This window comes from Trematomus bernacchii, unplaced genomic scaffold, assembly GCF_902827165.1.
Source record: "Trematomus bernacchii unplaced genomic scaffold, fTreBer1.1, whole genome shotgun sequence".
Classification (NCBI taxonomy): domain Eukaryota; kingdom Metazoa; phylum Chordata; class Actinopteri; order Perciformes; family Nototheniidae; genus Trematomus; species Trematomus bernacchii.
Window position 1 is genome coordinate 16,509,513 of NW_022988050.1, and position 72,089 is coordinate 16,581,601.

Here is a 72,089-nt window from a genome sequence, read left to right on the forward strand (position 1 = left end):
CACACACACACACACACACACACACACACACACACACACACACACACACACACACACACACACACACACACACACACACACACAACACACACACACACACACACACACACACACACACACACACACACACACACACACACACACACACACACACACACACACACACACACACACACACACACACACACACACCCCTTTACTCCCCCAACCACAGGCCCGCACGCTGACCAGCATTACTGTGCCGCTCTGTGGTTGGCAGAGAACCGGGGAATGCTTGAGTGACCCACACAGCACCCTATACCGGGTCGCTACAATATTCTATTCTATAGCCAAAACCAATTATTTCTCACTTTTGGCAAAGAGTCCACCTCAAGACGGGTAACATTTAAACACACCTCGGAGCGCTTAGTTCTCTCTCCGCCGTGTGAGTGTTGAATGCATGTAGCAGCCGCCTGTGTGTAAACTGCCCCGCCCCCTCGCACACAGACGGGGCACGGGGGAGAGAAAGATCTCTCGTCTGGATTGGAAAGATCGAAAATACATCATAGACGCATTTTGTCTTATAGCATATTATATACGGTGTTGGAGAAACTAAGACTACCCCCCCCTCCCCCCTAGTTCGGGGGGAAAGTACTCCGGTCCGGTGTGAAAGCGCCTATAAAACCAAGATATGAACGTCAGCTGCGGTAACATTAACCCCTTGTTGTCAGAGAGTAACGTTACCAAAAGCACCCTTACCAACGTGATTTCATGTTTAGTTGTGTCCTAATATTACCACAGTGATAAGAATAAAAAAACAAAAACATACTTACAGTCGGTCAGGAAGACAGCATGGCCAGTATACAAGCCGGGGAAGTTGAAGCTACAAAAAAAAAAGCCATATGGAACAGGCAGTTAACATTCAACTTGTATTAGCCAACAACTAATAAGAAAGTCTAACAAGACAAAGATTGAATTTAACACGTATTTAACTTGAGAGCAGTATTAAGTTATCTTATAATGTTAATGATGCATGTTACACTTCATTTAGGTTACTTAAACATTACTACACAACTAAGCTAGGTTAACAGTAGGCTAACAGTTAGCTAGCTGCAAAACACACAGTCTATAGCGTTAATGTTAGCTATTAAGCTACCTATTTAAGTATAATATAATACACCCAATGCTATACATTAGCTAGCCTACTTACTTAAAACGGAGAGCCGTGGAGAACGTTCACCTCACGGAGCTACGCAGGCAGTCCTGTCCTTCCGATTTCTAATGGAAAATGGAGGGAAAAGTGGCGGTCTGCTTGTGTATGCACATGCGCAGACAGGACAGTATATGTGGTAATTAAATGGTACATAATTTTTTCTAATTACTTTTAAATGAATGAAATGAACTTGTTTTAAACAGTGACAAAATATGTTAAGATTAATTAAAAAAGATAAGAAGGATGCTATAACACATTCAAATCTATTAAAAAAGGCTAGATTAAAACATGTAACATCTAAAAGGGGTCAGAATCAGTTTTTTCAGTGTAATTACACCTGACTAACAATAGATTGATTAAACATAAAGTCAAGAGATTATTTTGTAATAATGTTCACACTGTTTTTTGGTAGTATGGAAGAGGACGCTTTGGTAACACCTGGAAAAGAAAGAGATCTTGGGTGTTTGGTATACTCGAGATCAAAGCTGCAAGCAGACGTCCCATTCTTCGCCTAGTAAAGAGAAGAAACAAGGAGACCCTTGTTCCCATCATCAAGAAGCATATCAAGCCTCAAAGTCTTGTTGTGAGTGATGAGTGGAGAGCATATGCCAGTCTTTCCCAGGAGGGCTACAGGCATGTCAGGGTCAACCACAGCCAGAATTATGTTGATCCACAAACAGGACTACATACTCAAAATATTGAGAGAGCATGGCAGACATACAAGAGGGATGTTTGGCGTATGCGGGGGAATCGTTCTGAGAAAACCTTAAAAAAACAGCTCTCCTTATGAGTGGACCTACTGGTTAGCAAGAACATATACACATGGTGTACTTGGAAGACTTATCAAGGACATACGGGATGGTAACCACAGATCAGTTTAGGACCTTTCTGTAGCCTAATTGCTGTTGTTTACTGATGGAGCTGCACACCCTGGTAATTGGCTGGGGGTTAGACACACACATTGGACCCGAAGGCTCTTTGCTGACGCCCATAAACATCCTGAACACAGCAAAATAAAAGGAGAAGAGAAAATACAGGGCAGAGGGCAGAGTCTCTGTAGATACAGACACCATCACACACTTGTAGTGGATCATATATATATATATATATATGTATATATATGTATATATGTGAGGAGGACCAGGCCTGATGGAGGAGCCCATGCTGGGCATAGCTGATACCACCTGATCAGGCCTAGTCTGTCACTTTATTTGACTAAATGTGTTTACTTATACATTTAATAGGTTTACACCTTCTGTCCATATGTGCTTTTTATTTAAAACATGTTTGATTAACTTTTGGTTCACATTTCAATAAATTGAATTTATATTTGCACTCCTTTTGTCCATTATTCTTACTGAAAATGTTAGATTACACATTCACATCTGACTGAAGATTGGCCCCATTTATTTGCGTTGCAAACTCTGCGGTACAAGGTACATGTTGTGAAGCTCATAAAGTGAGGCAAATAGAAATAATCAGCTGATGGAGTATAGATGTGGAAATAGGTGCATTTGATCAGCTGACTGTGTTTTCACAATAAAAATAGTTTCTTAGTGAATGTCCTGTACTGGTCTTAACATCTCATAACATCAGCTTTTCATTTTCCTATTGGATGTTTTTCTTGACCCTCGGAGAAAGAGGAGATGCTGAGTCGTGTCTTTCAGGCATGTCCTTTCCTAACAAAAATTACAGGAAACATAAAACATATTATTGCAGAACAAGTGTGTTATTTATGAAAGAGGTGTGTTTGTGTTTTTAGGGGCTGTAGATATAATTATTTTGTAATTGTAATGTTTTTTTTAATTTCAACATTGAGCTACAAAGACAATCAGATTATGAATGAACAGTATGAAATTCATCAACATTGAAATGTATTTCATTATCAAAATAATATTTAACTGTTATTAAAACAAGCTTGCTCTGTTGTCTCACTGAAAGAATAACTTTTACCATGTTTTTACAGACAATATTGAGAGATAAATAGCAGTTGTCACTATGCGTTAAATATCTTTGCCTTCAATACCTTAAATTAGAAAGCTGACAGTCATATTGCTTGTTAACATCTAAATGTAACCCTTTGCATGGAAAAACCCCTCAACTTCACTGATGTGTAGGTGATCTAGTATTTAGTATTGTTTAATGGAATGTATATCAGTGTATTAAAGTCAATACTTCATTTATTTAAACCAATATCTTTCTTGATTCTTTGTACAGTATGAAAAAAGAGTATTTGTACCTGTGCTGAAGTTCACTGCTGTGAGGAGTCCAGTTCTGTCTCTCACTCTCTGGTCCAGCCTGTCTGCATCACCTGGACACTTTAAACAAACAGATATATGTAAAGTACCATGTGTACAAACAATATAACTTATTCTCTTCTGTTGAACATGTTGGATTGTGTATTGTCCGAGTCAGGGTCCTTTTTATTTTACTGTAACTTTGGAAGTTGTGTTACCAATGCTTACTGTTTATTTGATACCAATTTGGTAATGCAATTAATAAAAACAACAAGGTTTGGGTTCGTTCTTCAGATGACTGTGACGTTAACGTGTAAGCTCAATAATGAACTCCAGCTCAACCATCCATATTGTAATATCTAAGTAATCATCTTGAAATATGACATTAATAATTGTAATATACACACATCTTATTGTGAGGTTGATTTCACATACACTACTTCGACGTTAGCTTGTCTACATACTTGAGCATAGCCAATTTAAATTAACCTTAGCGATGCATACAGTTCCTACCTACATAATAAAATATCTCTCTAAGTTACAAGGATGACCTTGTTTTATCAACCTCAAACAGAAGCCGTTTGTTCTACAGTACTATCCCACTTAACGCTTAACACTTGTCTATTTCGTTTTAACCTTTATATATACAGTCTATGGTTTTAACTTGCAGGCTACGATTAGCATCGTTAGCACCGATGTAGCTACCACTCGCTTACACGCTAACCCAAGCCTTAACATTCATTATGTAGCTGATTGAAATCATAAACACATAAATAAAGTACTCGAATTTCACTTACCGCAAAACGGCATTCATGCACCGTCTGTTTTAACCGCAGAGCGAGTCACAATAGTCCGATATATAAGCATAAAGAACAAACAAACACGGCCGGGGTCAAGTTGTGTTCCCTGGATGAACTGAGCAGGCAGAGTCCCTGTAGCTTCACGGAGACGGAGCAGCTAGCAGAGAGACAAGAAGCTAACAGCAGCAGTCACTTGACAGAGCTGTCACTCAATGTGACCACGCCCTAATTTATGCAAAAACTTTAAGACCTAATATAAATAAAAGGGTCATGTTAGAAAACAATTCACTCACAGATTCATAATCATGAAGGTGGAATCTAACTATATCTATAATAATATTTATTGCAGCCAGGGCTAGAAACATGTTTTTTTCTGCTGTAAAATTGGGCATTTTAACATGGGGGTCTATGGAAATTGCTCCTTTCTGCAGTCATCGCCTATCGGCCAATATATGAACTGCAGTTTGTGGCACTTCCGTATTGGCGTCCCGGCTCTTCCCCAGAGTTTGCCGCTTGGGTACAACTCTAAAACACCCATATGAAAAAGATCGGTTTACATTTTAATAATCAAATAAGTATGTGAACATAACCAATAATCTACCATAGCCAATAACAAATAAATGTAACTTTTTTTTCTTTTTTGTTCATTCATATCTTATTTTACCTAGTTAACATTTATTTATTCATGCTTATTTTTTAATCTCTCCAGTTTTAAACGATAGTTTTGGTTTACTGTCCTATAGTATACATTGGAATGATTTCAAACTTGTTTATCCCAATAATTATAAAGGAGTGCCTTGGAAATATGTGTTTACATAAATTGTGACCAAAACGTTTCAGACCCACTGAGATAACTTAGACTAAAGTGAACTATCTAAACACTCAGAGTCCTTTACCTCACTGAGCTGTAGTTATCAGCCTCTCAGTCTGTCAGGAGAGAGCTCTCTCCACCTTTGTTGTAGAAACATCTTCTTCGCACCAGGTGCTAATAACAACAGCGCCGGTACCTCGCTCCCACGCTCACTCGCACTTTGGCTGTGAGCTGCGGGCGACTGATAAGCCAACATCCCCCACTTTCATCACTTACAGCGCCCATCGTACAGGGCAAATGAAAAGTGTAACCTAGTGATGTTACGTATTGTGCCGAGGCTTCGGAGCGTGTGTCGAGTAATCCCGGAAGCTTTTTGTGAAGCATGTATCGAGGCTTGTATTGTTTTGGGCCAGTGACGTCATCGATGACAAACGAAGCCTCGCTGCCTGTCGATACTAAGTGACTGCTTCAGGAAGCGATTCAGATCGGTTGAACCGTTGAACCACAACGCTCATAATACCCATGGATGTATAATAAGAACCATATTACCCCTCCTGTACCCGGGTCCACTGGTGACACGATGGAATTAAAAGAGCTCAGACCCTCACTTATATAGAGGTCGGAACATATCATAAGTATAAATAGATACAAGCATAAATAAATGTAGGAATAAAAACATGAATAAATAAATGAATAAATATGGTGTAGTGTTTTCAGGGAGATTCAGTGTGTGTGCTGTGGCTCAGCTGGAAAGCAGTTGACTCACGACCGCACGGTCCCTGGTTCAACGACTGAACAATACATATTTGTTGTGGTTTATAAAAGCTACAGCTAAATGAGATAATGTAGTTAATAAATGTATTCTTTGATATGGTTTAGCCTTTCTCAGGCTACAACATGGTTAAGTTTATGAATATTATTAAGGAGATAGATATTTTAACTACGCAAGGAATAAAACTTGAAGTGGTTGTCTGTTACAAATACCTTGGTATCTGGCTTGATGATTGTCTCACTTTTAAACGTCATGTCAATAACCTGCTTAAAAAACGGAGGGTTAGGCTAGGTTTCTTCTACAGCAGGGGTGGGCAATTATTTTTTACAAGGGGCCACTTCAGAAACTCGAGCTGTGTTGGGGGGCCGAATCAAAAATAAGTTGAACTTAATTCTGCTCAATATACCAATACTGAAAAGATGTTTTACAGTATGTTAAAGATAAGAAATGAATCAGCTTTATACAAAAAGAAATGAGTGCTTTTGATTTTTGTTTTTCAGTTAACTTGACTTGTTCAGTGAGAAAAATCCAGTCTGTCTTGGGCTTGAACAAGTGCACGGAAATCTGGTTCAATGTCTGAGGTGGATATGCGAAGGACAGCTGAGAGGTGATCATCAGTGATAGAGGATCTGTATCTGGATTTGTTGAACTTCATCACTGAGAATGTCTGTTCACATATGTAGGTAGATCCAAAGAGGACCATCATCTTCTGAGCACGTCTCCTGATGTGTGGAAAGTTCTCCTCTTTCAGGGAAGAGTAAAACTCAGGCAGTGAGACTGACCTAAAGTGCTCTGACAGAAGTGTGTCAGACTGCAGGTCAATGAGTTAAAGCTGAACATCACTGGGTGCATCATCCACATGGCATGTAAATGGGGAAAAGATCATGTTCATTTCATTCTCAACTGTTTTGAAGTCTTTAAATCGCCTTGAAAACTCACCATGCAGTGCTTCTAACATGGATGAGTACCTCTGGAGGTGATCAGCTGATGGTGTGGCTTCCTTCAGTGTTGGCAAGTGCGTGAAAATGTTGTCCTCCATTTGGCTTGAGAGAAGCTGCAGCTTTCTCATGAAAGCCTTCACTGCACTGTACATGTCATGCACAAAAAGGCCCTTGCCTTGCATTTTGACATTTAGTTCACTCATTAGTGCAGTCACATCTACAGCAAAACCAAGGTCTGCCATCCAGTCTGCATCTGAAAGCTGTGGGATGTCGTTTCCTTTCTTCACACAGAAGTCTTGAATCTCTTCTCTCAGGTCCCATACTCTTTTCAGCACTTTGCCCAGGCTGAGCCACCTGACAGCTGCATGGTAGGGTATGTCACGATGTTCAGTCTCACTTTCCTCCAAAAGTGCAACAAACTGTCTGTGATTCAATGCTCTTGCCCTGATGAAGTTAACTATTTTAGTTACAACATCAACAAGATGGTTAATTTTTAACACTGACTTACACAACACTTCCTGATGTATAATACAATGCAAAAATACCTATTTCTGCTCAGGGTTAATTTCTGTCACTTTATCCTGCATTCTCTTCAATAGTCCAACATTTTTCCCTGTCAGATTTGGACAACCATCCGTTGTCACGCCTGCCAGCTTGTCCCATTTCAGTCCCAACTTTTCCACACATGCATTTACCTCCGTGAACAAATCACTCCCTGTTGTTGTACCTTTCATTGACTGCATGGTTGCCAGCTCCTCCGTGATTTTGAAGTCTGTAGTTATCCCACGTAGGAAGATGAGTAGCTGGGCAGTGTCACGTACATCGATCGCAGCTCTCATCCAAAGCCAAGGAAAAAAAGTCAAAGTTGACCGCTCTGTTCTGCAGCTGAAGCTCCAGATTTCCCGCGATGTCCTCAATTCTCCTCGTAACAGTGCGTCGGGAGAGCGGCACTTTCTCAAATGCCTCCTTTTTCTCCGGGCATATTAGTGTCCAACAAACACTCCTTAATGAACTCTTCGTCCGAAAACGGTTAACTTTTAAGACATAACTCGTCTTGACAGCTGCATCTCTGGATGTGGAATGTTTTGTGAAAATGTGTTGTTGGCTTTGCAGCTTAGCTAGCAAAGCATCCGACCCCTTTGCCCACTCTTCCTCAGACAGGTTATTGTATTTATCTGCGTGTTTGGTAGCATAGTGGCGACTCAAATTGTACTCCTTGAACACAGCGACCTGCGCACCACAAACTAAACACACAGCTTTACCTTTCACTTCTGTAAATAAATACTTAGCGGTCCATGTCTTGTTGAAAATGCGGCATTCAGTATCGATCTTTCTTTTTTTGCCCTTAGCGGACATTTCGAGGACTAGCCGGCCAGCATCACTCGTAGCTGTTACGGCATGCGCGTTTACGTAAATAAATAAAAAAACCAGCAGCTTCCTTTTCAAAATAAAAGCAACACAGTTAGAAAAGTATTTACGCCATGCAAGCAATACAGCTGTGTTGCTTTTATTTTGAAAAGGTTGCTGTTTTTTTTCATTATGTTATAATTTATGATCAACCTCACACGGGCCGGCCAAGGCCGGCCAACGGGCCGGATGTGGCCCGCGGGCCGTAAAATGCCCACCCCTGTTCTACAGGAACAAGTCCTGTTTCTCGCTCGAGGCCAGAAAAAGGCTAGTCTCTGTGACCTTTTTACCTGTGCTGGACTATGGTGATCTGATTTATATGAATGCACCTGCCAATTGCCTGGTCAAGTTAGATGCTGCGTATCACAGTGCACTGAGATTTGTGACAAACTGTAAAGCATTAACCCATCACTGTACCCTGTATGCAAGGGCTGGTCTGCCTTCACTAACTGTACGGAGGCTCAGTCACTGGTACATTTTTATATATAAAGCCATGTTAGGGAAACTTCCATCCTACATCTGCTCCCTGATCTCACGGCGAATTGTAAGTGGCTACTGCCTGAGATCGCATGTTGTGGTTTTATTAAATGTGCCAACTGCTAGGACTGTCTTAGGGAAGATATATAGCATTTAGATGCGCAGCTCCACTGTCCTGGAATAGTCGGCAATTAAAATGGAAACTGAGCAATCTGGTGCCACTAAATGTTTTTAAAGCTCGATTGGATGCTACTGAATCGGAAGCTGTTGGTACCTGTGCATGTGGATAGTTATGTAAATTGTAATCCCTGTAATGCTACTGTATGATGTCCTTTTGTTGCTCTGTTATGTTTTTAATGTTTCATGTGGAACCTACTTGAGCAGGTCTCCCTTGAAAAAGAGATCAATGATCTCAATGGGATACAACCTGGATAAATAAAGGTTTGAAATGAAATGAAATGAAAAGGAATACAAATCCCTCTTTGCAATGTTTACGAGCCTCCTTAGGCTTTTCAATCACAATCATTCAACTGGAATAAAAACAATATTGTTAACATGAACATATGATTTAATGTTCGTTGTTTAGAGTTATTCTAAGGCTTTACTCATGGGGAACTCGGTATGAGATAGAGCACACTGTTGAGATGTCCAATCTGCCTGTTTTACACACTTTGACCAACAGGGGGTTTGTGTTCAAATGAAGCCCATGATGAAGCCTCATGAGATGAACCCTTTTGCGAACCAATTGGCTGGAAAGCTTCAAAGCTTCATAAGGCTTCATCTCGCCATCACTAGTGTAACCGGGGTGAAAAGGGTGTTATCTTCTTTACTTAAAGGTAGGGTAGGTAAGTTTGAGAAACCGGCTCGAGATCGCTAGAATTTGAAAATACACAACCGGAGAAAATCTGCCACTTCCTTATAGAGCCCCTCCTCCAACACACACGAACGTGCACATGACCAATGAGGGCACGAGATAAGTTTGTGCACAGATGGAAGGCTGACAGGCAGGTAGGCCATCCAGTTATTTTAGCCGGGCCGGCTAAATTGATTGGTCGTGCTTTTTACAGTATTACGGCTTCCACAGATGACATTTTTTTATGGATGTTTTGTCAAAGCACTTAAGATATTCATTGCTATCGGGATGTTAAGAGCATTCCATGGAATATAACAAAAAGTGTATCTCGAGCCGGTTTCTCAAACTTACCTACCCTACCTTTAATTATGAATATTGTTACATCTAGGCCGAAAATTAGGATGAGCGCCAACGGTCAAAAATGTTTTCCCCCCTCCCAGAGCTACCAGCGCAGCGCCCCCAGATCTGGCGCCCTAGGCGAACATCTATAACGCCAATGCTAAGGACCGGCCCTGCATGAAAGGGAGCAAGGTCATTGGACAGACAAATGACTAATTAATTTAGGTTGCTTGGTTACTTTGAAGACTGCGTGAACCGGTCAATGCCATTGGGGCCCCAATAATAAATAGTAGTAAGTGCTAAAGACAAAGACAGATATCACTCTCTCATAATATAAGTTTCTCTTTGTCTGCAGGTGACCCCTGAGTAGGGTTGGGAACCGAAACTCGGTTCCAGATGAGAACCGATAAGAAAATGCCGGGTACCCGTACAAAATACACAATTTCGGTTCTGCTTAACGGTTCCTAAACGCGGTAGACCCTGTATTCCACCGGGTCCATCTGCGCCGCGGGTCTGTCTGCACCGCGGTGCCGTCTGCACCGCGGTGCCGCGGTGACCCGGTGGAATACGGGGACTGGCCATCTGTGTGTTCTGGAGAATCACAGAACGGCCGGTCGTCAGCGGGCCGGTGACGGCCGACTCGGTACGCTGACGGCCGGCACCGCCCCCCATTTTTTAAAACGGCATCATGTAAGTTGCGCTGACAGGCGACAGAGGTCCACAGTTGCCCCGTAGCGAGGCTCCCCCCGCCCTCCCGTAGACAGTTCACGAGCTCATTCACTTCATAACACCAAAGATGGATCGCGGTAAACGCTCTAAAGTGAGGCTCCACTACACTAAAAAAGAAAAAGACAAGGCACAGTGTAATGCCTGTTAATAGCTTGCCTCAGTTAAAATAAAGCACAGCTATTGTGCAATACATTTGTATTGCATGTATATTTTTTATTTGTAAAAATGTCAGTTAAAGCTTAAAAGAATAAAGATATTTTTGTTATCTAAACGTTTGACCTCTTTCTTTTACAATTTTGGAATCGAAAAGGGGAATCGATAAGAACCGGAATCGATAAGCAGAACCGGAATCGGAATCGGAATCGATACATTTCAGACATACCCATCCCTACCAAGCCCCCAGGAAGTGCGCCGGACTCAGATGAAAATATTCGTGGTGGCCAAACGGCGGTACTACACTTCCGTTTGGTTGCCAGGCCCGGAAACACTTTTTCCCATTGACTTACATGGGGAAAGAGTGGTCTGTAAATCGTTGGATAATTTTTTTTAAACTAAATAAACTACCCAGTATGAACACTTGTATAGCCCTTATTAAAAACATTCGTTCCTCAAGTTGTAAAAATGTGCTAATAACGTTATTCTGAGAGTTATTTCCCTCTGCATTATGAACGCGCATCTAACCCACGGGACCGCGCCGCCCGCCACGTTCATGTGATGTGACGTGTTCAGTACTACATGAGTTTTACCCATGGATGCACAATAAGAACGGACCCATATCGCCTTACTGCCTGCCCACGGAGCTGTAATAATGGATATATTGCACATGTTTGCTGTAATTCATCATTTGTAAAATATTATACTACATGGGCTGTATGATGTAAATCTTGTATTGAATAAAGTTAATATTACCGACGTAGATTAACGTCCCTGTAGCTTCTTATTGCACTTGCAATATGCCATTAAAGGAGTTGAACGTTGCTGTTTGCTATTACTATAATACCACGCAGGGATAAACCAGAGTTTACAACCTTTGCATGTGGGCACAACACGTTTTGACCCAGATTAATTAGCTATACCATATGATATCGCCCGAGGAAGTCGTCATACTTATACATATATAAATAAAGATATATGTGTCAAAGCTCTAATCAAATTAACAGTTGTATTAATTATACTTGTATATATATATATATATATATAGCCTGTGTTGTATATTTATTTATACACACAAATGAACAACCTTGTGTGTGTCAAATAACAAGTTGTATTGTAGTGTTTATTTTAGTGTTGTTTTATGCTTATCCACATTTTGATTTCAGAGCACAGGAGAATGCTGGGCACAAAATAAAGCTCAACAGTGAAGCTGGCAATGCTGAACAAAACCATCTAGAGTTATAATATTTATTCAGCTGAAAAAGTCAAAGCTCTACGAAAATGTAATTAAAAATACATAAGCATTTCAGGTAGAAATCAGCATTTTATATAGAAATTCACAAATATAAGAAATGAAACCTAAAAGAGATGTTACAAAATGTATACCTCTGATGGCTGGCAAAGTAGAACTAGGTGAAACAAATAGTGACAACAATTTTTAATACCATTTATATAGATTAAAAGGTAATATAATATTGATTACAATGATTCTATTAAAAAAATCCACCAAACATGATCAACAGGAAAGCCCTCTGAAGGCATGTTATGGTTTGAAAAAAAGTTGAGGATGGGGTCCAGACAGTTAAATCAGGAGAGACTTCATTTTGTTTAAAGAACATTTATTGACACATGCCATATGATAAATGTTAAGTCTTTGGCGATTAGACCCCGATCCTGAAATCGTATATCTAAAGGGGGAAATGCAGCCGTGAGCATATAGGGCAGGGGTACTCAAATACAAATCTTAAAGGTCCAAAAAAAATGTTTCAATAAGACAAAGGTCCGTTTATTACGGTCATTCAAACTTTTAAACAATTGCAACAAGATTCTTAACACGAGGTTGCAAAAACAAAAATAATCTGTATGCAGCAGTTTTCATTGTTATTGTGTCTGTGCTTGATCCCTCAGAGTCGCAGTGTGAGCTGCACAGTTATGAATAAAGGCAGCTGCACCCTCTTTCATTCAGCATTCCCATTATTGCTTTATAAATGTCTTGCCCCCTTGTGTGTCCACTGAGGTTCGTCAGGCCCAACACATCTTCAACAAACTCCCCCTTTGCCTCATCATAAAAACTCACAAACACCAGCAACTGAGCATTGTCAGTGGTGTCAGTGGACTCATCCACAGCTAAGGAAATGCACTGTGCATTTTTTATTCCATCACAAAGCTGATTCATCAAATCACCAGCCAGTATTTATGTTCTTCTGGTTGCTGTGGAATCTGAGAGGGGGATTTGCTTGATTTGACCTGTTATTTCCTCTTTTGTTTGCCTTCAAACATGGTCTCCATCACTTCAGTCATGCATTCTTTTATTAGGGGTGGGCGGATCGATACTTCCGATATTACGTTACGTTTCAAAATATCGATATTAGAGCCATAGGATCGATACTTTTATACTTTTTTTTCTCCTCTCCTCTACTCGTCAATTTCATCAAAGACGATGTGCAGACGAACACAAGTATGCGCTCTTTTCTTCTCTCTCCACTGCTGTCCTCCTCTCCTCGAGGCTCGCGCACGCGCAGCGCGCTCCCTGCCTGAACGCCGATTATCAAGCTGACAGACTATGAGGTGTGATTTGTGCCAAAGAACAGATAACTAAGCTAACTGAGCGGAGAACTGACGTGTCAACGTGCGCCAACGCCTCCATCAATTTTGAATGGGTTGACGTAGAATACAGGCGACGTCACGACAATGTCAGACGTCAGACGTCACGGCGACGTAGCTTAGAAAGCGCTATCTTAGATATGCGTGTTGATAACGTACGTGTGGATAAGCGCGTGAATAACGTACGTGTCGCCTCCGTTAGCATTGTATAGCATTATCCTATATTATATTTTTCGAATGATTCCGCTCCTAGTTTGGAGAGTGTTACAGGTAGCCTACACTTTCTCATCGGCACAGTATTGGTATCAGAAGAGAGGGGAATAATAATTAATAATCATTAGTATGAGAATATTTGCTGGTGTTGTACTCGAGACCGGTCTCCAGACCACTTTTTAACGGTATTGGTCTCGGAATCCCACTGCATTTGGTTTCGTATTGTCTCTGTATCGGACCTATAGGACTCGAGATTTTATGTCAAGACCGGTTAAGACCACGGCTGTGGCTGGGGATGTGATGAGGGTCGGGAACCGAAATCCGGTTCATATTTGGAACAAATAACAATTGTCCGGTACGGGGATTAATAGGAGTTGTGTCTAGCAGCTCTCTCTCTCTCTCTCTCTCTCTCTGCTCGGGAACAGCTGATTGCTGCACGGCGATCAGCTGTCCCTCCCTCCCTCAAGGTGTGTGTGTCTGTGTCTGTCTGTGTGTCTCATTCACTGTCCCTCAGGTTGTAGCATGTTTCGATTGCCAGTTTGTGGCTTGTATGTCTTGTGAACGCAACGCTGGCATGATGTGGCCTGCTGACATGGCCTCTAATAAACACACAGGACTAAAATAATACGTGTTTAATTCAGCCCAGATGCGGTGACTCCAAATCAATGAATGCGGCATATATTGAAGTTGCACCGGTATGAAGCGCAGTGAGAACCACGCACCTGTCAGACCAGACCAAAGTTTATATATACAGTCTATGTGTCAGACTAGCGAATGGGCACATTTAAATTTCAGGAGAATAATGAAGATGTGATTGGTTGTTCCACTCTCCGTTTCTCACGAGACCAGCGCGCTGCTGTTTACATTAGTGTGGACTGGACCGACTGAAACTGACGGCAAGATTAATTATTGTGGAAGGATGGACCCCCATCCTGCAAAAAAAGGCAGCGAAATGTCAACAAAACAGTTTCTCAGTCCAATGCTAAGTTAGTGGCAGGCCCTGTGTGACTGGAGACTATAAGGCTACACAAAACCCAAACATGTCCTTAATGTTACTCAAGGCAAATATATGTAATATAACCGTTAGACTGCAGCTAACTGTGGGGCTACAAACCCCTCATACTGTGAGTGAATAACTTGAGATGGTTATGTTGTCTAAAGGGGAGACAATCATTATGGTATTAGGCCATGCAAATACAGGGTCAACTAAGTGATAAAATAAGTGTTGCATAATATATGTTCTTGAATAATGTTATTTCATAAATAGTTGTTAATGTAATGATTACATGTTCTCCTTATTCAGTTCCACTATCAGATGATGCTGATGGTGATGACCCTGAGGGAGAGATGCAGACAGAGCTCAGTGGACAGAACTGGCAGGTACAGAGGAAACTGTTTCAATTGGCTATGTCTATGAAAACACTGAACAAAACCAAAGGAAATGTAATGACAACAGTATAAGCAAGCTATGTTCATGTTCTCTCAATAAGTTACTATAGTTATTGATCAGAGTTTAATCCATTTGAGGTCCACCCCCAAATAAAACATGTTCACAAGGAAAGGTTCCCAAATACATATGCACACCTTTTTTTAACAATATCCTATGCATATGTTTCTATTTAAGTAGTAGATTCAAACTGTAGGGCTATCACTACGGGCAGCAATGTTGTAAATATTGACGATACATCCAGCAAAACGCCCCCAAACAAAACTGGTAGTGGCCTGGCTGGGTGTATAATTCCCGGCCTGACCTATGGTCCTAGTCCGGCCCTCCTGACACATCACACACCCGTACACTACACACATTACTGATTAACTGATATCACAATTGAGTTACTCTCTTTAAATAAATATACTGTAATTGGAAAATAATCATGTGTGGTGTCCTTGTTTTGTCCGTCCTTGAGCCAGGGCTCCCTATTGTTGTATGTAGGTTATTCTTGGTTTTAGAATGAATTCAGTAATGGTGTGTGTGTAACACAAACATAATAAATCATTGGATAGTGTTTCTATATAATAGAAATAAAGTAATGTATTAAGACTCAGTGCGAGTTATTACTTTCTTCCTTTACTTGGCATTCTTCAAAAATACAGACATTGCAGCACATCGTTTCACGTCTTTGTACTTTCTCAGCATTAGAGTGCGTTGGCGAACCTTTGTTTCCTCCTGACAGCTCACTTAAAGGTATACTCAATTCAATTCAATAGCTTTATTAGCATGACCTCAGTTACATATAGTATTGCCAAAGCTCTGTATAGTTGCAACATCTATACAAAATATATATATATACAATATATATAAACTCCCCCTTGTGGCTTCAGATGTATGCTTGAGTGCAGCAAAATGTAGCACAGTGACTATTTTGTCAACTAAACATCATAAAACAATACATATTTTAGTAAACGGGACATTATAATCTCCGCACATTAACTCTATATTTGCCTCTGCCATGGTGCCAAAATTAAATGAAATAAACAATATATAGGGGTTGCCTCTTCTCTGAACTTCTATGTATACTGCATCCCTCCAAATCAAATAAACCATAAACAAATACATAAAGTCGTGTTCACTGCAGCGATCTATTTCACACACAAAACTATATGAAAACGTGGTGATATACTGTGGCGTTTTCTCCTGGAGACCAAGCGAAGACAGGCTTCTCCTGTTTTTTCAGCCTTTGTTATCATTTTGATAATTAAAAATATATATTTTTGTCTGTGGTTGTTTTTGCATTCAGGGCATACAAGAGGTGTAACATTATTTTAATACCAAAACTATATTGAAATAGAGTCTAGCTTGAACAGCAACTAAGTAGCTGTAACATTACTGGGTTATTTGGTGATAACTACCAAAGTAAAGTAACTTCAGACGCAGACGTCACGTAGCTTCTCAGACGAGAGGGGTGGCGACGAGATTGTCACGTTACTTCTCTCGCGGCATAGTTCACGGCATGGTAGGCGACGATCGACACGATTGTCTGCTCAGTGAGTTTGTTCATTGGTACAAATCACACCTCATACAATCACACCTCATAGACAGACAGCAACCAGCAGGGCAGGACAGCAGCAGCCAGCGACTCGCGTGTGCGACACACACACGCGCATGATGGCTGAGAGAAAGAGGAGCGTTGTGTGGAGCTATTTTACAACTGTCAATGAAAACTTAGCGAACTGTGATGTGTGCAAGAAGGCAGTTCGCTACTGTGCCCACTTTGTATTGTTATTTTTCATCTTTGCACTTTAAATTTGCAAAAGTAAAACGTTTATTTGTCTATAAAAACAGTCCTGTCTTTATTCATGAAAATGAATTCAGATTTAGTCTATTTATGATGCTTTTAGCTAAAAAAATCATGTCATGCAGCTCTCCCCTATTTGAAAGTACATAAGACGCTTTTCATTTAAAAAAGTATCGGTATCGATATCGGCGATACTGGCCCTGAAATACTTGGTATCGGATCGAATCCAGATTTTGTGGTATCGCCCACCCCTATCTTTTATACTTCAGTTATTATCCAGTGGAATGTCCTTACCTACTGGCCTAGTTAAATCAAAGCGGTTACTTCTTTTTGGCTGGGCAGTGTAGTTTTACACACCGTCTTATTTGACTTTCTCAGGACTTAAAACTGTTTTTTGGGGGCAGACCCCCACAAAGAAAAAAATATATTTACACACGTAAGGTCATCATCTTAACAGTTTTGTATGCTCATCCGTGAGCAGAGCATCAAGTTGACATGTCTATTACAGCTGAATGCGGCGATTACCATTGTGTTCAGCAAAACGCCTCACAAACTTATTAAGATCAACAGCTTTAGTGCGTTTTGATTCAATGCTGAGTACAGCCAAACTTGACAGTCTCTTCTCTGTCATTGTAGACCGCAAATACCTCATTCCTTCAGTACTTGGGTCCGAATGCTTCTCGTTTTGCGCCGTCCTGTTCAAATGAAATCGCCACCAATCATATTTCCACGCTCGCGCCAGGGACGGGGGATGGGTTACAAGACGTGCATCTTGTGCTGCATTCACTTGCACTCGGAGACTTTCTCTCATAAATGTCAGATGAGCCACAACTTTTCTTTCAAAACAAAGCTGCCAACTGGGGTGGCAGCTGGGTTGGCAAGGCCTATTGTTAGGGTGGCAGTTGCCACCCCATGCCACCCCGGTAGGTGAAACTAGGCTACTAGCTACAGTACAGATGCAACTAGATGAGCTGTTAACTCTCGCTCTGACCTTTTTTTTTTTAAACTCTCGCTCTGACTCAGACAGGTTGAAAGAGACGACACGACACACGCATTTTTCCCACCCGCATTCCGCGAAGACCCGCCCTACTGTGCCTCTGATTCGCAGACTGTTGGTGGGGGGAAAAAACGCTGACGGGATGCTGAATGTGATTGGACCAAAGCGTTGACAGACACACACACAGACAGTGGAACAGTCTGACATGCAGAGCGCTGTATGCAGCGGACATAGCGGAGAATTTTGACTCGTTGCGTTGTGGCGATGTCTCGCAGATAACACAGATAATACAGATAATACATATGAAAAGTATAATTTGCTCAGAGTCCAGAGACAGTTGTGGTTCGGTCCGGATCCGGACCGGAGTCCGGACTTTGAGGATGCCTGATATAGGGAACCCCCCGGGGTCTAGACATTGGTGATGATGCTGAAGATCTGGATTTGATGAGGAGATGGGATGAAGAGGAAGTGTGATGAGGTCTTTGGATTAGCTCTCCTGGCACTGGATACGATGAAAGGAGATGGGATGAAGAGGAGATGTGATGAGAAATGCTGTTTTCACCCCAACCTCTGCTGCTGAATGATTTTATATATTGTTACTAAAAGTGCTTGTCTTTGATATTATAATGATTACACCAGAAAGTCACTCTTTGTGAGATTTATTTTTTCACATTTTTCCCACCCACAAGATGATTTCATTCATTGGAGGCCTCAAAGCTGGGTGAAGGTATTGATACACGGATCAATGCAATCCTTTACAACAGCATTCCACTATCGTTGGGGATGTCTGTAAAAAAAGGAGAAATAATCTTAAACAAAACAAGTGTCGCAATATAGGGAAACAAACTGTGACAAAAACATATCAATTAGATCAGAATCAGAATACATTTACATTGTTACAGCAGAAAAGAGCCAAAGACAGCCTAATGTTACTTAACCTGTTACGCACGGCCCCCCCCCCCGGTACCGGGCGGATAAACGCGTCATTTGCAGGAAACAACGTCTAAGGAATCTTAATATTTAATAAACTATGAATGTTTTATATCCATGTAACGGGAAGAAACTCAGCTAACTGATCTTTTTAATTTCTTTTTCCAAAAAAAACCCACAATGCTAACACTCAGCCTCTAAATTAGCCACGAGCGAAAAAATGTAATCTAAAACGGCACCTAAACTCACAATAACTCCCTTATTACTTATCCTAGATGCACAGCCAACCACTCGTTTTGCATCAGCTGGAGACACAGAATCGTTTGGTGCCCACCTCAACACTCAGTGATAAACATTTGCGACGCTATAAACGAAAGCGTACATCATAACATGTGGAGCTAGGTAGCTAGAAACGCTAACATGGCTTACCTTGGTCAAAACTGGTCTTCAATGGCATTAAAACGATAAAAAAAACGATGCTGCAGTTAATCCATAGGTTAATCCAATGTGTCTGTGTCCTCTTTGAAATTATTTCTGATAATCCATAAGCAATAAAACTGCTTTTTCGTTTCCAAATGCCAGAGCTAGAGATAGGTCCACTCTGCTGCAAATGTACATGCACGCAGCCCCCACCTTTTCTCTTCACAACGTGTGTGTGTGGGGGCCTCCCCCTTCGATTCTATTGGCTCTAACGGTCAGAAAGAGGTGTCAACCATCAAAATCGAGCAAGGGGGGCCAGAGATATGGAAAAAAAAAAACATTTTCACCCAAATCACCTCAGAGGTGGGGTGGTTTTGGCTAAACCTCTCTAAAAAGGTCAAATGTCACTTGTTTTGCATCAATCTTGATACAGGGTACTTATTATATGTTGTACTTTGGATTCCTAAAGCTTTTAGTCTACTAACCCATCATCCAAGGGTAGTTTTCACTATCTGTAAAAAAGAATTTTTGGACGGACACTATAATTTACAGTTTCTTACTATGTAAAATCTGAATTTTCTTTAAAATAAAAAACATCTATATTGATTCTGACACTTCTACATCCAACTCACAGATGTAACCTTGCTTTGATAAAAGAAATTATTCATATAACCCTTTTATAAGTTAAGTTGTAGTCATTTGTTTTGGGCATGTAATTTTCGAGCCTGAAACATGAAAAACAGGCTTGGTGCTTAACAGGTTAAAGTATGCATACAAAAAGTATTAAAGATTAAAAACCAGAAATTATAATAAAAAAAGTTACACATTTGACAAAATACACATCCTGTAACAGTTTGGAGGATTTAGCAGCCTGGTATATTACACAATTTTAGCGGCATATATATATATATATATATATATATATATATATATATATATATATATATATATATACACACATGGTTGGTATTTAACAACAAGGGGTGTTATAGTCTGTGTTGTAGTGTGATATTGGTATTTATGGAAACATTTTACACCTTTCCTTCAAGTATTATACGTTTTAGTTACTTGTTGGGTACTTAACATGAATAATCACAGTTACTATTCTTTTACTCCATCACATTTCAAAGAGAAATAGGCTATTGTTATTTTAACTCCACCACAGTAATCCATCATCAGCTTTACTTTTTAGATAAAGATTTAAATCACAATTGATCATAACTCAAAATACATATATTTGTATATATTACCAAGTGGTTTCATGTAGGCTACAACCCACACAAGTATCATGCTAAATTAAGCTCTGTTGCTTGGATATCACTAGATCCTGTTACATCAGCGTAATATAAAAGTAGCCTCCATAACGACTGATGTGTAAATTAGCATAATTACTAGCTAGCCGCTAGCTGCTAACCGCCACGGCCGCCTCGTTAATATCAAATCCATCATTAAAGGGCCCATGTCATGCTTTTCCGGTTATTACCCGTCCCCTTGTGTGTTATGAAGGTTTTTATGCATGTAAACGGTGTGCAGAGTCAAAACCCTCAAAGTACACCCTGTAGCGAGTAAAACTCTAACACAGAAAATACCTCCCCAAAACGCCTCGTTGGAGATACGTCACTGCCCATTTGAGTCTTCCATAGTTTGGACCGTTTGGAGCAGGGGAAGATTCGGGTACACAACCTGTAAGTTTGCATTGTTATTTGTGTATTTATCAAACAAGGTATCAACCACGACTGTTTAAATGTGTAAACGTGTGTCGGACTGCTAGCGTTTCCATATATCAACTCTAATATCAGCAGATGGCCTTACATACATGTATCTCATAGAAATACTCATAGACAGTATACTCCGGGTGATTTACCGTACGGTCAGTACATTACAGTTGGCTAGCTAACGAGGCTAGCTATACATGCTAGCGGAAAACATCGTATTCATGCCAGTTACAATGAATGACCGAACGTAGCAGACTACCCGTATAAGATTGCAATTATAAACACGTTATTGCTAGCCTAATATGAACCACTAGCTTTTGTTCATAGTAGTTTTATTACACTACATTATAGTTGCCGTTCCTCCGAGATACCGTTCATATCGTGTTTGCTACCAAGGTAAACAAGAAAGCTAGGTTAGCATATTAGCTGGCAAGCTTACTGTGTTGATTAGATAGATGGATTGGATAGATCCACACTCCTACCACAACTACTACTAACGAATCTAAAACAACTAAGTTTCTCTAATATTTTGTGATTTGCATTTGATTTCGTCCAGCCAGATCAGGAAACTCCTGGCGTATCTGGCGGACAACACACACGGGATGACCCACTCTGATGCCTCGTCCTAAAAAGCCCCGGCAGCCGCTTACAAAGCTGCGATAGGCAAGATGCCGAAAACGCCTATAAGGGGAGGAATGGATGATATACAGTGTATATATGTATATTTACGCATGTTCATTTTGTACATTTCTAAAAATAAAGTTTGATGGAAATACTTAGTAGGCCTATCCTTTCTTCCCTGAATTATTTGCTCCTATAACATATCATTCATATATAGCAAACCATGATTTGATTTCTCATCAAACAGTAGTAGTTTATTACAGGTAAAAATAACTTACTCTTCTATAACAACAGTTGTAGGTACAGTTCGGTTAGTTAGCGTATAAAATATACGGCTGTACCGACGCCATTATAAGACTGATGTTCCGAGAGCGAGCCGAAAAAAGCACTGTTAGACATGGCGGAGCCTCTCTGGTGGTTGACTAATCAGAACAGAGTGGCCGAGCTGACCAATCGGAGCACACTAGGCTCACAGGGAGGGGGGGGCAAGAGCTCCAACGAGTCGTTTAGTGGAGAGAGTGAATACTGCTGAATACACATACTTTACAGAGATGCTGTAAAGTATGTTTACCCCCCCTCATTTCCTCTGCAGCTGGGAAGCAGTGTTGCCAACTTGGCGACTTTCTCGTTAAATTTGGCGGCTTTCCAAACCCTCCGGCTACTTATTTTTGTCAAAAGCGACTAACGACTAATTTAACGACTTGTAATGGTGTTATTAGGGACTTTTCTGGTGTTTGGAGAGAGACTCACATATTGTTCAGCAGTTAACGAGCCGCGGGTGCTGCCGTGAGCCCCTCTGCCTTCCCATAGTACTCACAGGCGCTCAGACTCACAGTTGCCTCCCGCAGCAGCTCAGCTGCAGTCAGAGCAGAGAGGAGACAGCCACACTCTCCCGAGTCGAGACTGCAAATGAATTGCTCATGAGCGGGATTTAAATGTAAAATGTAAATGTTTCTTCACTGTCACTGTCACACTATAATAAATAACTGCCTTTGCTTTGCTCACACAGCCTCAGTCACTTAATCACCTCGTCCACTGTGTGTGTGCCTCTGTGACAAGCTAAACATCCACGTAGGTCATCATGTCACAGTCTAAAACTGTATTCACAAAAGTACAGAAAGGAGTGGGAATCAAACCCTGAGTTTAAAGGATGGTTGAAGCCATTTATTGGAGATGACACACGGGCATACTATAGGCTACTGCCTTTATTGTAAGGGAGATTTCTACTAAAAACTACTAAAACTACTTTCTACTTTTTCTAATAGAGACATTTCTGATCTACTGTCGTCTGGATTTACTCTGGTGGTTTCAAGTTTTGATCCTTGAAGGGGGTGGAAAGTTTTTTTACCGCTATTACATGATATGCAAATTAGGCGATGACGTTATTTAGGGACTTCTGGCGACTTTTCGGACAGCCAATAGCTACTTTCCTTACTATGGAGTTGGCAACACTGCTGGGAAGTACAGACATGGGCGTAGGAAGCATCCTGAATGTGGGGGGGACATTTTTAACGGGGGGTGAAAAAATATATAGATTTCCTGTATTCTGGTGCATTTTAACAGGTGGTTTGATACTTTTATGTGGCTATACTAGCATGAGGAAAATGATGGGTACATTTTGTAATTTCATCCAGTAGTAAAGAAAGGAAACATATTTGATTATTAATTCAGAGCCGTCTTTGAATTAATAAAAAGCAGTTTAAATGCCCATTTTTTGTACATTTATATACAACAATAAATATTTGTGAGTGCATTGAGAGATATTGTTGTGGAGAGTCATTTATATATAAATCGCAAAATACATTTGTGAATCCTTCTGTGAGCATTTATTAATATTGAGACTGATCTGACTCCATACGGACGTTAAGTTCACCTAGGACTGGTATCATTGACTTAAATGTTCAAATAAATGTTGCTCTTCTGTCTATATTGGTCATATGATGCCCCTTGACTGAAATGTTTCCTGTTCAATATCCCCACTGATTTCCTTAAAATCCTCGGATGAGAGTCCACATCACAATTTACTCTCAACTGTCATTTCCCTTTCATCACTCACCTCAACAATGGACCTCTCTCCACTGTCCCTGTATTCTGCCTCTGACTCACTCTCAAGTGCCTAGATGTCAAGAGAGGTGGTGAAGTGATAATTATTTATTGAGCAGTATACTCTTTCACATTGAATCATAACAAGTCATACTGAATGTAAATACAACGGACTCTAAAGTAAGTCCCAGTCTGTGACATTGGACATTTTGAAGACTCAAAGTCCCAAGCAGTAGGTAGAATATTAGCTAGTCTATGTAATGTGCACAAAAAATAAATAGTTAACTGAATACTGGGATGGAAATAGCCTATAAGCACTCAGTAAAACATAAACACACACAAAAAGCTTCTGAATGATAAGAAGTATAATTAAAACATAATGCACATTACCATTTTGAGAGAGAGTACCTAAGTTAAAGAACTCAGAAAATAATCTCTTATCGAACTGAGGCTCCAGTAAAACACACTGACTGCGTCTCTACATGGACATCAGTAAGCCGTTTATGAGTATTATCCCGGTTATGATCATATTGGGGATATGGTGTTTACATGAGCACAGAGAGATCGGGTTATTCATGTTCCCTGTTTACATGATAAATACTAGTAACCTGGCATTTCGATGCCTTTTCTCATCTAAACTATTCAGTATTTGTATCTCTCTATCATGACATAAAGACGAAACTCCTCTCCAGAAGTGAGATGCCGCCATCACTGTTAACTGATTAACTGCTACCAGCTGATGACTTACTTTCCTCTTCTTTGAAAAAAATGTTCTTATGTCCATGTTGTCTGGGGGAGAAAACATATCAAACCAAGAGATCGTCAGCTTTGATTTTCGCTGTATTAACCATTTCCTGAACATTTGGTGTGTGTGCCTTACCTCCGCTACCGGCATCGCTTCATACAACAGATCTGAGCTGTCCAACTATGACAACACTCCTTGAACATGCGCGCGCTATGTGAGAATCTGCCTTGGTACAAAGTAGCAGTGAAAACATGGTACGGAGTTTCATTGATTTGGGCATTCTCTCAATAAGCAAGTGGAATGGATTTCATTTGATAGTGAAGCACTGACACAGCGCTCTACAAAGTGCGGCGAGTGGATAGACCGATTCACGGATTTTCCGCATAGTAAAAGTGGGGGGGGTCTAACTCAGGGATGCAAACTCATCAGGTATGAAAAAGGTGACAAGGATCCGACCCCCCCGACCCCACGGAATATCGGCTTTAAAATTAGGAATAACAGAGGATTTTAGCAGTCAGAACAACTAAAGCAGTTAATAATAACAGAAATGCCAAAGAGTCACATCTACTGTAATAGAAATGTATAAAAGCATTTATTTGAATTGTGTAGCAGTCAGTTTATAATTTTGGCAGCACTGTTGAGCATTTTGAAAATGTATTTTCATGCCTCTGTGCAAGGCTTAGTCTTTCTATCTGTATAGCCAGTGGTGTAAAGTAACTAAGTTCATAAACTCAAGTACTATACTTGGGTACAATTTTGAGATACTTGTACTTTATTTAAGTATTTCAATGTGTTGCTACTTTGTTCTTCTACCCCACTACAGTTCAGAGGTAAATGGTGTACTTTTACTCCACTACATGTATTTAATAGCTTTAGTTACTTTACAGATGTGGATGAATGATGTGAAATATAATCAAGTGTTAAATCAGACTTTAGTTCCACCTGGAGTAAATTCACAAGCTACCCTGCAGTATACAAAGTCATTCAAACTAGGTGCACCTTTACCAGCTTTGAGAACACTTTCATGATCAATCATTATAAAACATATCATATATATTATTCTGAAATGGACCAATCTGCACAACGACTACTTTTACTGTCGCTACTTTAACTATATTTTGATGAGAATACTTTTCTACTTTTACTTGAGGAACATTTTGAATGCAGGACTTCTACTTCTACTTTTACTCAAGTACAAGACCTGAGTACTTCTACTTTTACTCAAGTACAAGACCTGAGTACTTCTACTTTTACTCAAGTACAAGATCTGAGTACTTCTACTTTTACGAACAAGACCTGAGTACTTCTACTTTTACTCTAGTACAAGATCTGAGTACTTCTACTTTTACTCTAGTACAAGATCTGAGTGCTTCTACTTTTACTCAAGTACAAGATATATACTTATACCACCTCCGTTTATAGCCTATGAAAAAAACTATTTGAAAACGAAGGCTAAAGCTAACGTAGTGACAATGTATGCTAGTTAGCTAGCTCAACGATAATATTGCGACAGGAACACTTTTCAGTGCACATCACGCTCTGCCGCTCCAACAGGGAGCTCTGCTCTGAACACCTGAACGGCCCGTTCTAACAGCTGTTCACCAGCGGTCCAGTCTGTGCCACAGTGACTCCGGACCGCACAGTTAATATTAACGAACGCACCCGTAGGTAATGTAGCTGCTGAAGCTAGACCCTCATCCCGGAGCAGCAGAGCCTTATTATACATCCATGAGCAGAGCCGACAGGCAGGAAGACTCGAGCACACAGCTAGCGCTTCATTATAATATATAAAAAAAGAACACCATGCGTGTCATGATGGCACATAACAGCTCGCGGCCGCAGATTACTCCGGGTCCCAGACCCCCCCCATACCCCAAAAATATTTTTATTGCAGATCTACATGAATCACACAAACTACCTATTTTGGATTCAAAACGGCGAATTTCGCCGAAAGGTGACAAGTTTGCATCCCTGCTAACTAATCATTTGAAAAAGTGGGGGGGACTTGTCCCACCCTCATATAATGGCTGCGACGCCCATGAGTACAGAGTTCATCTTTCACAGAAGTCATACTTGCGACAGTTGGTGTTTAAACTGATGCGTAAAAAGCAAAGATAGCGGAAATGCAGACAGACTCAGGACTGAAGAGGAAGAGATGAGCAGTGTTTCTGTGAGTAGACCTGAAGAGCGTCTGTGAGTGGACCTGAAGAGAGTCTGTGAGTGGACCTGAAGAGAGTCTGTAAGTCTTTATGTCTTTATTAGGATCCCCATTAGCTATTAGTTAGGTGCTTCAGGAGATTGGCATTGCTGTTATTCGACGTGGACAATGCTTTCTGTCCTGCACACAGTTTACATTTGACCGTAATATTTTTTGCGTCCTTTATCCCCACAAATTGAAAATAGTAGTTATATATCCAAGTTGTAAATGCGCTGCTGCTCTCGCTGATACTTGCATCTGCCATTGTGTGTGTGTGTGTGTGCTGGTGGTGGGCGTTGCCGTGTATGTGTGTGTGTTAGCAAGTGTTTGTGTGTCTGTGTATTTTCCCCATAAGGCAAGACCCGCCCAACTCTGTCTCTGATTGGCTTACCCTGAAATGTTACCCCGCGTTAACCAATCATCACTCCTCTCTGGTCACTTTCACTTTTCCATGGTACTGTGAGAGGACATCACTGTATTCACCTGTAAGTTACATCCGCAGGGAGATTCGGTTCAGTTGGATCACATAATGTAACGCAGTAACGCACCCATTTAAATCACAGTAACTATAACGGCGTTACTGAATGGGAATAGGTAACTAGTAACGTTATTAGTTACCGCAAAAGGTAGTTGCGTTACAGTAACGCGTTAGTTTGTAACGCGTTAGTCCCAACACACACAAAACATACATAAACATACATACAACAAAATTAAAACAAAACAAAACAGCTCATAATTTCATGCAATTTACAGTGCTGTATGAAGTGAAAACTAAAATGGTCATCCAATTATCGCCATCCTAAGGCCAAACAAAAGTAAATACAAATAAGTTTACATAATAATATATGCATACATAGCCACAGACACAGTTCAAATTTACTTTACAATACTTAAATAATTTTTTAGCAACCTTTTGAAATGTACTTGAGAATTTCCTGAATGATGTGGACCGGTAAAGAGTTCCAGCTGACCATGGCTCTGTACATGACTGTTTTCTGTCCCATATTTGATTTAGATTTGGGTAATACTTCTTCCTTCTATTGTATGTCGTGTTTGATAGTTATGTTGTGCATATTGCGCTATAAACCTTTGTGATAATATATCTGGTGAGTGAGTCACTGTAATATTTCTGACAAAATTTAACAAAATATAAGTTGACCTCTGTCTGACAGTTAACCATTTCAGTGTCTCCAGCATTTCAGTGACTCTGGTTCTATAGGAGCACTGCAGTGCACATCGTGCTGCCTTATTTTGTGCTACTTGTAGTTTGTTTAAATCTTTTTCAGCAGCACTAGACCATATAACCAAACAATAATCAAGCTGTGACAGAACCAAAGCATCCAAAACTTGTCTACTGACATCCATTGGCAAATATTTTACAATTCTTTTTACAAGTGACACACCCCTTCCCATTTTACATACAACATTATCAATTTGTTTAGACCAAGGTAATTTATGATCCAGGGTTATACCTAGCAATTTTGTCTCCTTGACCTGTTCAATTTCAATATGGTTTAAATGTAGTTGCAATTTTGGTTCACCTTTTAACTGATGATTTGATCCAATTAATAACGATTTTGTTTTTCCCGCATTAAGTACCAACTTATTATTTATGACCCACTCTGATATCAGTAGTAGATCTTTATTCATAACATTTGTCAACTCTCTTGTAGTTGATGCTGCATAATATATTGTTGAGTCATCTGCATACATTACAATTTTAGCTTTTTCTAACACTAATGGTAGGTCATTTGTAAAAATGGAAAATAAAAGTGGTCCCAAACAACTACCCTGAGGTAGTGACTGTTTTCATCTTTGAGAGACTTCCATTAAAAAAAACAGTTTGACTTTGATTTGTCAGGTAACTTTCTAACCACCTCAAAGCATTTCAAAATTAAAACCATATTGTTCCAGCTTGTGTAACAACAAAGAATGGTCAATGACATCAAAAGCAGAACTAAAATCAAGTAGTACTGCACCCACTAACTTCCTATTATCTAGTTCGCCCTTCCAGTCATCTGTCATGATGTTCTTTGGATCCCGAAGGCCTGTTATGGTTTTCAAAAGTACAAAATAAGAACATATAGTTCTGTAAGATAAATATTTTCTTTCTTGGTATCTTTGCTCTGCAGGTAGAAAATATGGAGACACCTAAATTCCTATTAAAAACTTTAAAAGCTTTGAAGGAAGAGGAATTTAAAGAATTCAAGTGGCACCTGCAGGAGGAGGTCCTAGAACTCCCAGGAATCCCAAAGAGTGAACTAGAGAAAGCAGACCGGATGGAAACAGTGGATCTGATGCGTACGCACTACGGCAGACACGACATTAAAGTGACCAGAGAAGTTTTGAAGGAGATCCCGAGGAATGATCTATTAGAGGCATTATCAGAATCCTCATCAGAATCCTCATCAGACCGTAAAGGTAGGTCTTTAAAAAAGAGTGTACCAAAATATAGCTATATATGTAAATATAATTTCTTTTATTTTTCACAGCCATGCATCATGTTTTTAGACTCCTGATATACCCCTCAGAGAACCATCACCTCCACATGGTGTTGGGGCTGAGGTACCCCTGAAAGCAGAGAGGTCAGGGTCACTAGTTTCTGGCAAGGTCACCCTGTTGGTTCCAGGTGAGGGGTAGTAGAACCTTTATAGATCAGCATTTTAGGAATCCAATTACCTTCCAAAATATATCGCCTTTCGTCTCTTCCTAACCACAATTCCTTAACCTTTGTGAAACATCTTGGGGTTAATGATAGGACTTAGGGAAAGAGACTGCTGTGCTTTGAGAACCCGACCGCACTGACACTATCCCACGTCATTATGATGCGCCAGCCGATCTTATTAAGAAGGAGAATTCTACCACTGAACCACCAATGCTATATCAACGAGTGTCTCCTGGTGGGACATTGGAGATATGTAATACAAGTGGGTGATGCTAAAAGCCAGTGTTGGGGAGGGGATGGATCAGAGGAATGACCAGAAAGTCATCAGTGGGCTCTGAAATGGCAGTGAGTCCTTGAGTGCTATGTTTTCCCAGGAAACGGCCAATTCTGTTTGGAATGAGGTTTGTCCTGCCGAACTGTCAGATATCTCAGGAGGGGGAGTCATGGATGAACCCCGGCTGTTTTCCACAGTGTAGGTTAGCTGCTGACTCAGTCTCAGGATGTTGAATGGGACTGATGCACACTGAGTTCAGGAGGCAGAGCTGAGGGCTTGGAGAACAGCTGTTGTTGCTCAGGTGGTCAGAAGGGGCCACAGGGACACACTGTGGAGGTCTGTCCTGACATAGGATTGGACAGTTGTGATTTAAATTCCTGTTCAATGTTGCATGGAAGCAGACAGTGTCATTGTCCATGCTTTAAAGGGGACTGTAGGGTAAGCTCTAAACATCAGAGGAGCACATTGCTCAGCCTCACTGGGATTGCTCACTGCAGATTCTGTCCTAGTCATTACTAACGGCCCAGCCCCCTACAGGTGGAAGGAGGTATCATTTGCCGTCCAACATGACTTGGGGAGGAAGGGACGGGTTATTACTGTGACCCCCCAGGGTGTCTTGTAGATGGTAGGCTACTGCAGGAGTATACTGCGACACAGTAAGAGCCATCCACTTCCTGTATAACTGGAGAGAGAGCTGTGTCCACACCCTCAGTGGGTGTTGGGATCTGCTGGTATCATGCCTCATCTCCCAGCAGCAGGAATAAGAGTCAGTCAGGTTTAGGGCTATGGTTCTCTGTGGGAAAACTGATGGTTCTCTGTGGGGTGGAACTTATACTGGACAATGTACAAATAATTCTGCAACAAGATCCAGTGACTTGATATAAGGAAAATAACCTGCTATTTTGTCAGAGGAAGGCTGTGTTTCTCTGGCTTCAGCTCTGAGCTCCAACCCCTCCCATCTGAGAGAGCTGGACCTGAGCTGCAATCAGCTACAATCATCCAGGAGACTCATAGGCCACATTGGATTTCTCAATTGTGAGGCATTTTGGGACATTGTTGAGCTTCATATACAGCAGAGTTGGATTCAGCACCCCTTAATACCCCTAGAAATGTTGTATAGCATGAATAAACACAAAATGCCTTTGGGATTCTGATTTTGTGAAAATTGACCCCGTCTATCAGGAGAGAAGCTGCTTTCTGCTGGACGGGAGGATCCACTCTGCAGTCTGGACACTCTCAGGTATGGACAGACTGACTTCCTCATATTTTTCTAATTTCATCTCCTTCATCTCTGGTCTTCCATCATGAAGGACGTCTCATTTCCCTTGATTATGTTCACAGCAGTGAGTTAACCTTTAAGTCTTATTACATGGAAACAGCCATTCAGTCCAAACATCAGAACCACTTTTTTCATGTCTTTAATATGCGTTAATTTGAAGTAGGTTATTTTTTGGGTTATAAATTGTTTCACTTAGTAAGGTGGTGGAGAGCATAACAACAGCTGTTGACGATTTGTTTGAATGTGTTACAGTAGACATGTGTATGGAAAGGTCTAAACATGTTATTGTGAGCTGTATATACAGAGCTCCTGGAACCTGTATTGACACATTTACAGATAGGATAGAAGCATGTTTACTAAATCATTACAAAACATGATGTTTATCTGTGGGGATTACAATATTGACCTGTTGAATCCAAAAAAGCATCAAATGACAGAAGACTTCATCAATGCATTGTACAGTATGGGTTTGTATCCTAAAATCACCAGACCTAGTACAATCACTTCTCTGCTACATAAATAGACAACATATTCACAAACATTATGGAGAACAATACAGTAGGGACTACTATATAGTGACATCAGTGATCATTTACTTGTTCTTATTGTCTATCACTGCAGTTCTAAGAAACCTAAAGTATCCAGCCATTTCAAATACAAAAGATTGAGAACTGAAGAAAACATAAATGCATTAAAGAATACTTTAATCACAATTGGAGGGTAGTATATGAGAGAGACAATATGGACAAGGCATATGATGAATTTCTAAACATTTTGAAATCACTTTGTGACAAAAAGTGTCCTGTGAAACAATGCAGAGAGAGACACAAACAAAGTCATGGATCACTGATGGCCTAAACAATGCAGAGAGACACAAACAAAGTCACAGTGCATGGATCACTGATGGCCTAAACAATGCAGAGAGACACAAACAAAGTCACAGTGCATGGATCACTGATGGCCTAAACAATGCCTGCAAAAAGAAAAATACACTTTATAGACAATTCATAGAATATAGAAGTTCAGAAGCAGAAAATAAATATAAAAGATATAAGAATAAATGAACCAATATTATGAGAATATGTAAGAAAGAATACTATAATAAAATACTAAGAATACTCCTCCTCCTCCTCCTCCTCCTCTGGTAGAGTAGCAGTGTATCTGGATCATCCTGCTGGCTCTCTCTCCTTCTACAGAGTCTCCTCTGACACACTGATCCACCTCCACACCTTCAGAGCCACATTCACTAAACCTCTCTATGCTGGGTTTGCATTAGGGTCAGTGTCCTCAGTGTCTCTGTGTCCTCTGTAGGAGGTGTTGAGATCTCCATAGTATGTTGAATACTTAAAACGAAAGTTAGTTATAATAAAATATAATCAATTATATTCTTGTATAACCCACAATGAAAATGTTTCATATGTTATGATTTTCTATATTTCTATATTTACAGTATAAACAAAGAGCCACATTCACTAAACCTCTCTATGCTGGGTTTGCGTTAGGGTCAGTGTCCTCAGTGTCTCTGTGTCCTCTGTAGGAGGTGTTGAGATCTCCATAGTATGTTGAATACTTAAAACGATCGCATGATTGTCCATAGTTAATCGCGATTAATCGCAAATTAATCGCACATTTTTGTATCTGTTCTAAATGTACCTTAGAGGGATATTATTCAAGTTTTTAATACTCTTATCAACATATGAGTGGACAAATATGCTTTATATGTTTGTTTATTATCATTTGAACAATGACAAAATTTCTCATGAATATTAAACACAACAACCTCTGAACATTACAAATATTCGCCTCAATTCAACCTGGAACCTCTCTCATACAATACAATAATACAATACAAAGTGTGTGTGTGTGTGCGTGTGCGTGTGTGTGTGTGTGCATCAGGGTTTCCGTTAGCCGGTAATTACCGGTCTTTAGCTGGTAAAATGTATTCAAAACCGGTTAATTCAAAACCTGCCGGTCAAAATGTCCGGTAATAATTAGGGATGCTTATCGGCCGATATTCACTCTTAATAGTTTGATCGGTGCTCTCTATAAAGGCCGATCAGGAGAGCTGGATCTGATCGATATGGACATAAACGTGAGTGAAGTATAACCGGACGAGAGAGAGAGATCAGATCAGCTGCTGAGTCTGACGGAGACACGCAGCTCTGCATGATCACCTGAAGCCCCGCCCACTGTTTAGCGAGCGAGAAACTGACGGGCTGTCAGGAGAGAGAGGGAGGGAGAGAGGAAAAGAGAGGATCCGTTTCTCCCGTGTTATTATTCAAAGTTAATGTAAACGTTTGAATAATGTACTTCATCTACTATAAGTAGTTTGTTTGAATGTAATAATTATGTTGTTTGTGGAAGCGCATCATTTATTGAAAAATCAATCTGAACTTTTCGATCTGTTATGATTATAAACTGAAGCAATATAAAAATGAGCCCCATTAACTGAGTTTTAAACATCAGCATATCCGGTCATAGTCCGGTAATTACTCTGCTACACAATTCTTATTATTATTCTTATTGAAACATGACCGGTAAGTTTCAAATTTGTCCGGTAAAATTAATTATTTCCGGACATTTGACCGGCAAGAAAATATCCTAGCGGAAACCCTGGTGTGCATGTGGAGAGACACTGTGATGGATCATTGGAGCTATGTGCAACTCAAGGCATATGCTCGAACGGGAGTTGCCTGGATGCTGCAATCATGTTGCGCACACTATCCGTGCTGAGTGTGCTGACTTTTCGTACAATGTCCCACTGTCTGGCTACCTGCATAAAGTCAAGTGCTCGGTGCAGTTGTCGGCGAAATGTCGCTCCTCTGTTTTCATTGAAACAGCTCCTTATATCCGTTAGCGCAGCTAGCTAGCACCAGATGCTAACAACAACAATACACGTAAGGTGTGCGCATTCTCTCTCTCTCGCTCGCGCCACACATACACACACCCTCCCGGTCCTCCCGATGGCCAGTCCGGGCCTGCCGGTGAGCGTGGAAGTGTGGTCTGCCGCTAGCGGACGGCAGGAGCGGGGCTGTCAGCATCAGCTTGTAGATGGTATTTTAAACTCGATGCGCTCTGAAACTACGGGGCGGCCGAGGACAAAAAATAAACATGCGTTAATCGCGTTAAAATAATTAGTGGTGTTAATTAATTTTTTTGTTATTAACCTCTTAAGGACGACGGTCCCCCCAGTGGACCCCTCCCCACCGTTTTTTTTCGAGACTGTGTCTCAGAGCTTCTTAACATTTATGAAACTATTAATGTGTAGCACCAGATTAACGGGAAGAATCTCAGCTAACTGAAGATATGAACCATTTTTATCAAAACAAAACACAAGGGTAATACCAAGCCTCTGAATTAGCACTAAGCGAAAAAATGCTGACGCACTTTAGCACACAACTCAAGATAAAGAAACACTTATTACTTATCGTAGCTGCACATACAATATATCCGATTAAAGCTGAGACTCCACAGATTATATAGTTATAGTATCATCACTGAGCGATCCGAACTTGCGACAGGGGAAGCAAACACAGACATCACAACACGTACCTTTACGGAGCTTTTACGGGAGATCGTCTCACCGTAGCTGTCAATCTGATCAAAAGACGTGTTCAATGGCATTAAAACGAAGAAAAAAAAATGCTACAACTGTTGATCCATAGGTTAATAATGTATCTGTGCCTTTGAAAAAATTATTTATAATCCATAATTCCATTTTTATGTAAAAATCGGAGAGAAAAAGTTAGCTGCTAATGGTAGCCACCAGAGTGTATGCAGCTTCCGGTTTTGGTCACACGTCACTCTCACTCCTTATTTGTTAACGTGTTGGTGTGTATAGAACTTTCCCTCGATTCCATTGGCTCTAGCGGTTATAAAGAGATTTCATTCATCAAAATCGACCAAGGGGGGCCAGAGATAAGTCAAATCCACCCAGATGAGATCTGCCTCACCTCAGAATACGTCACCCCACATAAACTGTCTGGAAAGCGGGCCCTAAGCGCATGCCTGTTACCATCTCACTGTAGGTCACCAATGTAATGTTTGTAGATCCCTTTATTACATTTATCCTCGCCATCCAAAGTCTCTAAATAACTTATATCACGTATATATGATATTTAGGCTCGCTGGTCTCATCGTACAACGGCAATGAAAAAAGCACCAGGAGAGGCAGCCATAACCTCTGCCGCACTGAAGGGGCCACGTCACTGCTGTGTACCAACCTCTGGTCTTTTTTTTATTTTTTATTTAACCTTTATTTAACCAGATAAAAACATTGAGATAAAATCTCATTTTCAATGCTGACCTGGCCAAGAAGGCAGCAACGTTACACATAACACATAACACAAACATATAAAATACAGAGCACATAACAAAGAAAACAAAAGACGAAAAAGCAGTCACTACATTGTGCACATTAGGACAATAAAAAAGTACACTACTTGTTACTGCAAGAGCAGCTGGTGGTGAGGACTTCAGACAACTTCAATTTAAAACATGATATAGAGACAAGTGCCCTCAGTTTAAGGCGTGATTGAAGGTCATTCCAAGACCAAGGACCATAATAAGAAAGACTCCTTTTTCCAGCCTCAGTCCGTACAGTAGGTACCTGGAACCGTATCCAGGCACTGGATCTGAGGTTGTAAGAGTCACAAACTGGGGCAAATCTGACACATATGTAGAGTGGAAGCTTACCTAAAATGGCTTTATACATTAATAAAAACCAGTGCTGCATCCTACGCATAGTAAGTGAGGACCATCCAGTTAGGCTATACAGTGTGCAATGATGAGTCCTATAGGGTGCATTTAATATATAACGCAGTGCAGCATGGTAAAGTGGGTCAAGTTTGGCCAAAACAGTGGGACAGGCAAATCTATAAATGGTATCACCGTAGTCCAGCTGGGACAGGAATAAGCCAGAGACCAACCTTTTACGGGATGAAATTGAAAAACAACATTTAAATCTGAAAAGGAAGCCAAGAGTGAATTTCAATTTCTTTGTTAAAACTTCAATATGGTGTTTAAAGTTCAGATTACTGTCCAACCAAAAGCCCAGATATTTGTAGGTATCAACAAACTCAACAGAAACGCCATCAAGGGTGTCAATGGAGAGGCAAGAGGAGGACGCTGACTTGGGAGCAAAAAGCATTGCTTTGGTTTTCTTACTGTTCAATAGCAGTTTAGAATCAAGAAGCGCATGCTGCAGCGTGATAAAATCTGATTTTAAATTGGAAACGGCCATATCCAGAGAAGGAGCACACGAGTATACAATAGTGTCATCAGCATACATATGATAGGTAGAAAATTGCATCTGATTACAAATATTGTTTACATATAATAAAAAGAGCAAGGGCCCCAAGATAGAGCCCTGTGGAACTCCCTTCTCCAAGGTGACAGGGTCAGAGACAGTACTACCCAACCTGACGCATTGAGTACGGTCGGTTAGATAACTCTGAAACCAGCAAATGGCATTGTGACCGAAACGAGACACCAACATAACATTAGACATAATGTGGTGATCTACAGTGTCAAATGCTTTGGCTAGGTCAATAAACAATGCAACACAAACTGATTTCTTATCCAAAGCAGCCTTAATATCGTCTAAGACTTTCAGACTGGCAGTCACAGTACTGTGCTTTGATCTGAATCCAGATTGCATAGGGTTAAGGATGTTGTGTGAATTTAAAAAAAGTTTTAGCTGAGTAGAAACAAGGGACTCAAGAATCTTTGATAACACAGAAAGATTTGAGATAGGACGATAGTTATTCAACTCCGTGGGATCACCAGCTTTCAAGAGGGGCGATACCAGAGCTTGCTTCCACACAGCTGGCAGTGTGTGAGTGGACAGGGAGAGATTAAAAATATCAGTTACTGGTTGTGCTATCATCTGAGCTGCAATTTTTAAAAAGAACGGGTCAAGGCCGTCAGGCCCGGCAGACTTTTTAGGATCAATCGAGTGCAAACCCTGTAAGACTTCAGAGACCGAGAAATAAGCGAAATCAAAAACAGGGGAGTTCAACTCTTGACTATGGCTGTGAGTACGACCATTTAGAGAGTCATGACTTTGCTCATCAAAAATGTGACCAGCCTTTTTGAAGTGAGCATTAAAGGCATTAGACATACCATCTGAATCTGAAATAAAAGAATCACTGACCTTCAGTTTTTGTGGGAAACTAGAAACCTTCTTGTTCTGAAGTGATTTAATTGTTTTCCAGAATTTGGAATGGTCATTAAAACAATCAGTGGTTAAGCTCAGATAGTAATCAGCTTTAGCTTTTTTAATAAGGGCAGAACATTTATTTCTGAGGACACGAAAAAGAAGCCAGTCATCACTAGTGTTAGACTTTCTAGCTAAGGACCATTGCTTATTTCGATCATGAATGAGATCAGATAGTTCTCTAGTAAACCATGGAGTGTTCCTATTCTTAACTCTGAATTTTCTAAGGGGGGCATGTCTATTAATAATCGATAAAAAGTGATCAATAAAAAATTGGACGGCAACATCAACAGATGGAATTAACGCTGTGAAGTGCCATTTAACCTCCGCCAGATCGTGTAGGAAAGCCTGCTCAGAGAAGTGTTTGAAGCAGCGCCTGAGCACAATAAGGCCCTTGGCTTTGGGCAACTTAGTGCACCTAACGCAAGCGATAGTGCAATGGTCACTGATATCATTAGGAAAAACACCAACAGACACATACTTATGAGCTGCATTTGTTAGAATGACATCTATAAGGGTATCGTTATTGGGTTTGGCAGGGTTTATTCTAGTGGGACTATCAATAAGCTGAGTTAAGTTCAAAGAATCACAAACCTGCTTAAACTGTGAAGATTTATCACTTAACCAGTCCCAATTTAAATCACCCAATAAAATGATTTCAGAAGAAAACTTAGACAACAATTCAGTAAGGCTAGTAGTTGCATCCATGATGGCCGATGGAGGCCTATAACAGCCAATAACAGTGAGAGGAGCATTTGCTATAGTTATTTGGACTGCTAGCAACTCAAATTGCCTTGGAATTGAAATTGAGTGAAGGACAGAGCACTGTAGTTTCTCAGCAGTGTATATTGCAACACCACCAGCTCTGCCCTTTCGATCAGCTCTGAATACATTATATCCATCAATCTGAATAACAGTGTCAGTGACAGAGGGTTTTAACCAGGTTTCAGAAACTACAACAATATCAGGCTTTGTAACTAAAAACCAGGTCTTGAAAACATCTAATTTGGGCACTAGGCTTCTAGCATTAACATGCAGAAAACCCAATCCTTGCCTACAGCTAAACTCATTCGGAGTTGGCAAATGATGCAAGGAAGCAGAGAAACACTCAGGACCAGGGTTAATGTTAACGTTACCAGAGAGTAATAGCAGTAACAATATTAACAGTCTGGAAGATGATTTTTTCACATGTGCTCTGGACGCGTCACTCCTCAGAGGGGCAGGGCTGCTCCGATCCTTCGATATTAGCGAGTCCAGAGTCAAAAGGGCATACGGGAGAGCGCATTTTGTGCCATGAAACGTCAGCTTTTGGTAAAAACTATCCGATGGAGTCAGCGCTCCAGAGGTTCCACCATCCGAATGTCCGAAGTGAACAGAGGCATCGCTGGGAGGCAATCCGTCAGTTTTGCTGACATGCGGGCTGACAATTAATCCCAGGAAAAAAGCGAACACAAGGGTAGCTTTAGGCAACATTGAGCTGCAACACACCCAATTCAGGATCCGCAGCTCAGGTCCCAGCAGCTCAGGTCGATCAGCAGCTCAGGTCGACCAGCCCCCGACAGCACGGCAGGACAGACAGCAATCCACAGTCCGAAAGAGCGACAGCTCAGGCAGAGAGCAAACAATCCAGTCACAGCGAGGCACCGGCACAAAACGACGCAAAACAGCCCAAAAACTTTTAAAAGCTTTTAAAACGTTTTTAAAAGCGCAGCAGACCAATTTAAAAACGGGTCTAAAAAGCTAAATAATTTTTTTTAAATGTCAGTATGCACAAGAGGTAGTTAATGCCAAAAAAACAACGAGAATGAGACTAACAGAGACAGAAACAAATCAACGTGCTGCCATCTTGGAACACACACCTGGGTGCAATCAGCAATCACAGTTGCAATCGGTCTACAGACAGCCGGTGCCCACACGCACCGTGAAGAAGTGGTCTGAGAAGTCTGAGGAGTCTGAGGAGGCCCTGAAAGACTGTTTCGACACTCACAGATTATATGAACTTCTGTGAGGAAAACGTCGTACCCACCAGGACTGTACGGTGTTTTCCCAACAATAAACCCTGGATTACCCCTGGAATGAAGGCTCTCCTGAAGGACAAAAAGAGGGCCTTCAGATCTGGCAACAGAGAGGAGCTGAAGACTGTACAGAGGGAGCTGAGGTGGAAAATCAGAGAGGGGAAGAACAGCTACAGGAAGAGGATGGAGGAACAGCTGCTGCAGAGGAACGTCAGCGGAGTCTGGAGAGGCCTGAAAACCATCTCTGGCAACAAAGAGCCAGACTCCCAGGTCCGGGGGGACCGCCAGTGGGCAAACAAACTGAATATCTTCTTCAACAGATTTGATCAGTCATGCGCCCCCCCCCGACCCATTCCCCCCTGCTGCACCCCCCATTGTCTCCACTGCCTGGAAATGGCCCTGTCACCTCTCCCACCTCTACTCAGCCCCGGCCATCAGCTCACAGACACCTCTCATATCAGCCCCTGGTTCTTCTCCACCCGCTGACGACACCTTGTCCCTCACAACCAACCAGGTGACGAGGGAGCTGCAGAAGTGTAAAGCGAGGAAAGCGGCGGGTCCAGATGGCATCAGCTCGAGGCTCCTCAAATCCTTTGCGGATCAGCTGTGTGGGATTGTGGAACTTCTATTCAACCTGAGCCTGAAGCAAGGGAGGGTACCACAACTGTGGAAGACGTCCTGTGTGTTACCTGTGCCAAAGACCCCTCACCCCAAGGAATTCAACAGCTACCGGCCGGTGGCGCTGACATCACAGCTGATGAAGACCCTGGAGAGGCTGGTCCTTGGACACCTCCGGCCCCTTGTGGGACCATCAATGGATCCGCTGCAGTTCGCCTACCAGCCTGCCATCGGGGTGGATGACGCCGTCATCTACCTGCTGCAGAGGTCCCTCTCCCACCTGGAGAAGCCTGGGGGGGGGGGGGGGTGCACTTTGAGGATCATGTTCTTTGATTTCTCCAGTGCCTTCAACACCATCCAGCCCCCACTCCTTGGGGACAAGCTGCAGCTCTCGGGGGTGGATCACCACCTCACCTCCTGGACTGGACTGATAATTCTGCTGCTCTGTACAAGAAGGGACAGAGCGGACTCTGTCTGCTGAGGAGACTGAGGTCTTCCGGGGTGCAGGGGGCACTCCTTCCGACTTTTTACGACTCTGTTGTGGCATCAGCCATTTTGTATGGTGTGGCCTGCTGGGGCAGCAGCATCTCGGCTGCTGACAGGAAGAGACTGAACAGACTGGTAAGGAAGGCCAGCTCTGTCCTGGGGAGTCCTCTGGACACTGTGGAGGAGGTGGGAGACAGAAGAATGGCAGCCAAGCTGTCCCCCCTGCTGGACAATATGTCCCACCCCCTCCAGGACACCCTGTCCTCACTGTGCAGCTCCTTCAGCAACAGGCTGCTGCACCCCTGCTGTCTCACGGAGAGATACCGCAGGTCCTTCCTTCCTGCAGCGGTCAGACTATACAACCAGCACAGCCCCTATAGACCCCCCCTCCCCTACACACACCACAACACATACTATATCACCCCCTGCTGCTAAATACCAATCAACTATGTGCAATAAGTGCTATATATATAATAACTGTGTAATTTATACCTGGCTGCTAAATCCTTAGAACCGTTACAAGGTGTGTTTTTTTGCATTTTGTATTTTGTAAATTGTGTAACTTGCTGCTGCTAAATACCATCAAACTATGTGCAATATGTGCTATATGTCCAATATATACATTATATACATATTCCATTAATAACTGTAATATATACCTGGCTGCTAAATCCTTAGAACTGTTACAGGATTTGTATTTTGAAAAGTATTTTTTTTACTTTTATTATTTTTTTTATTATATTCTTTTATTATATCAGAACTTAGTACTTTTTTTTTTAACATATGTAACATTAAGCTGTCTGTGGCTCTTTCCTGCTGTAACGATGCAAATTTCCCCTCTGTGGGACTAATAAAGGTATTCTGATTCTGATCTGATTCTGATATACAAATATATATAAAATCATGTCTCTGAAGTGTTTTGCTTTAAAGAGAGAGTAGATTTCATCAGGAGAATTCTCCCAGCAGAAACTCAGCTAAATGCTGCCGTGATTAAACTCCATAGCATGTTCCAAACCACATCAAGGATTCTCTCTGAAACAGTATGGAGCTCAAACGCTTTCTCTCTCTCAGGTTTACCACAAGGTGAGTTCCTTCTTATTTCCTGCTTCTTCACACACATGCTCTCCAGTACAGGTTAGCTCTGAGTGTTAGCAATGCTAATGTGAACACAGACCATATTACTTCCAGAACACGTCTCATTGTTTCTGACAGCAACGTTTCTGATAGGCCCGTGGGTGTAAAGCCCGCCCGCATTTTAGTAATGTCGTCATGACGCAGCAAATCTGGATCAGCTCCGTTGTTCCCCCGTTTTAGAGATGTGGGTACAGAGGAAGAGAGAGAAAAAGTCAGAATTTTGAGATTTGGGGGAAAAAGTCCGAATTTTGAGATTTTGAGGAAAAGTCCGAATTTTGAGATTTTTTGAAAAAAGTCTTGAGTTTTGAGATTTTGAGAAAAAAACAACATTGACAAAAAATATTTATATAATAATAATAATCATTTATATAATATTTTGAGAAAAAAATCCATATTTTGAGAAACAAAATCCATCTTTTGAGAAACAAAATCCATATTTTGAGAAAAAACTATATTTTGAGAAAAGTCTGAATATTGAGGGAAAAGTCTAAATTTTGAGGGTAAAGTCAGAATTTGGCGAAAAAAATTCAAAATGTTGAGAAAAAAGTCCGAATTTTTAGAAGAAAGTCAGAAGTTTTCTGACACGTTGTGAGTCTCCTGGCACACTGGGGACACATATATATGTATAAAATACATCAGAAAGTGCATTTTGCATGATAAGAGACCTTTAAGACAGTTTGCATATGTTCAAATGTGGAGATACATGTTATCTTGTGTTTAAAATCAGTTTCTGTGTTTCGAGGGGCATGTCTTTTATGGTCAGAAGTATGTCAGGGTCATTGCACATGAATTTAATTTGGAGTTGTATTAAATAATGTTAACTGGAACAGAAAGCCTGAGCAGTGAGACATCAGAACGTGTTCAGCTCTGAGGGGAATCGTTTTTCACATGTGTTACGTTCCCTCCTGGACTAGGGGTACAAAGGGAAGTAGCAAAATATAAAAATAACCGGGAGAGAGAAAAAAGAGAGGAACCTGATTTCTGAAGACACAAGGTGATATTTTAATAGTCAAAAAGTAAAAACCAGCCAATTCGCAACGTAAACTAATGATAAACAAAAAACAACTTTCTTATTAAAGAAAGTGACTAAAGTACACTGGAGCACATCTCCTAACAATTAATAAAACACAGGTTAAACTCTAAGGTCTCACACAGAGATACGACACAAGCTGCACTGGTTACACATGCAGCCAGAGGAGAAGGAGAGAGAGACTGCAGCCTTCCCCAGGTCCTTTATGGAGGCCCTGATTGGGGATTGGGAGCATCTGAGGGAGAGGCTGCACCTGGAGGCAGACAATCAGGGGGAGAGACACACACACACACACACACACACACACACACACACACACACACACACACACACACACACACACACACACACACACACACACACACACACACCCAACACGGCACGTAACACATGAATGCTGCAGAACTCCCCTTCAGATGTTCTCAGGGTCTGTCATGTTGATGATTCTGTTTCCTTGTATTTCAGCCTCCACTGAGAGCGTTATTCTTTCAAGGAGAACATCACCAAAGCCTTTCTTCAGCTGGAAGTCGAGCGTGTTCGCCAGAAGTCGAGACCCCTCGATGAGCGTGTGCGGCTTCGTGTCTAAATCCATTTAGACCTGACCTTAGTTTTTCTGCAGGAGTTTCTTCAGCTCCTTGATCTCTTTGAGCGGCTGCTGCACGGCGGCGTCCAGCCTGGGCAGCTCCTTCATCAGGCGGTCGATGAATGTGATGGAGCCCTCGGTGCCGTAGTACTGGATGATGAGGCTGGGCATGTTGCCCCGCGGCCGCCCCCCCTTCAACCCCGGAGGGATCTTCTCCAGTTTAAACAGAAGTTTCCGGAATTCGTCCTTCGTCAGCTGGATGGAGCTCAGCGCCGTCCTCCACTTTGTCTCCAACGCGTTCAGGTCCATCTGCAAAATAATGAAGTTTTTGTGAGGCTTTTGAGTTGGCTTTATGTGGGCATCACGAGACTCTTCAGTCAACCCCGGCATTTTCAGGGGATTGGTTGGTTTAGTTTAGCACACTCTGCTGGAGGAGGAGGAGCACCTGAAGACCGTCACCGTTTTTAAAGGCACGTCAAAGAAGAAATCAGATATGACTTCAAGTCATGTGATCATTTCTTAGTATTGGATCCTTCAACTTGGCCTCAGAAATGCAAGGACTTCACAGTTTTGGCAACAAGTTTTGGAGAAAGCAAATTGGAGGCTTAAAAAGAGACAGGGATGTGCATATTCATCATCTAGCATGCAAGAAGAGGAAATAGAGGACAGTGAGGAAGGCTGCACTTATTAAAACAACACATTCTCACTCCCAACTCGGCCTATGTTGACGTTATGTCAGGGTCCCTGTCGTCACTTTCCAACGCAAGGGGGGGCCCTTTAGCGTCGAGTTTCAACTATCAGGGAGTCCCATTGACTTGCATAGAGCTCCCTGAACGTTGGTAATAGACGAGTTGGGATCGCGGCGAAATGCTCTCCGCAGACCCATTCTCACAGCGTTTATCAACCTTTTTCTAACTCAATATCAAGCCACACTTATTGTTTTTACTTCTTTATTTTAATTGTATAATGTAGGACTTTTGTTGCCGTCAGTTATGGGGAGAGTAGGGGCTCAGAATACTGAAATCTGTATTGTTTAATCGTTTTTTCCTTCTAATTTTGTATTCTTTTCTAAACCACACACTGTTATTTACTCAACAATAACACACAATTATCCTTGTGTTTATTTATTTGTTTGATTAATAAACACAAGTTGGAGTCCGTCAGGACCGAGGGTCGGAGCAGCTCATAGTAGTTGCTTAAGTATTCTCTCCGCTTTGCTCAAACCCCGTGATGAGTCCTCAAGCTCTGTGATTGGATGGTTTAGCCGCAATGCACGCTGGGATATGGTGTTTATGTTATGTGAAATCCGAAAAAACATTTTTTTTTAAATAAAATAATACTTTATTCCGAGTGTGCTTGCTTTTCTCTTTGGAAGTCATCACATAACGGCATTGTAATACACGGTTCGGCTGCATTAAATATTACACATCTGCCGTAGTTCTTTATTTATAGAGCCCTGATGAGAAGACTTCTGGACAAACAGGAAGAACTGCCGCCAAAACTGAATATGTGACGTGGATCATAAATATATCAACAATTAAACAACATCTTCAATTTCTCTTCACAATATACGTCTCCTTGCAGTATCAATACTAATTCGGCTGACTTTTATATTTGATCCAATTGGTAGGCTGTATTTACACCATAACGGTGCACAGCTGATAGAAAGGGACACCTGGTGGTTAAAGCACGTTATTGAAATGTATTATTTGTATTATTAGATATTAATAGGAGACACAGACAGACAAACTAATAAGGCTTTATTTAAACATTAAAGAATACTTTAGGTTAAGGTCTTATTTTGAATAAGAAAAAAGCTTTGGGGGTATACATATTAAGCCTGACAAAGTACTAATATATTGCTTTCCTGCAATGTTAACTACTGTATGTTTAAGCACTTATTTTAACTGATATTATACATATGTATTATACTCTTATAAGATGTATGTAGATAGTATAAGAAATGTGCAGAATACGACAGTTTAATGGTGGAGGTACACACATATCGATAGATGTCTTGTAATGCACTGTTGAGGAACCTGCGACCCAAGTTTTTCATCTCTGACCTTGTCAGGTATTGAACATTCAATAAATAAAGAGCACAGAATTATTAAATATAAAACACAGAATTTGTGTGATTATACTAAATGATTTACAAATAAAAACCACTGCATATTTACAACTGTTACACATGCTGATGTAACGCAAATGTTTCCAACTTGGGATCAATAAAGTATATCTTATCTTAAGATGATCGATGGCTACTGCCATATTTGCAAAATTTGCCTCTGAACCTTGACAAGTGCATGTTTCAGGCTTATCAATGAACAACAGGAGGGGTCACAGACATAAGACCAGCTGTTAAATAAAGCTCTTCTGACCTTAGCTGTCATGTGGGTATATATTAATGCTGCCCATTATGGGCACAAGCCATTTTCACCCATTTATTAATTATATGTTTTAAATTTGAGTGTTTCCTTTCCCCTAAACCTCCAGGGATGTACACAGTTTAATACTGGCAACTTCTTATTATGGGAAATACGAAAACGTCTTTTAAAACTACAATTCCCAGTAGAGACGTGCCATAGAACATGTTGCGAAACACACAATAGCCAGCATATGTAGTTCTGGGGACGGGGTGGGGGGGGGGGGGGACGGGGTGGACAGATTTCAGTATTCTGAGCCCCTACTCTCCCCCTAACTGACGGCAACAAAAGTCCTACATTATTCAATTAAAATAAAGAAGTAAAAACAATAAGCGTGGCTTGATATTGAGTTAGAAAAAGGTTGATAAACGCTGTGAGAATGGGTCTGCGGAGAGCATTTCGCCGCGATCCCAACTCGTCTATTACCAACGTTCAGGGAGCTCTATGCAAGTCAATGGGACTCCCTGATAGTTGAAACTCGACGCTAAAGGGCCCCCCCTTGCGTTGGAAAGTGACGACAGGGACCCTGACATAACGTCAACATAGGCCGAGTTGGGAGTGAGAATGTGTTGATTAAAACCACGCTACGTATGGGGTAAGTACCAAACGCTGTCTCCTGGTACTCATCTGAGTAACTCATTAAAAAAGTTATGTGCACCCCTGGTTATATATATCATATGTATGGAAATATATATATATGTATATATATATTTCCATACATATATACATATTATATACATTATATATACATACATATATGTATGCAAGTATTGCCATTGTTTTGTTGTTAAGTTTTTGTACATAGTCCTCAGTCTCAAATGCTTAAATTGTTTATGAAGGCATTAAAATGAAAGACTGGTAAATTAACACTGAAAACTCCTGTTTTTTTTGCATTAAGTCATACTGGGATGTTTGCTGAAATTGATTGCATGTGGCACAGCCCTATCTAGAAAACAATCCACCAGCCGGCAGCCACCACTGTACAAATATGAACAAACCATTTACAAGAAATGAACTGAATTGACCTGCTGTAGCCCAGCCTGAACTCAAGCCTTCCTCCTGGTCCGCATGGACCTTATCTGGGTGCTCTCTCGTGCGTAATCATGGGTGTAATCATGGGCTGAACAATTATCTGTCACAGCCAGTGAATTTAGCATATTGTAAATTGTCTGACTTTCAATACTCTTTTATTTTTCGAAAATTGAACATTGTATCTTGTTTCTTTACGAATTCAGATATTAGGGTCAGTGCCTACAGCATACCAAATGCTTTACATTTAGTATATGAGAATAGAGCAACGTGAAATATTATATATAATATATTTTTTTAAGGAGCTCCGATGTATGGGATCAGGTTTGTGCCGTTAAGATCAAGCCAAACTAAGAGTTTAAGAGAAAAAAAAACTCAGTCAAGCAAAATAAATGTAATCTCAAAAGTAAAGCTATAACTTGCAAACAAATAATTTGTGTAATCATGTAAACTATTCGTCTTTTTATAACATATCTTTTTGTTTGCAGCTCTCTTTGCTTCTTTCCCAATGATCAGACTTTTGCCCTCGCTGTGGGCTATAGTAACCCTTAAAGTAACCCTTAAGTATCCCTTAAGTAACCCTTAAGTAACCATTAAGTTACCATTAAAGTAACCCTAACCCTTAAAGTAAGCCTTAAGTAAATGTATAATTACATGTATCTCACAGATAGATTTTCTGAACAAACTGAGTGTGAACTTACTGCGTCTCTTCCTTCAACCTCAGCCCGGGTTTTCACACACGGTAGATTTTTTTATCCAATTTATAAAGAGCGAGTCAGAGGAGCAGGAAGTCTGAACCTGTTTGGATCGTACCAAATGAAATCTTGATTTGCTGTTAATTTGGAATAGTACAAATATATAAGGGAGAGGAGTGGGGGGTATATTCTCCAAACTTTCACTTTTAATCCCTCATAACATCCAGTCAGTCCCCCCTCCAGTGAAGAATGGTTTGGCCCAAAATAAACCTTCCTTAAAGGGGACCTATCATGCAAAATGCACTTTTGTACGTCTTTTATACATGAATATGTGTCCCAGGTGTTCCAGGGAACTCACCAAGTGTCAGAAAACACAACCCTCTCTATTTTCCTCCATACCCAAATCTCTAAAAAAGGGGCTGCAACGGATCTGATAAAAACTGATCCAGATTTGAACACTGTCCTGACGTCAGGACGGTGGCGCTACGGCTATTTGGCCAACTCTCCACCTATCAGGGGAATGTGGGGTTGGGCCACGGCCGGCCATTGCCGCTCGAAAGCGCTGGAGACACTGTAGTACATATGCCAGGCCTGTAAGTGGCGCTGTAGTCTGCCACAAAAGCAGCGAAGAAGACTTCCCACCCATAGTTACCATGGTTACCCTTCTGTTTATTCTCCGCTGTGGCTTTTTTTCTCCCTCCCCGAGGCAAGTGTTTGCTCCCGCTGCAATGCAATCCCTCCCCGTCGAGGCAAGCACTGTAATTCTCTCCGGTTAGTCCACCAGCAGATGACAAACACCCACCTCTCCGCCTCTTCCAAGGAACGAGGGGACCGTGCGGCAGAGTTTCAGTTTCAGTTTCTTTCGCCGGTCAAGATGTCCGTTAAAGTTTAAATCTTCCGGACAAAATTAGAAAAGTGCCGGTCAAAGGTCTTCTTTGTTATTTATTGAGCTTTAAAACAAATGAATAACGACTCTATATAATAAAACATGGAGGACGGAGATCTCTTTTTCTCCCCCTCTTCTGACAGCCCAGCAGCTGATCAGAGCACGTCTCCCCTCTCCTGCAGGGGGGCGTGGTCAGCAGAATCAGACCCGTAGAGCACATAGAGCGAAATGAGGCATGGCTAAAATGCATGATCTGTTTGGTATTTTGAAAACAGAAACGTATAAATATACCTTATATAGGTATGGCCCTACAATATATCATTTAAATATAGCATGATAGGTCCACTTTAAGTTTCATTTATTGAGAACAGGATCTCATTAACATAGTATAAAAGTGTGTCTTATATCAAATAAATACATTTTAAATAAGAGTTAAAGGGCCCATGTCATGGCCATTTCCACTGATCATAATTACATTGTTGAGGTATACTAAAATAGATTTATACTGTGCAATTTTCCAAACTCACATTGGTTTCGCATACAGCATCTCTGTCAAGCATGTGTATTCAGCAGTATTCACTTTCTCCACTAAACGACTCGTTGGAGCTCTTGCCCCCCCCTCCCTGTGAGCCTAGTGTGCTCCGATTGGTCAGCTCGGCCACTCGTTCTGATTAGTCAACCACCAGAGAGGCTGCGCCCATGTCAGTGCTTTTCCCGGCTGCTCTCAGCGTAACATCAGTCTTATCATGGCGTCGGTACAGCGGTATATTTTATATACATATATATTTTTAACTGTTGTTATAGAAGAGTGTGACGGCCCCAGGGCCTTTGTCTTACGATGGGGTGGAGCTGAAGAGGCTAATCAGCACGATCACGGACACCTCCGGACACTACGGCCCCAGTCTCTCTCCAAAGCGGCTGCAGGAAGACTAACTCTGCGATCCTCTCAACCACCTGTCTCTGCATTTACCACAATAAATGTGCCGTGGTTTTGTAAACTCGTGTATGTCTCCTTGTCTTTCCGTTGTGGCCTACGAGCTACTCTCATAACAAAGAGTAAGTTATTTTTACCCGTTATAAACTACTACTGTTTGATGAGAAATCAAATCATGGTTTGCTATATATGAATTCAGGGAAGAAAGGATAGGCCTACTAAGTATTTCCATTAAACTTTATTTTTAGAAATGTACAAAATGAACATAAATATACATATATACACACGGTATATCATCCATTCCTCCTCCTCTTGCCTGCGCACAGCCGGTGCGGTGCGGTGCCTTTTAGCACGAGGCCTCAGTAGTAGTAGAATCCCTTCCCCGTCATGGATTGTCCGCCAGGATCTGGCTGGACGAAATCAAATGCAAATCACAAAATATTAGAGAAACTTAGTTGTTTTAGATTCGTTAGTAGTAGTTGTGTAATGAACAGCTTGCCTGCTAATATGCTAACCTAGCTTTGTTTACCTTGGTAGCTAACACGATATGAACGTTAGCTTGGAGGAAAGGCAACTATAATGCAGTGTAATAAAACTACTATGAACAAAAGCTAGTGGTTCATATTAGGCTAGCAATAACGTGTTTATAATTGCAATCGTATACGGGTATTCTGCTACCATACAATGTAACTTGCATGAATACATTGTTTTGCGCTAGCATACAGCTAGCCTCGTTAGCTACATGCAGTATATGTACGGTCACAATGTACGGTAAACCGGAGTATACTGTATGAGTATTCCGTGTGTGTGACTGCAGACATTCTCCTGCCATGACAAACATGTAAGGCCATCTGCTGACATTGTAGTTGATATATTTAAACGCTAGCAACGTAGCATCACAAAAATGTTTTTCTGACCAAAACTAGCTCTAGCTCCGTGTGTTAGATCGCTACGCCAGCTATAATGTAATTACGTTTCGCGACTGACCGGCAAATCACCCGCAGTATACTGTCAATAGGTATTTTGTGTGTGAATGCAGACATTCTCCTGCTATGAGATACATGTATGCAAGGCCATCTGCTGATATTAGAGTTGATATATGGAAACTCTAGCAACTTAGTTAGCACAGTTAGCACTGTGTCAATGGCTTAGCAGTCCAACACAGTTTACACATTTAAACAGTCTTGTTTGATAAATACACAAATAACAATGCAAACTTACAGGTTGTATACCCAGATCTTCCCCTGCTCCAAACGGTCCAAACAAGCTGTGCATATCCGGCCTCAAACTGGGCAATGTTTGGAAGCTTTCGTCTGTGAAATGCCGGTTCTTCGAACCTCTGGAGGAGGAACACGCCGCTGCTGGTGTGGCCATAGCTCTTCGGGATTGGTCCATTTCGTTCCGGGTACCGCATGACATCATGCGGTACCCGGAAGAATCAAATGGGCAGTGACGTATCTCCAACGAGGCGTTTTGGAGAGGTATTTTCTGTGTTAGAGTTTTACTCGCTACAGGGTGTACTTTGAGGGTTTTGACTCTGCACACCGTTTACATGCATAAAAACCTTCATAACACACAAGGGGACGGGTAATAACCGGAAAAGCATGACATGGGAGCTTTAAATAAATTATTAAATACATGGGAGTAAAGATTATGATGAAATATTTATTTCTTATAATTTTTGTTAAATTGAATGGCATTTTATTTTGTATTATCTGTCAGCTTCAGGCTTGCTGTTTTTGTTTATGAATAATAAATCACACCAGATAAATACTAAAGTAAACAAAATAAATGACTGGGGGAACATTGAATAGGGGAACGTTTTAATTAGTTATTACGTTATAATTAGGGCTGTCAAGTTAACGCGTTAATAACGCGTTAACGCAAAAAAAAATTATTAATAATACTAATTATTTTAACGCGATTAACGCATGTGTATTTTTTGTCCTCGGCCGCCGTAGTTTCAGAGCGCATCGAGTGTAAAATACCATCGACAAGCTGATGCTGACAGCCCCGCTCCTGCCGCCCGCTTGTGGCAGACCACACTTCCACGCTCACTGGCAGGCCCGGACTGGCCATCGGGAGGACCGGGAGGGAGTGTGTATGTGTGGCGCGACTCGCGCGAGCGAGGCACACCTTACGTGTTGTTGTTGTTAGCATCTGGTGCTAGCTAGCTGCGCTAACGGATATAAGGAGCTGTTTCAATGACATTTCGCCGACAACTGCGCCGAGCACTTGACTTTATGCAGGTAGCCAGACAGTGTGACATTGTACGGAAAGTCAGCACACTCAGCACGGATAGTACGCGCAACATTATTGCAGCGTCCAGGCAGCTCCCATTCGAGCATATATGCCTTGAGCTGCACATAGCTCAACGATCCATCACAGTGTCTGTCTGTCTACACACACAGCACACACACACACACACACACACACACACACACACACACACACACACACACACACACACACACACACACACACACACACACACACACACACACACACACACACACACACACACACACACACACACACACACACACACACACACACACACAGTATTGTATGAGAGAGGTTCCAGGTTGAATTGAGGCGAATATTTGTAATGTTCAGAGGTTGTTGTGTTTAATATTCATGAGAATATTTGTCATTGTTCAAATGATAATAAACAAACATATAAAGCATATTTGTCCACTCATATGTTGATAAGAGTATTAAAAACTTGAAAGATATCCCTCTAAGGTACATTTAGAACAGATAAAAAATGTGCGATTAATTTGCGATTAATCGCGATTAACTATGGGCAATCGTGCGATTAATCGCGATTAAATATTTTAATCGACTGACAGCCCTAGTTATAATACATTAAAAAAATAAAGTTAAATGACAAAAACACATTTCAAATACATGATAGTTATTGTTAGTTACAGGTTTTTTTTCTGATTCTGGATTGTTGAACATTGACCGATTCATAAACACACACATCTCAACTGCAGGTTCTTTATTAATGTAAAGTTAATTAAACTAATAACTTCAAACACAAGCTATCAAAAACAGGGAGATAAATTATTAAATACAAAAAGTCAGAATTTTGAGAAAAAATTCAACATTTTGAGATTTTAAAAAATAATCAACATTTTTTAATTTTTTGAAAAAGTCAACATTTCGAAGTTTGAGATTTCAAGGAAAAAATTCATTTGCAGAACTCCACTTCAGATCTTCTCAGGCACTGCCATTTTGATGATTCTGTTTCCTTTTATTTCAGCCTCCACTGAGAGCGGTATTCTTTCAAGGAGGTCATCACGAAAGCCTTTCTTCAGTTGGAAGTCGAGCGTGTTCGCCAGAAGTCGAGACGCCACGACGAGTGTGTGCAGCTTCGTGTCTAAATCCACCTCCAGTTGAGTCTCCTTCAGCGTGGCTTTCATGATCCCTCTAATCTTGAGGGTCACTTTCCGGATGCTGACACTTTGAACCTGCATGAAGACACGTTAACGGTCAATGTTCAGGACGTGAGAAAACATCAAATAAAGTCTTCAGATTAATGTGAGGAACATTTTATTTTGGGGGCTATTTAGCTTCAATATGATGTCTTCTGTGGAAATATAATTTTAAACAACACCTCTTTTCAGGTTGGCCTTGCATCAGCAACATCACCTTTTCATTTGATTTCTAATCTTATTTTCTTATTTATTCATTTCATCTTATGTCGTCCTTTATTTTACCGAGAGGGAACATTACTTATTTTATTGTATTTTATTATCACAGTCAGAATTTTGAAGAAAAAGTCAAAATGTTGCGATATTGAGAAAAAAGTCAGAATTTTTAGATTTTAAGAAAAAAGTCTCAATTTTGCGATTTTGAGAAAAAAGTCAGAATTTTGAGATTTTGACAAAGAAGTCAGAATTTTGAGATCTTGAGAAAAAAGTCTACATTTTGTGATTTTGAGGAAAAAATTACATTTTGAGGAACTAAGTTGAGTTGAGAGACACTTTCCCATAGTACACCTCTGTCAAGGGGTGAACTCAGAGGCATGAACTCAAATGCACAACTCAGACTCAGACTCAGGTGGTTTTCAAAAATAAAGACTTTACTGGACTTTAACACAGTAAAAACACAGGAAACACAAAATCACTCTTTCGAGGAAAAACTAATAGCAATCATCAGGAGCATGAAAACAGAATACGACCATGGAGCAGGCTTGAATGTAGTCATGAATGAAAACGAACTGGCACTGGACAGGTGGGGACTAACACAATATATACACAAGGTGAGGGACACAGGTGGAAACAATCAGGGCGGGGTAAACAATCACGAACGCAGGAGACACATAGGGGCGGTGAGCAAGGAGTCCTGAAACGAGAGGGAGAATTACTTTTCAAAATAAGACAGAAGGCACAGGACAAAGGGACATGACAAAACTAATATAAAGAATCAACTTTCCTAATTAGTTTCCGAGACATGACAACCTCTGGATTCTTGTTCTTAAGAAGAAGGACCTCTCCGACTGAAAGGTCTTTGCTCTGCTTGGTGGCCTCGTCCCACATGGTGACGCTGATTCGTCATCTTCTCCTTCACCTTCACTTTTTTGACGGGATTGAAGTTTTTGATAAACTTAAAGGGGACCTATCATGCAAAATGCACTTTTGTACGTCTTTTATACATGAATATGTGTCCCCGGTGTTCCAGGGAACTCACCAAGTGTCAGAAAACACAACCCTCTCTATTTTCCTCCATACCCAAATCTCTAAAAAAGAGGCTGCAACGGATCTGATAAAAACTGATCCAGATTTGAACACTGTCCTGACGTCAGGACAGTGGCGCTACGGCTATTGGGCCAACTCCACCAATCAGGAGGAGACAGCCACGGCCATTGCCGTTCGAAAGAGCTGGAGACGCTGTAGTACATATGCCAGGCCTGTAGATGGTGCTGTTCTCACTGAATCTGCCCTTGCAAAAACAGAGCTAAATAAGTGCAAATTGAGCGAAATGAGGCATGGCTAAAATGCATGATCTGTTTGGTATTTTGAAGAAAAAAAAGTATAAATATGCCTTATATAGGTATGGTCCTACACTATATTATTCAAATATAGCATGATAGGTCCACTTTAAGAAATAAGATTTACTAGGGCTGTCAAGTTAACGCCTTAATAACGCGTTAACGCAATTTTTTTTTTAAGGCCACTAATTATTTTAACGTGCGATTAACGCATGTGTATTTGTCCTTGGCCCGCCCCGTAGTTTCAGAGCCGAAATGTAAGGTTTTAGCACTAGTATCCTGTTAGTTGTTCTGTTTTTAGTGTTTGTCTATCTGTCTTATTTTGATATTGACTCTACTCTATCTTTCCAGGTGTCTGCACTTCCTGTCATTGTGTGTCACCGGTCAGACTGATTGTTGTTCCCGCCCCTGATTGTGTCCACCTGTGCCTCATTACCTAATGTGTGTGTGGGTGTATATATAGTCCTTCTCTCCCTTTGTCTTGTGTTGGTTCGTCTTGTCTCATCGTCAGATCCATGCCTGTTACCGGAGACCTGATATCATTACCTAGTCGAACCTAGAGATTCTATGGAATGTCCTAGTAGATCCTAGAAGACATATTGAAAAGCTTTGTGATCTTAATAATAAAGCATATTACAAAGCAACGGAATCGAGCATCTGAGTTCTTAAGAGCCCTTCGTGTCAGTACCAACCAACCAAACAAGATGGACTCAGCCGATTCTACAACAGTAAGAACGGCCCTGCAGGCGCAGGGTACACTCCTTCATCAACATGAGGGACAGCTGTCAGCTATTAACCAAGGGGTCCAGGATTTACATGCTCGTCAAGACAACTTTCAAGCTACGGTGTCAACAGAAATAAATCTACTGGCTGAAAAGATGCGTGACATACTGACTCACCTCGTGGCAAATCCTGGTGTTCCTGCGGCAGAGTTTTCCGGTTCAGCGAGGGTCGGGTCTGCTGATATCCCCGTTCAAGTACCCATGCATTCGCCTACGATCCGCCTCGCTTCGCCGGAGAAATTCTCCGGAGACTCTGGAAACTGTCGTCCCTTCCTGGTACAGCGCGATCTCCACTTCAAACACCAGCCCGCAGCATTTCCCACCGATCAAGCTAAGGTAGCTTTTATTGTGTCTCATCTGACGGGTAGAGCGGAAGCCTGGGCAACAGCGGAGTGGTCCCGGTACTCGCCTGTTTGTCAGTCAGTAAGACTGTTCTTGGATACCATGAGCAAGATTTTCGATCAGACATCACCCGGGAGAGAGTCAGCGAGAGCCCTGGTGAACATTAAGCAGCGGCAGAGGAGAGTGGCGGATTACGCAATTGATTTCCGTACTCTGGCAGCGGAGAGTGGGTGGAACTCGGCGGCTCTCTTTGATGCTTTCCTGCATGGGTTAGCGGATCCCATAAAGGATCAGTTAGCTCCATTACAGCTGCCTGAAGATTTGGACTCGCTCATCGCCATGGCTATCCGGGTTGATCAACGTCTAGCTGATAGACAGCGGGAAAAGGGAAGGAATACAGTATCCACTCCACCTTTCAGACGGGAGTTACCGAGGGAATACTACACTTGGCAGAGGAATTCCCAGACTTCATCTCCAGAGCGACCAGCGCTCCCTATCGCCGCGGAGGAACAGATGCAGCTCGGAAGAGCCAGACTCACGCCGGAGGAGCGTCAGCGCCGTCTACGGGAGCGGCGGTGCTTCTACTGCGGCCAGTAGGGTCATGTTTCGGCAGCCTGTTCGGCAAAAGATCAGGCTCATCAGCAGGAAGGAAGACGCTGGTGAGCCGAGTGACTTCGTTCAACTCTCCAGTCAGAAAATTAATGCAGGTACAAATCAAACTTGGGGATAAGACTATGACTCAGGATGCATTAGTCGATTCTGGGGCTGATGAGAGCTTGTTAGACTGGGAGTTGGCAAAAAGTTTGAATTTAAAGGTTGTACTTTTAGATCAGCCCTTAGAGGCTAGTGCTTTGGACGGCCGCCTTTTATGTACAGTTACTCATCGCACTGAGCCCATGGTATTAGTCATAGATCAGGAACATCGAGAGCAAATTAGTTTTCATTTATTTAACTCTGCTCAACATCCTCTCATTTTGGGGTACCCTTGGCTTGTTAAACACAAGCCTCACGTTGACTGGCAGACAGGAAAGGTGAAAGGGTGGGGGGTTGAGTGCTCTCGTTCATGTTTAACCAGTGAAACAGGGTTGAGTAACAGATCTAGTAACTTTAAGCAGGGGTCAGGTAATAACAGTGACACTTTTTCTAAACCTTCTAACTTTCCTGACTTGTCTAAAGTTCCTGGGTGCTATTCAGACATTAAGGAGGTGTTTAACAAAACACGAGCTACTTCATTGCCTCCCCATAGACCGTACGATTGTCCCATAGAACTTCTGTCGGGCTCTACTATTCCCAAGGGACGGCTGTACTCTCTTTCTGGGCCAGAAAGGGAGGCCATGAAGGAATATATCGATTCTTCACTCAAAACTGGTTTGATTCGGACATCTTCATCCCCAGCAGCGGCAGGTTTCTTTTTCGTGGGAAAAAGGATGGGACATTGAGGCCCTGTATTGATTATAGTCCGCTAAATCAGATCACGGTTAAGAACAGATATCCCCTTCCACTCATCTCTACGGCATTTGAACTGTTACAAGGAGCTAAGATATTCACCAAGCTTGACTTAAGGAATGCTTATCACCTTGTGCGCATCCGGGAGGGGGATGAGTGGAAAACAGGTTTCAATACACCTACGGGACATTACGAATATTTGGTGATGCCTTTTGGACTTTGTAATGCACCTGCTGTTTTCCAAGCTCTCATTAATGATGTGTTAAGAGATTTCCTGAATGTTTTCTGTTTTGTATATCTCGATGATATTCTCATCTTTTCTCCAGATGAGAATACTCATGTTAACCATGTTCACCTTGTTCTTCAAAGACTCCTGGCTAATCATTTGTTTGTGAAAGCCGAAAAATGTGAGTTTCATGTCAACTCAGTGTCATTTTTGGGCTTTGTGATTTCCCCTAACAAGATGGAAATGGACCCAGCAAAGGTCAGCGACGTGGCAAATTGGCCTACGCCAAACTCCAGAAAGAAGGTTCAGCAATTCTTGGGGTTTGCTAACTTTTACAGACGTTTCATACACAATTTCAGTGCCATTGCCTCTCCTCTCCATTCCCTTACCTCTCCCCATGTTCAGTTTGTGTGGAATCCACAGGCAGAGAAATCCTTCATGGATCTGAAGAGGAGGTTCACCACAGCTCCTATCCTGACTGTACCTGATCGCAACCGACAGCTTGTGGTGGAAGTAGACGCCTCTAACGATGGCGTTGGAGCTATACTGTCTCAGATGTCAGCGGGGGACAATAAACTTCATCCGTGTGCCTATCTCTCCCGTAAGCTATCTTCTGCTGAGAGGAATTACGACATGGGAAATCGGGAACTGTTGGCTGTGAAGATTGCTTTGGAGGAGTGGCAGCACTGGTTGGAGGGAGCGGAGCAGGATTTCCTGGTATGGACAGATCACAAAAACTTGCAGTACATCAGGAGGGTAAAGCGTTTGAACTCCAGACAAGCCAGATGGGCTTTATTCTTTAACAGATTTAGCTTCACTCTGTCTTATCGACCTGGTTCTAAGAACGGGAAACCGGACGCTCTCTACAGAGTTTTTGATCCTGAGCCAGTTCCCAAGACTCCAGAACCCATTCTGCGGTCAGACCGGGTGATCGGGAGTGTGACCTGGCCCATTGAAGCAAAAGTAAAACAGGCTAATGGAGAGAATCCTGTCCATAGAGGTTGTCCTCAGAATCGCCTGTTTGTTCCTAGGACACTTCGTTCTCAGGTGATTCATTGGGCCCATACATCTGTTCTTTCCTGTCATCCTGGAACCAAGAGGACCCTTTTTATGGTGAAACACAGATTCTGGTGGCCTGCTATGTGGAAGGATGTTGCAGAGTATGTGGCAGCTTGTCCTGTGTATGCTAGAAACAAGACATCTCGTCAAGCTGCGGCAGGTCTTCTCCAACCTCTGCCCATTCCCCACAGACCATGGTCGCACATTGCGTTGGACTTTGTGACAGGATTTCCACCTTCGGCAGGTAATACCACAGTACTCACAGTCATTGATCGTTTTTCCAAGATGGTACATCTCATCCCCATGTCCAAATTACCTACTGCCAAAGAAACAGCACAGGCCATGTTGTCCCATGTGTTTCGTATACATGGTTTCCCAAGTGATGTCGTTTCAGACCGAGGCCCATAATTATTTTCACGTTTCTGGAGGGAGTTTTGTCGCCTGATCCAAGCCACTGTGAGCCTGACATCCGGATACCATCCTCAGTCAAACGGCCAAGCGGAGAGGATGAATCAGGAAATGGAGACATGTCTGAGATGCCTGGTGTCCCAGAAGCCTACCACCTGGAGCAAACATCTGATCTGGGTTGAGTATGCACACAATACCTTACCCACATCAGCCACCGGAATCTCTCCTTTCCAATGTGTCCATGGATACCAGCCTCCATTGTTCCCGGAGCTCGAGCAGGAAGTTACAGTACCATCAGCACATGCTCTGGTTCGCCGCTGTCGCCGGGTATGGAAGGGAGTTCGCCAGATGCTGCAGAGAAGTGCGACCCGCATGAAGAGGTTGGCCGACCAAAAACGACGTCCATCTCCAAGATACAAGGTCGGACAACGAGTGTGGTTGTCCACCAAGGACCTTCCTCTTCATGTCGCCTCCAGGAAACTGGCTCCCCGGTTCGTTGGTCCATTTCCCATTTCAAAGGTTATTAATCCTGTTGCTGTTCGCCTATGTCTCCCAAAGTCCCTCAAGGTCCACCCCACGTTCCATGTCAGCAAGCTGAAACCAGTTTTAGAGAGTAGACTGGTTCCCTCCTCCACACCACCTCCACCTCCTCGGGTCATCGACGGAGGTATCGTCTATACAGTGGAAAAGATACTATCAGAAAGAAAGCGGGGTAGAGGGAGACAGTTCCTGGTCGACTGGGTAGGGTATGGACTAGAGGAAAGATGCTGGATCCCGGGCAGCTTCATTGTCGACAAAACTCTGATCACGGATTTTGACAGACTACGGTCTCAGGTTTCAGGGACGTCTGGAGTCGTCCGTAAAAGGGGGGGTACTGTAAGGTTTTAGCACTAGTATCCTGTTAGTTGTTCTGTTTTTAGTGTTTGTCTATCTGTCTTATTTTGATATTGACTCTACTCTATCTTTCCAGGTGTCTGCACTTCCTGTCATTGTGTGTCACCGGTCAGACTGATTGTTGTTCCCGCCCCTGATTGTGTCCACCTGTGCCTCATTACCTAATGTGTGTGTGGGTGTATATATAGTCCTTCTCTCCCTTTGTCTTGTGTTGGTTCGTCTTGTCTCATCGTCAGATCCATGCCTGTTACCGGAGACCTGATATCATTACCTAGTCGAACCTAGAGATTCTATGGAATGTCCTAGTAGATCCTAGAAGACATATTGAAAAGCTTTGTGATCTTAATAATAAAGCATATTACAAAGCAACGGAATCGAGCATCTGAGTTCTTAAGAGCCCTTCGTGTCACGAAAGGCTTGACGTTGGTGTTGTTGTTGTTGTTAGTTGGATGGTGGGAGATTCTAGCGAGAGATATGGATACAAAAAAAGGTGTTTTAAACAGCAAGCCAAGCCCACAGCTGATGCTGACAGCCCCGCTTCTGCCGCTCGCTTGTGGCAGACCACGCTTGAAGGTTTCCCAGGGAGACGCCTGGACACTTCTACGAGCAGCAAGCTTTTAACAGCAATAGCTAAATGGGTGGCTACAGCTTAACATTGTGGAGGACGAGGGGCTGCGTTAGATCATTCGGATCGCATCCAACGTGTCGACTGCACATCACAGCGTATTATTTTGACCCACAGTGGGAACGTCTCATGCTTTGACTGAAGATGAAGACAGAGGAGCGGCATTTTGCCGACAACTGTAAACAGGCTTGTCTGTTTGAGCAACTGGCACAGTGCAGAGAAGTACACAGGGTTGGGAGAGAGTGAAGAGAGAGAGAGAGGTTCCAGGTTGTTGTGTTGAGAATATTCAGGAGAATATTTGTCACTGTTCCAATGATAATAAACAAACATTTGCATAAAGCATATTTGTCCATGTTGATAAGAGTATTAAAAACTTGAAAAATATTCCTCTTAGGTACATTTAGAACAGATAAACAATGTGCGATTAATTTGCGATTAATCGCGATTAACTATGGACATCATGCGATTAATCGCGATTAAATATTTTAATCGACTGACAGCCCTAAGATTTACCCATGGAGCTTTTCCATCCTGGGAATCACGAGTCAGTGATTCAGTTTCTAACAGGGCAGGAAGAAATATGTTTACTTTATATCACACAAAAGTTTTACGGCCGTGACTCTTTAACCTGTTAAGCCCTGAGCCTCTTTTTCAGGTCTCAGGCTCGAAAATGACATTCCCAGAACAATTGACTATATCTTCCCTTTTAAAAGGGGTAAATGCATTTTCTTTTGTAATTGAACTTTTATTTTGGAGAAAAAACGCCCCTGCACAGAAATCCTATTTATTCCTCCATGTGTCCAGGAAACAAATGTGTGCAAATGTCACCAGAGTCCGGCAGATTTCTGATCTTCTGCTAAATGATGAACCATCCAGAACTCTCAGGTCTTCAGGTCAGCTTTCTGTCCCCAGAGTCAGAACTTAACCTGGAGAAGTTCAGTTATGATGCTCCAAACATCTGGAACAAACTCCCAGAAACCTGCAGGTCCGCTGCAACTCTGACTACTTTTAAATCCAGGCTTAAGACTTTTCTTTTTGCCGCTGCTTTTAATTTAACTATTCACATCTTAAACTGCACTGTAACTTTTATTCATGTATTTTAATAATAATAATAATACATTTTATTTTTATAGCGCTTTTCTCATACCCAAAGACGCTTTACATTTGGGGAACGGTAGACAAACAAGGACAGGCAATAAAACAACAAAACAAAAACAAAACAGAAAAACAAAAAAACAAAACAGAAAAGCAGTCAGGAGGAAGTTGGTTGAGAGGGGGGGGGGGCTGAGGTAAATCTGTGTGTCGTCAGCGTAACAGTGAAAGTCCAGGTTGTAGTGGCGGAGAATCTGACCAAGGGGGAGGATGTAGATGATGAAGAGGAGGGGGCCGAGTACTGAACCTTGGGGAACACCTTGGGTGACTGAAGCTGTGGCAGAGGAGTGGTTGTTGAGGGAGATGAAGTGGGATCTGTCGGAGAGGTAGGACTGGAGCCACCTGAGTGCAGTACTTCGATACCGATATCCTGGAGTCGGGTAAGCAGGATGGTGTGGCTCACGGTATCGAAGGCTGCACTCAGGTCGAGGAGGATGAGGATGTTAAGGGAACCGGTGTCAGCAGAGGTGAGGAGGTCATTGAGGACTTTGATGAGTGCCGTTTCTGTGCTGTGGTGGGGACGAAAACCAGACTGAAGGGGTTCAAAAAGGTGATTTGTTTGGAGATGGCGGTGGAGTTGTTTGGAGATGATGCGTTCTATTGTTTTTGAGAGAAAGGGGAGGTTGGAGATGGGGCAGTAATTACTGAGGGAGGAGGGATCCAGACCGGGTTTCTTGAGGATGGGAGTGACAGCAGCAGTTTTGAATACAGAGGGAACGGTTCCTTGGGACAGGGAGGAGTTGAAAAGGTTGACAAGGTAAGGGCAGAGGACGGGGAGGCAGGACTTCAGTAGAGGGGTGGGTAAAGGGTCAAGCGAGCAGGTTGTGGGTTTGGAGGAGCTGATCAGTTTGAGTATTTCAGGGGGGGTAACCAGAGTGAACTGGGAGAGGCGGCCGTGGGGAGGAGGGCTCAGGAGGTCCAGGGAGATGGAGGGAGAAATTGTGGCGGTGGGTGTTGGGGGAGATGTTTGTGTGTGAGATGCAGAGGATAGGTAGTGATTAATGGCAGTGATTTTGTCAGAGAAAAACTGGAGGAATGAACTGCATAAAGTGGAAGTGGATGAAGAGAGGGTGTCAGCACGGGGTTTGAGGAGCTTGTTGACGGTGGAGAAAAGGGTCCTGGGGTTACGGGAGGGGTCGGTAAAGATGGTGGAGAAGTAAGCAGATTTTGCGGCAGTGAGGGCGTCTCTGTAGGTAGTGAGATGGAGTTTGTAGGATTCGTGGTGAACTGTGAGGGATGATTTCATGGTTAGGCGTTCAAGCTGGCGGCCGGTTTGCTTCAACTTACGGAGTGCAGGGGTGAACCAGGGTGAGGAGTTTTTGAAAGTGACATTTTTCCTTTTGAGGGGGGCCAGGCTGTTGAGGGAGGTGAGTAGGGTGGAATTAAGGTGGTTGAGTTGTTCATCGGGTGAGCTGAGGTTCGAGTCCAGGGGGAGAGTAGAGAATAGCAGGTCAGAGAGGTGCTGGGGATCGACAGAGCGTAAATTACGGAAGATGATGTTCCTGGATGGGGGGGGGGGTGGCGGACGGGGGAGGCGATGGTGAACTGTATGAGTTTGTGGTCAGAGAGGGGAAAGGGGCAGGGGTGGAGGTCGAGTACTGGGAGGTTGGTGGAGCAGACAAGGTCAAGGATGTGTCCTTTATCATGGGTGGGGAAGGTGACATGTTGGGTAAATGAGAAATTGTCCAGAAGGGAGGAGAATTCAGAAGCGAGTTTGCAGGTGGGGGAGTCCATGTGGATGTTGAGGTCGCCGAGGAGTAACAGACGTGGGGAGAGGGATAAAGCAATGGTGAGGAGTTCAGTGAGATCAGAGAGGAAGGAGGGGTGTGGTTTGGGGGGGCAGTAAATGAGGATAACTGTCAGTGAGGGAGGGGTTTTTGAAGGCGAGGAATTCTGTATCACAGACCTCTGTTTTTCTGCTGCCTCGTTTCACTTCCAGAAACATACACACGCTCGCTCACTCTCGCTCTACCATCCACACACACATGCACACGCCACACCCCTCTCTCTCTCTCTTAAAGGGACAGCGATCTCATCTCACTCTGCATGACCCTAATATCATAACATGTGTGTTCTGGAGAATCACAGAACGGACGATCGTCCTTATTATTATGCCGTTTAAACCAATTATTTAAATGAGTTGCGCTTACAGTTCACGAGCGTCGAGCTCCTCACCCCCCCCCCCCCCCCCCCCCCCCCCCCCCTTTTTTTTGTGTAATGGCACTTCATATCAAAAAGGTTGCCGACCCCTGGCTTAGACTGTCGGGGGACACCTTACTTCTTCCTTCTGTCTGTCTGTACCTGTGTACTCTCATGCTCCGAATAACCCAGCTTCCCCAAATGTATTTTTGGTGTCTATCTCTACGCCGGGATCCTGAGTCGTGGCTGATCCTGTTGCTGTGGTCCTGTGTCCTGGATCCTCTATCCTGAGTTCTGGATTTGAGTCCTGGACTTCGAGTCATGTGATTTACACACGGCATCTATTGCACGTCAGTCCGTCCTGGGAGAGGGATCCCTCCTCTGTTGCTCTCCCTGAGGTTTCTCCCATTTCCCCCTTTAACCTGTTAAGCCCGAGAGACCCCGGTACCGGGGTACTGCCGCAACATCTTGCAGGAAACAGTGTCTGAGGGCATGTTCATTTAATAAACTATGAATGTTTTATATCCATGTAACGGGAAGAAACTCATCTAACTGATCTTTTTTTTTTTTTTTTTTCAAAAGAAAACCCACAATGCTAACACTGAGCCTCTGAATTAGCAACGAGCGAAAAATGCTGACACCTTACTGCACCGAAAATCACTCACAAAACCTTATTATTTATCTTTTCACCACATCCAACACATCATTTCACATCGTGAGGTGACACAGAATCGATTGACACCGACATTACCACTGAATTATACGTATTTGCGACGTTATAAGCAAAAACGGACATCAAAACAGGTGACGCTAGGTAGCTAAAAATGCTAACATTTTTACCTTGGCTCTGTAGTCTCTCCAAAGTGGTCTTCAATGGCATTAAAACGATAAAAACGCTGCTGAAGTTAATCCATAGGTTAATCTAATGTGTCTGTGTCCCTTTGAAATGATTTCTGATAATCCATAAGCATTAAAACTGCTTTTCCGTTTCCAGATGTCAAAGCTAGAGATAGATGCTAAATTAAATGCGCGAAGCCCCCACCGTTTCTCTTCACAACGTGTGTGTGTGTGGGGGACTCCCCCTTCGATTCTATTGGCTCTAACGGTCAGAAAGAGGTGTCAACCATCAAAATCGAGCAAGGGGGGCCAGAGATATGGAAAATCCACCCAAATGACCCCAGAAGTGGTATTTTTGCTAAATCTCTCTAAAAAGGTCAAATGTAACTTGTTTTGCATCAATCTTGATACAGGGTACTTATTATATGTTGTACTTTGGATTCCTAAAGCTTTTAGTCTACTAACCCATCATCCAAGGGTGGTTTTCACTATAAGTAAAAAATAATTTTTGGACGGACACTATAATTTACAGTTTTTTACTATGTAAAATCTGAATTTTCTTTCAAATAAAAAACATCTATATTGATTCTGACTTCTCTACATCCAACTCACAGGTTTATCATTACTTTGAGAAAAAAGATTATTAATTTAACCCTTTTAGAAGGGAAGATATGGTCATTTGTTCTGGGAATGTCATTTTCGAGCCTGAGACCTGAAAAACAGGCTCAGGGCTTAACAGGTTAAACTGTGGGGTTTTTCATTTTTTGGAAGTTTTTCCTTGTACGATGTGAGGGTCTAAGGACAGAGGGTGTCGTATTGTCATACTGATATTCTGTACAAACTGTGAAGTCCACTGAGACAAATGTAACATTTGTGATATTGGGCTATATAAATAAACATTGATTGATTGATTGAACTCTAAAACACCCATATGAAAAAGATCGGTTTACATTTAAATAATAATAATAATAATACATTTAATTTATATAGCGCTTCTCATCTGCCAAGACAAATCTCGAAGCGCTTCAGAACAAAGGAAACTGATACAATTTGAGAGATTAAACAAATAATAATAATAATAATAATAAAAAATAAAATAAAATGAAAATGAAAATAAAAAATAAAATATAAAATATAAAATTTAAAATATAAAATATAAAATATAAAATATAGAATAAAATAAAAATAAATAAATAAAATAAAAGTCGGAGATAGCGATAAAAATGGCAATACTCCAGGTGTACCATGCTCAAAGTTTATTGGAAGGCCTGCCGAAAGAAGAGGGTCTTAAGGCCGGTTTTGAAGACCTCGGTGGATCTCTCAGCTGATCTGGGAGGGAGTTCCAGAGGCGCGGGAAGAATGAGCAGAAGGCTCGGTCTCCCATTGTTCGGAGACGTGTGCAGGGGATGTAAAGAAGAGGAGCGTGGCTGGAGCGGAGAGAGCGGGTAGATGTCTGGGTACGGATGAGGTCACAGAGGTATTTTGGGCTTTGTCCATTCAGGGCTTTGTAAGTGAGGAGCAGAACCTTCAACTGGATCCTGTTGTGGACTGGGAGCCAGTGTAGTTGTGCAAGTATGGGGGTTATGTGTGCGGACCTTTTTGTACCGGTGAGAACTCTGGCTGTACTGTTCTGGACAAGTTGCAGGCGGTTGATGGATTTGGCTGGGAGACCATATAATAATCAAATAAGAATGTGAACATAACCAATAACCTACCATAGTCAATAATAAATTAAAGTAACGTATTTTACTTTTTGTTGTTCATTTATATCTTATTTTAGTTATGTCATGCTTTTCCGGTTATTACCTGTCCCCTTGTGTGCTATGAAGGTTTTTATGCATGTAAACGGTCTGCAGAGTCAAAAACCCTCAAAGTACACCCTGTAGGGAGTACAACTCTAACACAGAAAAGACCTCCCCAAAACGCCTCGTTGGAGATTTCTCATTTTCCATTGTTTACTTCCTGGCAGAGGTGGGAGTAAGTCCTACATGTGCAAGTCATGAGCAAGTCTCAAGTCTTGACCTACAAGTATCAAGCAAGTCCCAAGTCACTGTGGTGAGAGTCAAGCAAGTCAAGTCAAGTCATTGCTCAGGTCAAGTCAAGTCAAGTCAAGTCATACAAAATTCTGATGAATAAGCCCAGTTTCCGCATTTAAATCAGTTAAAAGACAGTGGTTATGAAAATGGATTTAACCCACACTATGATCTTCATTACATACACAGTTAATCATTTGAAATCTAATTTAGACCGATGACAATCATATTAGATTCATATTAACCCTAGAACGGCAGACAATATAGCTAGGACTCAATCAAAAAGTCTGTTCAAAAAGGCAGAATTCCAGGTAAGAAAATCGTATATGGCATTTGCCATTACACATATTTAATTTAAATTTCTGTTAACACTAGAACCGCCAACAGCATCAGCACCTACATAGATATCATTTTCAAATCATTTAATTTGTTCCTCTTCATAATTTCCTTATAATCTAAGTAGGACGATTTAAAACTCACTTAATTGGGTTAATTTAGAAATTGCTTCAGTTTATCATCATAACAGATCAAAAAGTTCAGATTCATTTTACAATAAATCAAGGAATGATGCACTTCTACAAACAAAAACAACATAATGAAAACATTTAAACAAACTACTAAAAGTAGATGAACTACATTATTCAAAAGTTTACAGTAACTTCTGATAATAACACAGGGGAAATAAACGAGGCATCTCTTTTCCTCTCTCTCTCTCCCTCTCCTGACAGCCCGTCAGTATCAGGGTTAGTACAAATGAATCCCTTGGAGGTTCTAGTGTTCATTTACCGTTTTGTCTTCTCTTTGCAATGCTTAATCGATTTGAAACCAAGTCGTAGCTAACCAACGTAGCTTAAACTTAACGTTAGCTTTCTAGCTAACACAAAACATTCACGCACCTTTCTCTGTGGGTTTTTTTGTAGTGACGAATGAAGTTGGATGTTGTGGTGGTCGTGTCACTGATCTTTATGCTGCAGACCCTGCATACCGCTGTTCTCTTCTTATTAGTGTCATCGACAACATAATCCTTGAATCCAAACTTCACTATTTTTGGAGTAACGCTAGCCGCTGCCATGTTAACTGACACTCCTGTGGGTTGCCAGGTTTGCGCGCACAGCGCTATAATCACCCAATCAAGTTTTTCGAAAAAACTAAACGTAATATCTCACTACAAAAACAAACGCAAATATTTAATTTTAAACAGTCAAGTCCTTTCAAGTCATCTGTCTCAAGCTTAAGTCAAGTCTCAAGTCATGAATACCAAGTCAAAGTCAAGTCAAGTCTTTTATCAATGTTAGTCAAGCAAGTCTCAAGTCAAAAAATATGCTACTCGAGTCTGACTCGAGTCAAGTCATGTGACTCGAGTCCCCACCTCTGCTTCCTGGGTATCGCTACGTAGGGATACCCAGTAGCCACGCCCAGAGCTATGGCCGCACCCTCTGCCAGCCTTTCACGAAACAAAGCTTCCCAAACCTTTCAGCGATTCATGCCGGATATGTACAGCGTAGGGCACTGAAGAACGATGCTGTTCCTACTTTGTTTGGACCAGTGGGAGATTCGGGTACACAACCTGTAAGTATTCATTGTTGTTTGTGTATTTATGATGTTTAAAACAAACAAGCCACGACTGTTTAAATGGGTAAACGTTTTTCGGGCTACTACGTTGGGATCGCGGAGAAATGCTCTCCACAGACCCATGCTCACAGCGTTATAAACCTTTTTCTTACTCAATATCAAGCCACACTTATTGTTTTTACTTCGGCTGTGAGTGTTTCTGTGTGCTCAGGATGAGTTTTGCTTGTTCTCCTGTATCGCCGACACGGAAGCCTGTCTGCTCTTCGCAGCAGCTCGCAGCAGCTGCTCGCAGCAACGAGCCTCAACGTCGCGACCAATCAGAGCACACTGGGCTCACAGGGAGGGGGGGGGGTGCAGGAGCTCCAACAAGCCGTTTAGGACAGAGAGTGAATACCGGTGAATACACATACTTTACAGAGATGCTGTATGAGAAACCAATGTGAGTTTGGAAAATTGCACAGTATAAATCTATTTTAGTATACCTCAACAATGGAATTATGATCAGTAGAAATGGCCATGACATGGGACCTTTAACATTTATTTATTCATGCATTTTTTTTAATATCTCCAGTTTTAAACGAGATTTTTGGTTTACTGTCCTATAGTATACATTGGAATGATTTCAAACCTGTTTATCCCAATAATTATAAAGGTGTGCATTGGAAATAATTTCTTTACATAAATTGCATTTATCTCTCTCGCTCGCTCCCACGCCTACTTTGGCCGAATCAACATGATAAGCCCACAGTTAGTTTTGTAGCGTCTCGCTGCAGGAAACACAACTTGTCAGCGCTGTCATCTGCCCTCAGTCACGTGACTTTGTTTACAATCTGACAGCTGAAAGCAAAGGAAAGCCCTCCGCCCTCATAGAGAGGCGAAGTCCCTCCCTTTCCGGTGGACCTCCAAGGGACCTTATTTTGGAAAAATTATGTATTGAAGTCAATGGCAAGAGAAATGTTATCTTTCGATCCCGTTTGAATTGTGCCACGAATTACACATATGATGTTTGTCAATTTAAAAGATAATTTTGCAAGTAAAAAAAAAAATGTTTTGCCGTAAAACTGTGAAGTAAGACTTTTTTTGTGTGAAACCGCTCAATGAACTACATCTCTGGTCTCGCACAACTACACACGTCACCAAGATGGCCGTCACTAGTGTCTTGCCAAATAAGGGATTGACTACCCTCACTATCACCACAATGAAACACGTCCAGAAGAATGTCATGCAAAGCTGCCTGCCTTCCTGCGATTCTCCCTGAACCGCCTGATCTTTTTAATGTTCAATGTTAACCATTTGTGCAGATAGCATGAAGTAATAAAAGATCGCCGATGCTAATGTAGCGTTAGCGTTAGCATGTCTCCCTCGGGGGCATCCGGGTTTAAAGGTGTATTATAGAATGATCACACCGGTGTGACAGTACTCTTCAAAGGGTTCACGAAATATGACTACTCTACTGTTTAACACTTTGGTTAACTTAATGTTACTTAATGTTAAGGCTAATAAAAATGACACAGCTAAGCCGGCTGTAATGCTAACTAACGTGCTTGCTACTAGCTAGGTACCTAACTTGATCCAGCCACTCCTGGTCCTTTCATCAGACGGGAAGCGAAAGAACGAGTAAGACCCATTGCTGGTATGATTACAGCCTGGTACAAAGCACACAGGCATTTTGTTAAAGTTATCTTATCTTAGCTATCTCTTATATTTAGTGGAGGAAAACAACTATGACATCACTTATGCGACTCTGGGATTTGTAGTCTTTCTAGGTGCATATTTTTCATAGTCTTATATTTCAACAGTTTTACGACAAACTCTGACTTTTTTTACATGGAAATTATTTTTTCAGATTGACAAACATCATATGTGTAATTCATGGCACAATTCAAACGGGATCGAAAGATACGTTTTCTCTCCCCATTGACTTCAATAAATAATTTTTCCGAAATAAGCTCCCATGGGGCGGAAGTAGAAGGGCGGGACTTCGCCTCTCTATATGGCTATGGTGACCATACCAAATGCCTGCCTGGCTTTGGTGGCCAATCCCCGGGTCAATCTGTCCCCGGAAATGTCCCCGTTTTTAAATATGCTTTAAAAAGTCCCGCCTCAAAACCCATCTCTTCAAGTCTGTATATCCATAAGCCCCCCCCCCTCTCAACCAACTTCCTCCTGACTGCTTTTCTGTTTTGTTTTTTGTTTTTCTGTTTTGTTTTTGTTTTGTTGTTGTTGTATTGCCTGTCCTTGTCTGTCTACCCATCCCCAAATGTAAAGCGTCTTTGGGTTCGAGAAAAGCGCTATAAAAATAAAATGTATTATTATTATTATTAAAAACACAAAGCAAGGTGAAATAAAATTGGAACAAAGTTGATGTTTCAATGGAGTGGTGCTTGTTCGCAGCAATACAATTATTGTAGCCTTAGCTTTAGCATTTAGCGTTACCAGCTTCATTCTTCTTCTACTACTTATTTTACTACTTCTTCTTCTTCTTATATGTAATTGCCCGCGAAATGTTGAATGAAGAACTCGTTTCAGTGTGAACTCATTCCACAGTATGACCACAAAAGTGTTTTACACCAGATACGTTTTTATTATTTATGTTCTATATCGCTAAGTGTGTGATTACACATGTTACGTATTATATATATAATATTTATTATACTGTATTGGCGCCGGTGCGTTAAGACCACCTCTAGATTTTGGAAAATGGATTTTGAGTTTTCTCATGGCAGGGACTTTACTTCCTCTTGACACCGTTGGTTATTTACAAAAAAACACCTACATATACTTGTTATTGTGCTTCTGTCTTCAAACAGCAAGAAACAGCAGGTTTTAATAGGCCAAAACCATTTCAAGTGTTACTGCATTGGCTCGATATTAATTTAATTAATTAATTATTTATTATTATTGTTTTAGAAAACGCATATAAACGCATATGCGTTTATATAATAAAATATATATTATATACATTATATATACATACATATATGCAGGGCTGCCCCTGGCCAACTTGTGGCCCCACGCAAAGGTGTTTCATGAGGCCCCCCGGCATAGCCGCGGGAAGTCATTTTACTCAACAGTAACATGAACATAACCGGCAAAAAAGCCCTATGACTATTATATGCTACTGTATACAGCTAATTTTATTTTAAGTAAAATCGGAACTATTTTATGTAGTTTAATAATTTTTATTTAGGTGGTCAAATGTAGCACCTCCAGCACCCCTACTTCCCGCGGCTATGCCCCCCGGGTCTGTACACAAGGCATAATTGCACCGCATTTGCACATAATATGAGGCCCCCTCCGCAAGATAATGCCCCAAGCAGTCTGCGTGATCTGCGTGTAGGGAGGGCCACAGGGTCGCACCTTGCAGACAGGCAAGGCAGGCAACTGCTTGGGGCCCCGGACCAGAAGGGGGCCCCCAAAGAAGGTATATTAAAGGGGACCTATCATGCAAAATTCACTTTTGTACGTGAATATGTGTCCCCGGTGTGTCAGGGAACTCACCAAGTGTCATAAAACACAACCCTCTCTCTTTTCCTCCATACCCAAATCTCTAAAAACGGGGCTGCAACGGAGCTGATACAGATTTGAATTTTTCTGAAGTCAGAAAAGGGGTGCTCTGCCTATATGGGCAACTCTCTACCTATCAGGGGAATGGGGGGTTGGGCCACAAAACGTGTCCGTTCACATGAGACCGCTCGAAATCGCTGGAGACGCTGTAGTACATATGCCAGGCCTGTAAGTGGCGCTGTAGTCACAGAATCAGCCCTTGCAAAAACAGGGCTGGAAAAGAGCAAATAGAGCTAAATGAGGCATGGCTAAAATGCATGATCTGTTTGTATTTTGAAAAAAAAGAATTCACAGACATGTTTTATATAGGTATGGCCCTACAATATATTATTCAAATATAGCATGATAGGTCCACTTTAAGAAGGTCAACAGCAACAACAACATGAAACCTCCTCCTTTTCTCCCTCCTCCTCTTCCTCCCTCCTCCTCCTCTCCTCCTTTCTCCTCCTCCTCTTCTTCCCCTCCTCCTCCTCCTCCTCTCCTCCTCCTCCTCCTCCTCCTCCTCCTCCTCCTCTCCGCCTCCTCCTCCTCCTCATCTTTTCCTCTGTCCTCCCTCCTCTTCTCCCTCCTCCTGCTCATCCTCCTCCTCATCCTCCTCTTCTCCCTCCTCGTCCTCATCTTCATCCTCCTCCTCGTCCTCCTCCTCGTCCTCATCTTCCTCCTTGTCCTCGTCCTCCTCCTCGTCTCCCTCCTCGTCGTCCTCCTCGTCCTCATCTTCCCCTCCTTGTCGTCGTCGTCGTCCTCCTCCTCCTCCTCCTCCTCCTCCTCCTCATCTTCCTCCTTGTCCTCCTCCTCGTCCTCTTCTCCCTCCTCGTCCTCCTCCTCGTCCTCATCTTCCTCCTTGTCCTCGTCCTCCTCCTCGTCCTCCTCCTCGTCCTCTTCTCCCTCCTCGTCCTCCTCCTCGTCCTCATCTTCCTCCTTGTCCTCGTCCTCGTCCTCCTCCTCGTCCTCTTCTCCCTCCTCCTCGTGAAGCAGAAGACGCTCACCCCCTGGAGGACAGAGTTAGTCTGGTGTTAGAAATAGGAATGGGAATTTGAAAGCAAATTTATATTCTAATATTCGACCCCCAAAAAAACGGTTAACCGAATTTACATATCATATAAATGTTTTTGTGTTTTTGTTTTAATGTTAAAAAGAATAAAAAAAATAAAAAAGCTTTAATAACAAATACGTTTTCAAATAAATATAGAAACCAAAACAAGTTTTCTTTGATATTTGTCTTAAGATATTTAAAATGTCGTATACATTTAATTAACCTGTTAAGCACCATCCCCCCGATACCGGGGGGAAAAACGCGTAATATGA

The 72,089-nt window shown here is 41.9% G+C and overlaps 1 protein-coding gene across 1 annotated transcript; it reads left to right on the forward strand.

Moving 5' to 3' along the window:
* Positions 1-28,564: 28,564 nt before the first annotated feature.
* Positions 28,565-51,996, forward strand: LOC117474021 (NACHT, LRR and PYD domains-containing protein 4-like). Its single transcript, XM_034120012.1, has 3 exons — positions 28,565-28,853; positions 30,554-30,611; positions 51,972-51,996. Exons 1-3 carry the CDS (start codon positions 28,574-28,576, stop codon positions 51,979-51,981), a joined length of 348 nt encoding a protein of 115 aa, XP_033975903.1. The 5' UTR covers positions 28,565-28,573; the 3' UTR covers positions 51,982-51,996.
* The last annotated feature ends 20,093 nt before the right edge of the window (positions 51,997-72,089 follow it).

What these genes read in the sequence shown, in the direction of transcription:
- LOC117474021 (XM_034120012.1), top strand. Translation starts at nt 28,574, where the DNA reads ATGGAGACACCTAAATTCCTATTAAAAACTTTAAAAGCTTTGAAGGAA. An exon ending in ATCCTCATCAGACCGTAAAG is followed by an intron (nt 28,854 to 30,553) that starts GTAGGTCTTTAA and finishes CCCGTCTATCAG; the next exon opens with GAGAGAAGCTGCTTTCTGCT.